This window comes from Gracilinanus agilis, chromosome 2 (genome assembly GCF_016433145.1).
Source record: "Gracilinanus agilis isolate LMUSP501 chromosome 2, AgileGrace, whole genome shotgun sequence".
NCBI lineage: Eukaryota > Metazoa > Chordata > Mammalia > Didelphimorphia > Didelphidae > Gracilinanus > Gracilinanus agilis.
The window spans coordinates 583666072-583738160 of NC_058131.1; the positions used below are offsets into that span (position 1 = coordinate 583666072).

General features: G+C 35.6%; 2 protein-coding genes across 3 annotated transcripts; both read left to right on the plus strand.

Moving 5' to 3' along the window:
• The first annotated feature begins 1585 nt into the window (after nt 1–1585).
• Nucleotides 1586–40736, plus strand: TARS3 (threonyl-tRNA synthetase 3). Of its 2 annotated transcripts, XM_044665402.1 has the most exons (19): nt 1586–2461; nt 7075–7167; nt 8168–8358; nt 10336–10459; nt 16391–16512; nt 19448–19565; nt 20650–20714; nt 22461–22539; nt 23026–23172; nt 23882–23980; nt 27871–28037; nt 28879–29041; nt 29813–29950; nt 32345–32422; nt 32511–32611; nt 35117–35221; nt 38330–38402; nt 38715–38829; nt 40174–40736. In XM_044665402.1, the coding sequence occupies exons 1-19, from the start codon at nt 2183–2185 to the stop codon at nt 40320–40322; spliced, it is 2406 nt and encodes an 801-aa protein (XP_044521337.1). In that variant the 5' UTR covers nt 1586–2182; the 3' UTR covers nt 40323–40736. The 2 variants fall into 2 exon arrangements, with proteins under 2 accessions (XP_044521337.1, XP_044521338.1); XM_044665403.1 differs by lacking the exon at nt 35117–35221.
• Nucleotides 40737–43641: 2905 nt separating this feature from the next.
• Nucleotides 43642–52814, plus strand: TM2D3 (TM2 domain containing 3). The gene is made up of 5 exons (XM_044662453.1): nt 43642–43732; nt 47446–47603; nt 50063–50237; nt 50736–50811; nt 52482–52814. The coding sequence occupies exons 1-5, from the start codon at nt 43642–43644 to the stop codon at nt 52645–52647; spliced, it is 666 nt and encodes a 221-aa protein (XP_044518388.1). The 3' UTR covers nt 52648–52814.
• Nucleotides 52815–72089: the final 19275 nt, after the last annotated feature.

The following is a 72089-nucleotide window of genomic DNA, read 5'->3' on the forward strand; positions in this document are numbered from 1 at the left end:
GCTCTGGCTTATGGTGCTGATACTATGGGGGTCTAAGGGGATATTTGACCTAAGGAACTTCGCTATTAGAATTATTCTAGTTTAGTTGCCAAAGAAGATTCATGGGAGCTGCCTGCCTAATGCATTTTGGGGAAATAATGACTCTCAGACATTTTCAGAAAACTAGACAGAACACTGATGCCCAAGATGGTAGTAGAGTCAAGATGGAAGGTGGTAGTGAGGGTATAGTACCTGAACTTCTTGATCACCCTCTCCTCCCCATGCTCTCTCCTTTCAGTGACACTAACATTAGCACTCTCTTCTCTCTCATTTTTGTGACACAGCAATCTCCTGGTTCTCCTCACTGTCACATGATCCACAACCATGGTTGTATCCAGGGGTGGTTTAGTAAATATTTAACAGCCATGTCTCAAAAATTATATATATATATATGCATATATATATATATTCAGGGCCCATTTTAAAATTTAATCTGCATTAACAATTTCTCTTGATTTTCATAAAGTCTAGACAATCAACAAAACTATCGTCCAAATCCCTGATTTGTAGAGTTTGCCAGATTTCAAAATGTAAATGCTCACACTGAAAATTTAATAACCAGCTCTCATTAGTTAGTTTGACCTGGATCTAGCACACCCTGGGGCGTATCCCAAGGACACCTTCTCTGCCTATAAACTCTCTAGGTAACCTTATCAGCTCCATGGGTTTACCTCTGTTCTTTATGCAGATAACTTAGGTCTAGATATTTTGTCTTAGTCTATCCTCTGAACTTCAATTTCACACCACTAATTGCCTAATGGACTTTTCTTTAAAACCCTTACCATCAGTCTTGGAAGCAATACTGTGTACACCCCACTGTTATTGGTTCTAAAACAGAAGAGTGGTAAAGACTAGGCAATGAAGGTTAAATGATTTGCCCCAGAAGTATCTGAGGTCACATTTGAACCCAAGACTTGTCAAAAGTTCTACTAATTGGGCAGCTGGGTAGCTCAGTGGATTGAGAGCCAGGCCTAGAGACCGGAGGTCCTAGGTTCAAATCTGGCCTCAGACACTTCCCAGCTGTGTGACCCTGGGCAAGTCACTTGACCCCCACTGCCCACCCTTACCACTCTTCCACCTAGGAGCCAATACACAGAAGTCAAGGGTTTAAAAAAAAAAAAAGAAAAAAAAAGTTCTACTAATTGGCATGTGAATTTTAATTTTAGTTATAAAGTAAATATACTAGAGTACTTAACACACTGTTTTGCACACAAATACTCAGTAACTGGCACTGACTTCCTCAGCTTTTATGGGTGAGTTGGTTCTTAAAGGATTTGTAAAATTTAGGAGAAGGAAGAGAATATTGGGCGCAAGACTTGTAGCATGAACAATGGCGCAGGGGTAAGAATGAGCATAGAGTTTTCAAGGGACAGTGGGAGCCCAGGAAAAATAAAAACAAAACAAAACAAAAAAAACAAAAAACAATAGTTTGTGCTGGAGACTATTTGTTTTTGGGGGAGATCAGAAAGAATAAAGGAACTGGAGGCAGACTGAGAAGAGCCTTAAATGCTAAGATGAAGCGTTGGTACTTTATTCTGTAGGAGGCCAAGGAAAGTATCTGACCATGTCTGAAAACCTGGATGGGAGGGAAAGGGTTGGGAGGGAAATCATTTCGGTTGATTGCAGACTCAGAGCCTGCCACCCCGTGGTGGCCAACGGTATGGAAGAGAGGCATAGCCGAGGGAAGAAATCAATAGTCTAGTAGACGGTTCTGGGGTAAGGATGGTCCCTTTTTAGAAATAGAGCTGTCAAGATGGGAAGATGGCTAGGGGAGGAAAAAAGATTACTGTTTAGTGGTCATAAATACAGCATTTCAGAGTTGAAAGGGACTTCGAGTTACTTAAACTCTCTTGCCTCAGTTTCCTCATCTGTAAAATAAATAGTTCGGACAAGATGATCTCCAAGGTCGCATCCAACCCAAATCCCGGGGTTGTAGGAAAGCTAGAAAAGTGTCAGTGATACTGGTTGGGCCTCGCTCGCAGCGCGGTGGCGGCCTCTCAGCTGAGTGGTCCCAGGCGCCGACGGCCTGCTCTCCCCTCGCGGCCACACCCGCACTTCCCTCCCCAACCCCCACCCCTCCCCTGGGTCTCGGGGCAGCAGCTGCTGCGGCGGCGGCTGCGGCGGCAGCGGCAGGGGCAGGATCATGGCTGCCGACGCGGTGGCCTCTCGTCTGGCGCGGCAGGAGCAGGACATTCGCTGGCTAACTGCGGAGATTGGGCGCCTGAAGGAGCAGCAGCAGCAGCCGGGGCCCTGGCCACGTTGGGCCGGCAGCCCCAGCCCGGAGCTCGAACGCCTGCGGGGCGAGAACGAAAAGCTGCGCTACCGGCTCCAGCACTTGAGGCGCAGCCTAGAAACTGAGCTGAGCCGGGGACCCGAGCCGTCCCGCGAGGCCTCCGGAGTCCGAGACGGAGCCCAAGCCCAGGTAACGGGAAGCTGAAGCTCAGGGCGCGGGGGCGCGGGCCGGGGGTGGGGGTGGGGGACAGGGGCGCGCCTTGGCCTTGACTTGACCCACCCCTTCGGTCTCCAGTCTCTCGGCAGACAGAAGCCTTCGATTCCGGGGTTTCCCTGAGACTTGGCGGGGGTAGGGGTGGGGGTGGGGCGCAGTAGGTAACCAAATAATAATGCCCCAAGAGCATTTTCCCTCTTTTCTGTAATTTCGTCCTTGCGTTCCCACTTCTTCCTCTTGGGCCCAAACGGGTGCAAGTAGCAACATTACTCTGATTGATGGCAATGAGTTCAATCCAACACAAAAGAACTGAGTGCTTCTATCCCGATCAAGCGCAGTGCTAGGCCCTGGGGATACAGATACAAAAAGAAAACTCTCCTCTCCTCCGTGAGCAATCCTGGTGCCCCTTTGGGTCAGATCCCGGTCCTAGGCTGGGAAGGGTACGATGTAGGCGCAGAAGGGATCGCGGCATCACCAAGGAAAGGGCTTCTCCCGGGCCTGACTTCTCTTCTCCCGATTTTCTCTCTTCCTGACATCATCAGCTCCCATGGATCTAATTTTCATAAGCGGATGACCGTCTTCTCCACATGTCCAGCTCTCCTTTATCTCATCGCTGCCTGCTTGCTGGACAGGTCACCCAGATAGACACCTTACATAAAAATATGAGTGGCTTGAAGGAAAGGTGTCTCTTTGTGTATATCTTTTCACCTGGTCACAGGAAACTGATACTAAGTTAGCACTTGGTCAATTCTTGATTGATTGATAACATGGCCAAAAGAAAACTCATTATCTTGTTCCCCCAAACTCACCATTTCCTCCACCTCCTGAGGGTACCACCATTCTTCCAGTTACCTATGCTCATTTCCTAGGAATCTTCCTCAACTCTTCACTTGTCCTCACTCCTCATCCACCTAAGCAGTTGTTAAGCCTGGTTGTTTCTACCTCCACAGCATTTTTTATATCTGTCCCATTTCCAGTCTTATGGCCGATACCTTATTTATTATCCAGGAACTTTCCATCTAGACGATAGCCTCCTAACTGGTGTCTGTGCCTTCTAATCCATCCTATACAGCAGTGTAATTGATGTTCCTAAAGTTCTATTCTGCCAATAGAACTCTTTGCTCAAGAAGCTTTAGTGACTTTTCTGTAGGATAAAAAACAAACTTCTCTCTTTGGCATTTAAGATAATTCTTAATTTGATTCTAGCCTCCCTATCCAGATTGACTGTATATATCTTACTCCTCCTCACTCCAGCCAAACTGTCTGACTTGTATACTTCACTGCCCTCCCCTTCAGTAGAATTTATTTTTCAGCTTTCCGTCTTGTTTCATGGAATTGAAGTAGCTTACAGTTCTACTAGGGTTATGCAATAAGTGCACAGATAACCAACAATAAAGAGTTTTGAGAATGGAGAGTGTACTGATAGATGTGGGGGGCAGTGAGGACTGAAGACAGGTTGCCAATATGAGCTGCCCCCCTGAGGAAGCTAAGGATTATGAAAGGTGGGAGATGAGTGAGTACATTTCAAGTAGTCAGGAGTCATGGAGACTGGTGTCATGCTACATTCTGGGGAATGGCTAGAAGGCCTGTTTGTCCAGAATTTACAGTTTGTTACATGAAATAAGTCTGGCAAGATAGGTGAAAGTCAGATGGAAGAGGGATTTAAATGCCTGGTTGGAGAGTTTGTTTTGTCCCAGAAGAAATGTAGGCTGACCTTGTTATTCTTACCCACCATCTATGAACCTGTTTTTGAAAAATATTTTGATAGCTTTATTTCAATATAATGGATTTTTCTTTGTATTCCTGTGTATAGGCTATGCACAAAATTCCTATTTTGTGCATTGAATGGGTCCATAGGCTTCACCAGATTGACAAAGGAAGGAAGGAACAAGCATTTTTAAGCTGCTCTCACTAGGCTAAGCACTTTACAAATGCGAACTTCAAGACCTAAAACCCCCTGTTCTAAGGCTATATGAGGTGTAAACAGATGTGTGTTTATATAGCTATGTATACACACATATATATTTTTGTATGTGCATATATGTGTCAACTCCTGAAATAAATATTTTGTAAGAGTAGGGAGCACTTTTACATCTCTCTAGGGCAGTGCTTCCCAAACTATATTGGCCTACCGCTCCCTGTCTAGAAAAAATATTACTTAGTGTCCCTTGGAAATTATGAAACTATTTATTGAACTCAGAATAGAATGTAATACATAAAAAGTGTGGCCATCACCGCCTCCCTGGATCTCTGCAGCACCCACCAGGGGGCGGTAGCACCCACTTTGGGAATCACTGCTCTAGGGTCTGCATGGCCATCCCTTAAAACTCTCTTGGTTCTTGGGGAGCAGCTGGGTAGCTCAGTGGATTGAGAGCCAGGCCTAGAGACAGGAGGTCCTAGGTTCAAATCCGGCCTCAGACACTTCCCAGCTGTGTGACCCTGGGCAAGTCACTTGACCCCCATTGCCTACCCTTACCAATCTTCCACCTATAAGTCAATACACAGAAGTTAAAGGTTTAAAATTAAAAAAACAAAAACAAAAAAACTCTCTTGGTTCTTGATAAAATTATATGATGGGCTAGATGTTCTCCCAAATTTTTGCCAGGTGTTTCATCAATGTCCACATCCACAAATCACTTGGGTTGCTGGCAATAATGAAGAGGAGCTAAATTTACTTCAATATAATATAATTTAAACAATATAATTTATTCTTTCTCTTTCTGGTTTCACTGGTTGCTTAATGGATATCCTCTCTTGTCCACAGACATTTCAAATTCAACATGTCCAAAACTGAACTCACTGTTTAAGCCCCTAATCCCACTACTCTGCCAAATGCCCCTTTTTTGTCATCTCTTTGTCATCTAGATTTATAATTTTGGAGTCATACTTGACTTTTCCCTCTCTCTCATCTTCTACATTCCTTCAGTTGCCAAGACCTGTCAATTCTCTGTATCATATCTTACATCTGACTCCCCTGTGCTCACTGGGCCACAACCCTAATTCAGACCCTTATCTTACATTTAGATTATTGTACTTGCCTATAACTTTGTCCACCTGTTTCTGGTTCTATTTGTTCTCCACACAGCTGCTAAAATATTACTGAGAGATAGACTATGTTGCTCCTCTGTTAAAAAGCCTTTGATAGCTCCCAATTGCCTATAAAATAAAATATGACATAACCTGACATTTAAAGCCATCCATAATCTATCTCCTGTACACCTTTCCAGCTTGATTTTACATTCTTCTCCATACTGTACTCCATGTACCAGCCAAAGTGGATTTTTGGTGGCCTTTTGACCTCAGCATGCATTTGAGCAAACCATCCCTCTTCCCTAGAGTGTACTTTCTCTTCCCATCTACCTCTTAAAATCATCACCTTCCTTCAAGGCCCAGCTCAGCATGACCTTTATGAAGTCTTTGTGTTAGTACACTGCCCTCCAAAGATTACTTTTATTAACTTTCTGCATACATGTTGCATATGTTTAGTAGAACGTAAATTCCCTGTATATAGGGACTGTTTTCTCTTTGACTTTGCATCCTCAGTGCCTAGCACAGAGCCTTAGAGGTATCAAGTACTTAATAAATGTTTGCGACATTGGCTTGTTATTGAAGAAAATTAGGAATCAGTACACCGGTTCCTTAAAAAAGGTAGTCTTTAAAAACTCTTTATTTTTATGATTTATAGCACAGATTTAAATTGCAATGAGAAATGCACATGTTGAATCTCATAGTAATTGTTGATGTTTGTTTTTCTACCTCTACCAAACCCTTCTCAGATATAGCAGGAAAAACATCACTTTTGTTTGCCTGAAGAATGTCAAAGTATTTCTTTTGCATTTTTGGTGGATTGTTCAGTTGCTCTTAGTGTTCTAATGTTTTCCTTGCTGGCTACCCAGATAAAATCCCTAGACTCCATGATTCTTACTTCTTAGTCTCTACTAGTCTCAGTCTCTCCCTGTCCTGCTGTACCTTTGGCCTGACTGAGGCCATGGGAATCAGCAGCAATGATTAAGGGCTGAAGGAGTCCTCACTCCCTTTGCAGCACAGGTAAGGGGAAGGGTGGAAGGAAAGGATTTTCGGATATGCCATTTATTTTGCAACCTGATTATTCATTGGGTACTTCCTGTGTGGAATGCCCTTCCAGCTTTCTATCAAGTAGGAGGGAAACCTCTGAATATGATCTTAAATGAAAAATATCCAGTGTTTCTGAGGGACAACTTTATAACCATTTCCCAGTGACATAAGTGGATATTTTTCCAAGGATGAAAAAACTCCAAAGTCTAAAGAAATTTATGTTGGTTGAACTAAGGTTTATGTATCAAGTTTGTGATAGAGTGAGGATTGATGGTTGTTTTGGGCACTCTTTCTCAGCCAGTCAGTTGAAGAGGTTCAGCATAAGTAGCAGAGATATTTCTAGAGCATGGAATTCTTGTTTGGCACCACCCCCAGGAACTATCAGTAATAATTAAGAGATAAATAGCTTATATTTATGTAGGATAGTTATTACCTTTCCTCAGGTGTCTCAATTACCTAATCTTGTCTTGTCTTTTGTCATCTGTATAAATGGTTTTTAACATTCTGTCTTTTAGCTTTCTTCTACCACAAACCAAAAGGATGTTCAGAGTAAAAATAAAAAGGAGAAGAAAAAAGAAAATGAAATTGTAAATGGCCTTAAGAGTGAGGTAAGTAGTTCTATTAATAAGGCTATATAGAAAGGGCTGCCTCTGATTTTTAATACTTTAAGATAAAATTTGACTTATTCAAGTACCATGAATTAAATAATTTTGTATGTAGAACTATGCAAAATTTAGATAAACTTTAAAATATATCTTAAATGCAATAAGATATCAGTTATAACTTGCTTTAACCATCTGTAATTTTATCTGTGTAGGTATACCTTTCACTGAGGTACATCACAACCCCTCTAACATTTAGTGATGTTTGGTTGAAAAATTCATCTGGAGGCCAGCTCTTTGTGGAATACCTTTCAGAACTTAGGCAGATCTTTTTAGGGACAGACATTCAGTTATTGGACCTATATTTGAAACTTATGTAAGCAGTCATCTCAGGTTGAAATAGTTGCTCTTCCTTTATATAATTCAACCAATTAAATAGTATTTGTTGAGCCTTGTATGACCATTCCATGTAAGAAGCATTTATTATATGCCTACTATTTACAACTCACTGTGCTAAATGCTGAATATACAAGGACAACATGAAGAGCACTGTTCTTGGTCCCAAGCAATCACAGTCCAAAGAACTAAGCCTAATAGGAACAGTATCAGATAGTATAAGGTGTATTATCAAAAGTCAGAGTGCAGTTTGTAAACTTTAATAGCATAAAATTGCAGTCAGACTTTGGGGGCACCTTGTATCTATATTCTAACTTAATGTAGTACTAAGTGCTTAAAGAAAGAGATCAGTGATTGCTAATTGTCAGGGAGGGGTTGATGGAAAAGATAGAATTTTGGCTGAGCTATTTAAAGATAAATAGGATTTGTATAGGTAGAAAGGAGGTAGAAAGTCCAGGAGAGGGAAAAGCAAGTGGGAAAATGCATGGAAAATGGGAAAATTGGGGGCAGGAAAGAGTTAAGCTTGTCTACAACCAAAGGTCTACCTATGGGAGTAGTAAGAAGTAAGGTTGGCTTTGTGTTCATGTCATTGTCTTGTAATGATTTACAGTTATATAGTGGGCCAAACTTCATAGAAGATAGACTGATGCTTTATGAAACATTGAAGAGAGAGCATGACACCTTGCTTGCCCATAGAGCAGCAAACGAGAGCAAATTGATCAAAATAATGCTGATTGATGGAAAAATAGTTGAAGGGGAGTCTTGGAAAACAACACCATATGAAGTTGCTGCTGGAATTAGGTAAATTGTAGTATAAAAAAGATCATGAGTATTAAGTAATTAAGCAAAAGACCGATGATAGCATTTTGTTTCTGAGAATGCCATTTTCTTTGATCAAAAAAAAAAAATCAATGGGAAATAGGTTGCTCCCTAACATGGCCTTTGAACTTCTTACGATTGCCATTTTAATTCATAAAATGCATAACTTGGAATATTATCCTTTTTTTCTATCTCCAAATACCCAATTTTCAAGTCATAATTAACATAGAAGAAGTTTATCAAAGATAGCAGAAAAAAAGATTACTCTTTCCATGACTTGTTGTATTTGAGTTTTTTAAAAGTTTTCATCTTCTTTTTTAAAAGCAAGTAATTTTCATGATGCGTGTTTATGTGTTCCCCTATGCACACATATGAATTTTTAGGAGTCAGGGAGAGAGATTATACTCTAGACTAGAATTCAGTAAACCTGACTTCTGATCCCAGTTCCATCACTAATTATGTGACCATCGGCAAATCACCAAACCTCCATGCACCAGTTCATTATCTATAAAATGGGGATGATATATGCTTCTGACTTCAGATGGTTATTTCAAGGATTAAACAGGAAAGTATATATGAAAACATTTTGAAAATATGAAATACTATACATTTAGGAAGTAGTTTGGCACAGAAGGAGTCAGAACTAAATTCAAATCCAACTTTTATGTACTTACTATCTACTTGACTTTGGGGTAAACTTCTGAATCCCTCCAGACTTCAATCTCCTCATCTATAAAAGTAGGAGACTTGGATTAGACATCCTCTGATATTCCTTCCTCCATTAGAGCTATGATTCTATAAGATAAAAAGCATTATTATGGAATTTAAGGTGAGTGAATGTGTGTGTGTATAGTTCTATCTACCTTATCTATCTTTCTACATATTTGAGTCTTTTTTTTTATCAGTGAGTAAGAATAAGCACTTTAACTCTTCTGAAAAATAGACAATTATTTGATTAATATTATACAAAGAATTTTTTAAAGTTTGAGTAATGATTATATATAAGATGAATTGTCATGCACATAAAGTATGTTAGAAAACAGATTTCAACATTTTCCATCTTCAAAATCTCTTTGAAAAAATGTTATGTTAAATCTTACCCTCAATTATTTTATATCCTATACCCCTCAGGTATAACAACATAAAGGTTATTTTGTGAGTATGTTGAACTTTAAAAGTAATCAAATTGATTTTTTTAAACAAACACATAGGACTTATTCAGTCAATGAATGGGTCATCACACTGGGATGCTATGTACTTTCTCCAAGGCTGTTAACATTACTCTAAATCAGTGATGGGCCAGATGCAGGCTCCAGGCAGCACGGCATTATTCCTAATCCAATGAATACAATGAGTGGGATACAATACAAAGAAACTTCCAAAGAGTTGCCTTAGAAACAGACGGACAGATGAACATTTCTTTTCCTTTGGCCCCCTCTTTAAAAAGTTTGCCTATCACTGGTCTAAATGTTTTTGAAACTCTTCTTTTGGAAAATCAGGAAAAAATGGTTCCATTACTTTTTAGTCATGCTTGATTTGATTTTTTTAAAAGCCAAAAACAGTATTACCTAGGCTGATTATCTACCTAACTACTCAGACTTGGTTCAAAATGGCTTTTGATCATTCTCCAAAATTCTTTTACCTTAAAAAGACAAAAATATACCATCCTTGAGATATACAAAAGAATTTGGTAGGCCTAAAAGAGGAATTCCAAATATTTTATAATGACAAACAATACTGATTCATAGCCTTGAGAGAGAACAGTTTGAAGGGGTCAAGACTGATTTGAATGTATGTGTATGTGCGAACTGACATATTTGTTTAAATATTCATTTTAATTTTAGATATATGTATATATGCAGCATGAACTTTTGTAACATGAGTTGTTTTGGTTTTTTGTTATAGATAACACTGCATAGTAGAGTATAATTAATTTCAAAATTATTTTTCTTTCATTAGTCAAGGACTGGCTGATAACACAGTAATAGCCAAAGTAAACGGTGAATTATGGGATTTGGATCGCCCATTGGAAGAAGATTCAACATTAGAGTTACTTAGGTTTGATAATGAGGAAGCTCAGGCAGTAAGTATGTTTTAAGATCTGATTTCTACATTTCACTTAAAAACTCTATTATATAAAAGGCAATTCATTGAAATTTAGAGAGAAATGTGTTCTTGTGTGTCACAAAAACAGATACAGATCTCTATGAGCCTCATATTAACTTAGAAAATCATAAGTTAACATGTTGTATATTGTGTTTTTATTTTGTTAATCATTTCCCAATTACATTTTCATTTGGTTCAGCCACAGCCCTTCAGGAATTTTATGAACTATGCATTTGGTACCTCTCCTTTGAGAGTTAACATTTGTGTAATAGATGTTCAGTATAGATACAGACTTCTTTTATGTAAGCGGACGGTTTTGCAGATCTCTATGTAAAGTGATTTTTATGTAACTTGCCTGCTTCTGTGGGGAATGGAGAGCCTTTGGAGGGAAGAGGCTGGCACATGGTTCAGGGACACATTGGACTGGGAACAGAAGCAGGAGCACTCAGGCCAGGGACAGACACACGATGATGAGGATGGACAAATGGAAGACAGACATTCCAGACTATGGAGACAAAAGTTTTATCCCTTGCCCTGGAGATCTTATGCCAAGCCCTCCATCTGGCAGTATGCACTCCATTCTTCTGCTTTCACTTTGACGGGTTTTGTTTTTTTTTTTGGCTGGGGACAGGGAGAGGCCACAAAGCTGTGGGCAGAGCAGCAGGAGTGGAGGAGAGCACAGTACTTGTATAGTACAGTTAGCAGAGATACTTCTTTGGAATGCAAATATCTTTCAGAATTCTTTATGTAAAGATGAATTTTCATAATTTACGTAAAGTGAGAATTTACTGTATGTTGAAAAAATGAATATGTATAATTTAATAAATTTTAGGAGGCAGGATGTTCTAGACTTGTAATCAAAAAGACTTAGGATCAAATCCTGTCTTAGATATTTAGTAGCTTTATAACCCAGGTCGTCATTTAAACTTTCTAGTCTTCAGGCTTCATCTATAAAATGTTAGAGGGGATGGGATTGGACTGGATGGCCATTAAGGTCTCTTCCTTCTCTAAACCTTTGTCACAATGAACTATGACCATACAATGCCATATACAACATAAGTTATCAAAATTGCTCAATTCATTATAACATATTTATATAAAGAATTTATTTGTTTATATGTAGTGAATTTATATTATTTAGATAATGAATTATAGTTCATTATAGTAATGTTTCCAGAGGAATACAGAATACTGAAGTATAAAAATATTGCCAGTTAGAAATAAAATTTTTTAACAGAAAAGAAAAATAAATTATATCTCATGTTTCATCATGTATAATTGAATGTATATATAATGTAAAAAATAGTAAAAACTAAATATTTCTTTTTTTTCTGGTTAAGTAATGGAATAGAAGGGACAAAGTAGTTACTATGCATTCATAAAGATTTATTTGTTGTAACATTTTAACTTTAGGTTTATAGATTCAACTCTAAGGATTCTATGGGGTTTATGTAGTCTTCAAAACCTAATCTTTCAATCAGGATATGTAATGGTAAATGCCATAAATCGCATGGTCTAAATTACAAGGTTAATGCCTTATTTAAAAATCAGATTACAAATTTCCACATACATTTAAAAAATAAAAATTATAATTAATATATTTTAATTATTTAATATATTTTAAATTATATTTTAAATTATACTATCCACTTAAAGTTTAATTTGGTATCTGAATCATGAATTCCTAGTAATTATCAGAATATTCCAGTAATGATATTTTCACCAGACTTTGATTAGGATCCTCAGAAACAGAAAGAAAAATAGAATACACTTTGTAAGGTATCTATAATGAGAATATAAGATACTTATGCTGTTAAGCATAGTACCTTATGCCTAGCAGACACTTAGTAAATATTTATTTCCTGGATAAAAAAATTAGTCAATCAATTGTATTCAAGTTGAAGCAAATTTCCACTTTATTTTCAAGGAACTAAACATCTTTCCTCAAATCAATTTTTAATATAAATTGCTAGTAAGTGTTATTTGAAATAACTCTACTAATTTCCTCATCAGCTCATTGACTCACTTACAACTTTATATACTATCTCTGAGATAAACTCTTCCAGAAAGTGTTTTTAAAAGGCCTACATCCCTTTCTTTTTTTCTTTTTTCTTTCTTTCTTTTTTTTTTTTTTTTATTAAAACCCTTACCTTCTGTCTTGGAGCCAATACTGTGTATTGGCTCCAAGGCAGAAGAGTGATAAGGGTAGGCAGTGGGGGTCAAATGACTTGCCCAGGATCACACAGCTAGGAAGTGTCTGAGGCCAGATTTGAAATCCCTTTCTTTTTTAAAATATTTTTTCTATATCCCTTTTTACAAAACTCTTTTAATAACATAAAATTTTTATTAAAATTAATTGGTTAATACATTTTATTTTGAAAAAGACACTCTCCAACTGATACCCCCCAAAACAAGCCTTCTTACAAAGTATATTTCTCAAAAAAGTTAATCAATTATTAGTATAAAAGAGTTGGAAGTATCATTTAATATTGGCAGAATGATACTAATATTAACTATTGCATTTGACCATAGTTTTATTACTTCCATATTGACTTTATTTACGTTGTCATTGTGCATTAAAACTTTTCTAATTTCTCCGAAATCTTTATATTTATCATTCCTTATGGAACAGTAGTAGCTTCTGATACTCATATAATTTAGCATATTTAAATTTAATTTAAGTTAAATGTAATAAATATAATTTATTTAGCCATTCCTCAATTGGTGGATCTATATTTTGTTTCTATCTTCTTGTTATCACAAATAATGCCACCATGAATATTTTTGCAAATTATGCATCTTTTCTTGCTGACAATAAGTGTTTTGGCAATATAACCCCAAGTAATTCCACTTAATTCCAGTAAGTGACATTTTCTGTGAAGGAATTGATAAATTTTTTTCATAACTTTATACTTTCTAATAGGGATAAACCAGCTTCACCAGTATAAAATTGGCAATACTATTTCCCCCACAGTTTTTCCACCAATAAATTTTTCTATCTTTTGTCATTCATTATTAGCTTAATGACTATAAGATGATATGAGACCTAAGGGTTGTGTTAGCTTAGACTTCTCTGATTATTAGTGATCTTGAACATTTTTAAGAAGGCTATTGATTTTTTAAAATTTCTTTTGAAATTGTTTATGTCATTTGACCAAATTTTGGTGAATGACTTAATTTTATGTTATTTGTGTCACATTCCTATGGGATTTGGATATTGGACTTTTATCCAAGACATAAAATGGAAATTTACCCTCTGATATATTTTCTTTTGATTTTAACTGCATGAATTTTATTTGTACAAAGGCTTTTAAAGTGACTTTTTATATTTAGATACTTTATCCATTTCAAATTTAATAACCAATTTTAAAAGGTTTTATGATCATGTCTAAATTTAGAATTTTGTTTATTTGTTTTGCCATAAATTTAGATGAATGAAATATCATTATAGAGAACTGAGTCTTATTATAATATTTAGAAATATGAGAGATATAAAATAGAGACCTTGGGAAAAGTTCTTAATTTTTCTTTCAAGCATTTTTTTTCTTCCCAAAAGGCTGTTGAACCTTTTTTGTAGACTGATCAGTTTCTTCTTAATTTTCCTTGTGAACAAGGATTAAATTGAGATCCATTTAATTCTAGAGCTTTTCATAGACACTTATTTACATCTTATACTTTCCCCTCTTCTTATGAACATAATGTCTCTTTGATTATGTTAACAGAGCATCTTTGTTCTTGGGTATGTTTATAGTATTCCCGTGACTCACTGCCAGCAAAACATGACTTTAAATGCTAGTCAATAAATGAACATTTGTTGAATGCCCATTGATAGGCAGCATTGTACCAGCATCCTATGTTTTAAGGAAAGCCATTATACAAAATCCAAATGTGCAGAACTATTTAATTAAGGCTTTATTAGTTACTTTATTAAAGCATTCCTTATTTTAGAAAATTAATTTCAAGATTTGTTTAAAAAACCAAATTCCTTTATTATAAAAAATTCCTTTAAAGGAACTTAATTGACTAATCTCAGAAGACATCTAGCATGAAGAGTGAAATATACCTACAATTAGCTCTCTACTGTAAATGAAAGATTCAACATCTTCCCTAATTTTGTATTCTAAAGAGGAAATAGAGGAATATACTTCCACATAGCCTGTTCTATTTTTGGGCAGCTGTAATTGTTAGCAGATATTTTCATAGACTGAGCTAAACTTTGCCTCCCTATAACTTCCACTTTATGACCTGAGACCAAGTAGAATTAAGCCCACTTCCTCTTCTCTATGATATTCCTTCAAAACTACTATGTCCTGCCTTAGTCTTCTTTTCTCCAGGCTAAACATTTCTTGGTTCATTCAGCTATTCCTTATCAGTTATGCTTGTGTTGATGATACCTTTTCAACATATCATTATTGTTTAGTTGTTTTCAGCCATATCTGATTCTTCATGACTTCTTTTGAGGTTTTCTTGGCAAAGATACTTGAGAGGTTTTCTATTGCCTTTTTACATATGAAGAACTGAAGCAAACAGGGTTAAGTGACTGTTCCAGGGTCATATAGTCAATAAATGCCTGAGGCAAGATTTGAACTCATAAAGATGACTGTTCCTGACATTTATTAGCTATGTGACCCTGGGCAATAAAATACATGTATATTGTTTGTACGTGTAACATAAATTATAATATGTGTCATGTTTATCACAAATGTCTTAGTGTCAGAGCTGTCTAGGAATTTTGATGGTTAACCTTGTCGGACTGATTTGAACTTTCTGGTAATATCCCAAGGGTTTACAAGTTTAACTTTTCCTAAATTTAACATATGCAATATATACAATGTATAATAAGGACATTAAGAAAGGCCTCCATAGAAGGAGGCAGTTGAGATGAACTTTGAAGGAAGCTAAAGATTCTTAGAAGCAAAGGTGAAGAGGAACAAATATTTATTAAGTGAAAATTGCTGAGGAAAATACAAAGATAAATAAGATATGATTTCAGGGACAGCTAAGTATCAGAGTTAGGGAGCTAGGCCTAAAGATGCAAGGTCCTGGGTTCAAAAGTGACCTTAGACACTTCCCATCTGTGTGACCCTGGGCAAGTCACTTAATCCCTATTGCCTACCCCTTACTGCTCTTCTTCCTTAGAACTGATATCTAAGAAAAAAGGGTAAGGGCTTAAAAAAATAAAAAAGAGAGATGGTCCCTGTAATAGTATCATTTACTGATTGAGGATGACTCTGGCAATTAGATACATGGCCTTCCATAGTAGAACCAATCTTAGAACCAGGAACACTTGAATTTCAAGTCCTACCTCTAGAACAACACTGATTGAATAACCTCTCCTATAGCCTAATACTCTAGACAACTCTCAAGGCTAGGAGAAGAGTGTTAGCCTGCATTAATACAGAATTTCCTCCCAAGGAAGTTTTTTATACTATTGAAATCACAGCTTCAGGCCTTAATCTGATTCCATAGGAAGAGCAACTCAGCCATGGTGCTAGATGGCAGACATCAAGGGGGCTGAGTACCAGACAGGATAGAGAAGAGCTTCCTTTTCCCCACGTGCAGGAGCAGAAGACTGAATTTCTTGTTCTCTTCCGCAACACAACATTATTACTGAAAAGGCAACTGATTTTTTTTTATTGAACCTTTGTTAAGTCCCATTATGGATACCATGTCAGCGTTTTATCTGTTTATTCTTCTGCCATATTTAAGACCTTGATTCTAGTCTACTGTTGGGAGAGCATTACTAAGTACTTTTTGGATCTCTATGGGGTTTTGGGGAAGATTATATGAGATAATATATGTAAAATGCTTCACAGCCCTTAAATATTGTATTTGCTATATCAGTGTCAGCTATTTTTATTAATGAGATTTTTAAACAATATGGATGCTTTCTTTATATGGTCCATAGGTATACTGGCATTCTAGTGCTCATATTCTTGGAGAAGCAATGGAAAGTTATTATGGAGGCTGCTTATGTTATGGCCCACCTATTGAAAATGGATTTTATTATGATATGTTCATTGAAGACAGGTAATATTTGGTTAATTTAGTGCTTACTGTGAGTATATTAAATATCAGTTATACTGATGAATGTAAGAATATTTTTTATCATTTTTTGGAGGATATTCATTTTAGTTAAAGAAACATTAAAGATTTAACATATGCAGATCACTGTGCTAGATAATTGGGTAAGATGAGTTTAATTTAAAGATATTTTGAAGAGGCTTAGAGTCTGGAAGGGGGTCAAAATATATATATATGCACACATATATATATATATATATATACACACACACATGCAAAAACCTGATTACAAAATACTATATAAGTGCATTCAAAATGTAGAAATAGAGTGCTTTGTGAAATCCAAGGAGAGAAAACAGTTAGCAACAGCATAGCCAAATGCTAGATCCATAGAAACTGCTTAAGAAATACTTGTGAATGAAGGAATTTGGGGTGGGTGGAAATCCGTGACAAGTTCTTGAGGAAGTAGCATTTGTGTTCTGCTTTAAACATGAACAGAAATGCATCTAAGAGTGCACAGAGGCATGGTGCTCGGGAACTGTGTGTAGAGGGGACCTTAAGGGGACCTTAAGAGATAACAAAAGGAACCGGAGATGTAGGACTCGCACTTAGGAACGAGGCTGGGCCTGGTTATGTAGTCAGTTAATAAGCATTTACTAAGTGCTTCTTCTGCACCAAGCACAATGCTAAGTGCTACTAGTAGACATGCAAGCAGAAAGAAAAATAGTCCTTGCTCTCAAGGAGCTCACATTCTTTTTTCTTTTTAAAAAATATTTTATTTTCTGAATTACATGTAATAACAATTTTCTACATATGTTTTTTTGAAGTTATACAAATTATCTCCTTCCCTCCCCGCTCTTGGAGGTAGTAAGCAATTTGATCTGGGTTATACATGTATTATCATAGAAACCATATTTCCATATTGTTCATTGTTTTAAGAGAATACTCATATAAAACCCAAATCCCAAGATAAAAACACAAATAAAATAAAGTGAAAAATAGTATATTTTGCTCTGCATTCTAACAAGGAGCTTATATTCGAATGGGAGGACAACACAAAAGGCAGCTGAAAAGTTGAAGGAGGTGGGGAGGAGAAGCCTGGCACAATGCTTGCAACATAGTTTAATAAATACTTATTGAGGGGCAGGTAGGTAGCACAGTGAATACCAGGTCTGGAATTAGAAGGACCTGGGTTCAAATTTGATCTCAGATACTTCCTAACTGTGTGACCCTGGGCAAGTCACTTACTCCCATTCCCCAAGCCCTTACCACTCTTTTGCCTTGATGCCGATACTCGGGATCTATTCTAAGACAGAAGGAAGGGCTTTTAAAAAGTGTTTATTGACTGACTTTCTGAGAAGGTACTCAGGTTTGTGAACATGGTAAAGAAAGTTCATGGAGATGAGTCAGCAGTGCATCTGGAGGGTAGGGAGTAAGATGCTGTACATTAGCATAAATCTATGACCAGTGCTGGAAAAACAACTCAGTGCTCAAGCCGTGTTAGATATAGTGGGCCAGTGAAGTTATCTTCGACTTACTCTTAGATTAATTAAAGAATTCTGAATTCTGGTTTTAATTTGGGGATGCCAATTTGAATTTTAAATAGTAGGTTAGTTGTATAGCTATTTTAGGTCAATTTTTTATGGAGAGATATGCTGTGTTCTTAAAACCATATGTATAATAAAAAGAAATGATGAAAATTTAGCTTAAGTACAACGAAGTACGTGTGTTTAGTTTATAAACATGAACACGCATTTTCTTCAGCACCTACTATGTGCCTAGTACTATGCTTGACACTGAAAAAAAAAAAAGAAAGCCAATTCATGGTTTCTGACTGTAAGTAGGAAACTAATCACTCATTATCCAGACTCCTTTAGAGCATCAAATATCATAATTTGACAAGATAGACTATTAAAGGGAAAAAGCAGGTAGAGAACAACACAAATCAACACGTAATTTAGTTAGGCAGTAATTCAGGAAAGGGAAAGATAAATATAGTCTAGAGGAATTGGTGAAGACTTCAAAGAACTTCATATAAATAAAAACTGAGAAGGACCTGGAAAGATGATTTAGATAAGTTGAAGGCCAGAATGGAAATTTTCCAGAAAGTGGAAATTATGAGAACCAAAACAGAAATCAGTATATTTATAGGTATTTTAAGGTTAGTAATGATTTCAGCTTCAATTTGTTTTTCACATAAGATTTAAATTGCTTATTCTACCTTTTATATTTTAAGTTTGGCAAATGTTGCCTTAATTATAATAGAACTATTTTATTCAAGTATTAGGATCACAGGCTTAGAATTGCAAGGCTAAAATAAAAAAATTATTTCAGGGGGTGGGTAGGTGGCTCAGTGGATTGAGAGCCAGGCCTAGAGATGGGAGGTCCTAAGTTCATATGTGGCCTCAGACGCGTCCTAGCTGTGTGACCCTAGACAAGTCACTTAACCACCATTGCCTACCCTTACCTTTTCTGCCTTAGAACCAATACACAGTATTGATTCTAAGACGGAAGGTAAGAATTTAAAAAAATTATTTCACTTTTTACCTCATTTATCATCAAAAATGCTAAGTAAAAAATGTCTATAATTTGACTTTGAAGTGAGAAATTTTAAAGGTTTAACTAATAGAACATTTGGTTATGTCAAGACAGCAGTGTCCCTTGAATAAAAAATTATAGCTACAGGGAAAAAACTTTTGTTGTTTTCTTACGGGCTAGCAGAATAATTTGTTGTTCTCATCAATTATTTCTGGGATATAGATAAATGTTCATAGAATCTTTTTTTCCATTTGTGAAATAGAAATGTCTACTTTTATACATAAATTTAAAAGGATAAAACCACTAAATTTTTGTGCTTATAAAATGTAACAGAGTAATCTTCTCAAAGTTAACTTTTATTCTTATTCTGGTTAACAAAACAAAAATACTATTTTCTCTTTAGAGGAGTATCCAGTACAGAATTTCCAACATTAGAGAACATGTGTAAAACTATTATGAAAGAGAAGCAACCTTTTGAAAGATTAGAAATCAAAAAAGAAATCCTTTTGGAAATGTTTAAGGTAATTTATTGAAACACTCTTAATATATAAAAGCTTTCAACTCATGCATTTAAAAATAATGTAAATTCTTTAGCAATTATTACAAAAAAAACCTCCCAATTTCTTTAACATCTGAATTTTTTTTTTAGATTATTTGACAATGGGTTCTGTGAGTAGATGAATAGAATCTTTAACTCCAGCATCCATGTATTTCCTGAAATAATTAAGAGAGGGATGTCTATCCTAGAGCTATTGGTGGAAAGAAAGTTGTTGAAAAGTGTTAAATCTCCCATGTAAAACTAAATAAATTAAGTCCTTTGGAATAAAGGATCACACATTCTTCCCTGAATGATACTTAGCTTTTATTTCTGATAGACAGGTAAGTATAAGCAAGTGAATAATTTTTCTGGTTTTTTTTTCCCAGCTTAATTTTGTAAGGACATTTTCTTTATTCAACTATTTTTTTATAACTAAATATATAATCTCAATTTTTGCTGTTTTTTCTTAGTTTTCTCATTGTTTTTCTTTTAAAATATAAGATAGGCATAAATCTGCATTCCTATCTTTTGCCTATGTCTATGTGTTCTTATGACCTCTTTGTTTATATTGATAAGTTTTATTTTAAAAATTATACATTAGAAAAAGCAAAAATATCATATTCCAGATACTGCACAAAGAGTGAGGAATTTGTTCATTTGGGTTATAAAAATGGTTTCAGTATTCTACTTGTTAATGCATATGTTATGGCTGCTTTAAGGAATACAGCCCAATAAAATCTTAATACAGGAGAAGAATTTGTCAAATATTTCTTTCTTCATATTTGTAGGTATGAAGCCAAAATGACACTGAGAAATTAGTCCTTTCATAGCTACATCCACTAAATAGATATTTACTATAAATACCTCATGCCATGCAAAAATAAAGAGAGAACATACAAAATAAATATTTTGCCATTAGTTTTTTTGGTGTTCCTCTGTGTTTAGGTAAATTAATAATAAAGCTTTACCCTGTGACCTTTTTTCTACATTCAACTTAATATATTTTTCCTGATTATAATTATTTTTATTTAGTTTATGTGTTAATAATATGCATATTTTCTTTGTAGTATAATAAATTTAAATGCCGCATCCTGAATGAGAAGGTTGACACTCCAACTACCACAGTGTACAGGTAAAGGGCATGTGATTAAAAAATAGCTCATTACTACATTCTCTATTATTAGGAAGCTCTAGAAAAATGTCACTCTTAAGGCATTATTTTGTACTTTTAAAAGTACAAAATCATTTTTTAAGGACACACTTAAAAATCTCTGGCTTATGTAATTAAAATGATTGAATGAAGAAAAAATATGTATAGTTTTAAATAATACTATACTAGTATGCGTACCTAGGTAAGGCCTCAATGTCCTTAGTGTGGAGTGTTTTCATCCTCTACTCTCATTTATCAGGTAAAACTGGAAAGCCTTTTTTTTCTAGTTGTTGAAATTGACTGCCTCTTTTCTGGTAGCTGAAGTTGTGTTCTCTAGATGAGCTAGAATTTTTTACACTTAAGAAAGATAAATGTAAGTATAATATGAAAAGGTTGTACAATATGCTCTCCAAGGTTCCTTCTAGCCTAAAGTTCTGAGAAGTAGGAGGAGATACTACTAGGCCTCTGTTTTCACTCTGTTCTGGCAATGTTCTTTCTCGTTGCTTTTTTCTGCCCCATACTGTGCTTTTACCTTATTGCCCAGAATTAAAAGTGCCAGCCTTTTGAATAAGGGAACTGATGTACATTTTGCATACATGGGTCAGCCAGTGATTCACTGACTATTTGGCAAGGACTTGTCTCCTCTTCCTAGCCAGTGGCGCAACACTTGACAAGGCAAGCTGGTAATCTGCAAGCTTTTCTGTGAAAGTCAATTCTACCTTCCCAGCCTTCCTTCTGCCTTTGGTGAGAGCTTTGATCTTCACCTTGCAGCTATAAAATCTGTTTTATAATTTCCCTCCCATTCCATCATTTTTCACAGGAAAGGGCTTTGCAGTGCCATGGATTTGGTGATATTACTAGAAACAGCTTGAACCTTACAAACCGTGAAATATGTCAGTATACATATTTTCTTTATATTATTTTAAAAATTCACTGATTTTACCACACTGGGTTTTCCTATTCCACTTTGCTTCTTCTCTAAATGTTTAAACTTCAGTAAGCCTTATATATTTGGAAATTTTGTTTTTAGAAATTGGTGAAAATATATTCAATGTATAGGAGAACAGATCATCTCTATTCATAAAATATAAAAAATTCAAATTTCATGCATGTTGGGACTCGCTTTGTTCATGGGTTGACTACCTAGCACAAATAGGTTTTGATGATGGTGTTTTCTATGCTCTAATAATTTAACTAATTTCCATGTGTAAATTACTATTTGGTCATATTTCAGTAAGCTGGAGAGCAGTAAACTTACAGAACTTCATTAACTTTTATATAAAACAGTAAAATTCAAAGTTCATTTTCAAAATGGAGTTTTGCTCTTCATGAAATCTGGCCTAGGTATATATGCTAGAGAAGCAACATGGCATCATGGAAGAAGGAGTTTTGGATTAGAGTCAGAAGGAGTGGGTTCAAATACTGATTCTTACTACATGTGTGATTTTGGACAAGCGATTTAACTTGTCTGTGCAGTTTTCTAAATTTAGATTAAATCATTACCTTCTTCCTATCAGATATTGAAAACTTATACATAGAATTTGATTTTAAAGATTGGGAAAAGGCAACAAAGTTTCTCCTCCAATAAAAAAGAAAAGAAAAAAAGAAAATTGCTATAACATTTTACAAATATATAAAAACCAACACAGTAAAACACATGGTGGTATATAGGTATGCTGAATAAAATAACAATAATTCTAACTGAATATCTCAATAATTTCATTATAGGTGTGGTCCACTGATTGACCTTTGTAGAGGTCCACATGTAAGACACACTGGAAAAATTAAAGCCATAAAAATATTTAAGGTAAGGATTTATATTTCTAATACTAACAGAAAGCAAATCAAATGCTAGGCTGTTGAATTTCTTTAAAATCTGCCCATCCTATTATTTTAAAATATTTCATTTTCTTTACTTGGTCTTTGCTTTTGCTTCTGGGAATAATAAAATTTAATATTTTGTGGAATCTTTATTTGACTAGTTATTATATGTAACCTCTATTTTTTTCTTTCTACATTATTTCATGATGTTGCATCATATGCTGTAATTTAGTATGAGTTATTTTAATATTTTCTTGTATATTGGACTTTAAAATTTTTAATCTTCTTGGGGCATATACTTAGCAAGAGATTTTGACTAAGAAAATAAAATCCTATAGTAAAAGCCTCATTCACAGCCTCAGTATCTATATCACAATTATTAAATTATAAATGGGTTAAAAAGTAGTTTTATTTCTCAAGTGTTTGTTATGGTTGCTGAAATATTACACATTCCTTTCTGTTTGAATATTAGAATTCCTCAACCTATTGGGAAGGAAAGGCTGATATGGAGACTTTGCAAAGAGTCTATGGAATATCCTTTCCTGATAATAAGATGATGAAAACTTGGGAAAAGTTTCAAGAAGAAGCAAAAAATAGAGATCATAGGAAAATTGGAAAGGTATGTCCCAAATATATAATTGCTACTAATAAAATGGCATTAATCATGTCACCTTTGGTAGGCCCAATATGTGCAGGTAAAGTTAAATTTTTTAAAAATAATTTTCCCTTGTCTTATACTTTCCCATTTTGTTTGACTTCCAAAATCATAGCCAACTATTTCCTATACATGCCTCACTGTCTCACTCCAATCTCTATCCTTGCTGTACTACAATTAACATCCTATATTTTGTCAGCTGTCACTGTATATTCACTTGTTACAGATTTTAAATTGTATTTATCTTTTTTAAAAGCCTTATAATTCTTAAATAATTAAAATTATTCTATATAATATTTACTTCAAATAGGGTACTCTCTAATTAAGAGTGTCTTATGCAGAAAATCATTTCAAACTGAATTGGTTGGGTAATGATTACTCTTTCTTCAAAATTCTTTAAGAATCAATAATTTCTTCATAGGATCCATATCAGCCATTGCAAAGTAAGAAAACTAAAAATGTGTAAGAAAATAAAAGAAAAGAAAAAATGAAAGTTAAATAATGCAAAGAAAAATCTAATTTTAAAAACTATTAAAAAGAATTATGTTTTCATATATGAGATGATATAGAAGCATGGATTATGTAATAGAAATTTTCTGTTTTGCACCTGGCATATTATGAGTATTTAAATTTTAAAAAGGACTAAGCTTGAAATATACTTATTTTAATGTAGGAACAGGAACTTTTCTTTTTTCATGATCTGAGCCCTGGAAGCTGTTTTTTCCTCCCAAGAGGAGCTTTTATCTATAATACACTCATGGACTTTATAAAAGTAAGTGGATTTATTATATTTTACAATATTGCTTTGTTAGCATTTAGTATCTTGATTTTAAGTGCACAAATTAAGAAATATCAGTCCCTTTGCCCTTTATTTTTCTTTTTTTTTAGTAAACATAGGTAAAGAAAAATTCCAAACCACAATTTTGATTTCAGTGTGTTAGTCATTTTCAGGCTAATATTTCTTCGTAGGATCTAGAATTAAAAATGACCTTCAAGATCATCTAGTTCACCTCCTTAATTTTATATATGAGGAAACTGAAGCCCAGAGGGGTGGAGTAAGGTAATATGCCCAACCTTATATACGTAGAACAGAGAGCTAGGATTAGAACATGAGTCATCTAACTTTCAGTCCTAAGAATTTGTTACCTGATTTTTCTTAAAAATTGAAGTATTTCTTTTCTTTTAGAAAAATGTAAATGTTTGGATTTTCCCTAAACATATATTTTCTAAATTACATATAAAACCTATATACGAGGGGGCAGCTGGGTAGCTTAGTGGAGTGAGAGTCAGCCCTAGAGACAGGAGGTCCTAGGTTCAAACCCGGCCTCAGCCACTTCCCAGCTGTGTGACCCTGGGCAAGTCACTTGACCCCCAGTGCCCACCCTTACCAATCTTCCACCTATGAGACAATACACCGAAGTACAAGGGTTTAAAAAAAAACCAACCTATATACGAAATCAAAGATCAAAATTATATTCATTAAAGACAATGATAGATTATACCATTGTTTCATTTTGTCTATGTATCTGTTGCCTAGCATGCCTTTAAAATTTTTTAATTGACATTTTTTATTTTTATATAGTCTTCATTTCAAAATATATCCTTACCCTTCTCCACCTAAAGAGTTCTCTCTTGTAAAAAAAGAGAGAGAAAAAATAATTCGGCAAAACTAACTGACATATCAACAGGATCTGAAACTATATACAAAGTTCCCCACCTCTGCAAAGAAAGGAGGGAGATATATTTGCTCATCTCTTCTTGGGAGCCAAGGTTGGCCATTATAGTTATAACAGTGTTCCATTTTGCTTTAGTTGTTGCTGATTCCTCTGACATTGACATAATCAATATGTTTATTATTCTTCTGCTTAAGCTTACTTTACTTCCTATTAGTTCATTCAATTCTTCCCTTATATCCCCATATCCTTCAAATTCATCGTTTATGTACACCAATGTTCCATTGCATTTATGGACTACAATTTAGCTATTTTTTCTCTCTCTTTTTTTTTTTTAACTCTTACCTTCCGTCTTGGAGTCAATACTATGTATTGGCTCCAACGCAGAAGAGTGGTAAGGGTAGGCAATGGGGGTTAAGTGACTTGCCCAGGGTCACACAACTAGGAAGTGTCTGAGGCCAGATTTGAACCTAGGACCTCCTATCTCTAGCCCTGGCTCTCAATCCACTGAGCTACCCAGCTGCCCCAATTTAGCCATTTTCTAATCGATGGGCATCTATTTTGTTTCCAGTTCTTTTCTATTTAAAAAAAGTGCTGTGGTGAATATGTTGGTATATATGAAACATTTTTTTCCCTCCTATATTTAACCTCCTTGGAATATATGCCTACTAGTGGGATCTCTGGATTAAAGAGTATGGACATTTTCATTACTTTCTTAGCATAATTCCAAATTGCTTTTCCAGAATGGTTATACCAATGCACAACTCCATCAACAGTATATTAGTGTGCTTGTCTTCTGGAAGACTCTCCAGCATTAACTACTCCTATCTTATGTTGCCAGTTTTCTAGGTTTGAAGTAAAATCACTTACTTGTTAGAGTCATTCGAATCAGTCTTTCATATAATTGTTACAGTTTGCAGTTTTTCTTTTGAGAGCTTTTTGTTTATATTGTGGTGCAATACACTATTGCACTACAATATCCTCTGACCACTTACCCATTGAACAATGGCTCTTGGTTACATACATTTGTGTTAGATCTCTACATATTTTGGACGCTATACCCTTATCAAAGATAATTGTTGGGAAACACTTTTCCTAACAGACAGCTTCCTTTATCTTTGTTGCATTGATTTTATTTGTGAAAATGCTTTTTAATTTCATGTAATCAAAATGATCTCTTTTGGGTTGTTTTGTGATTATCTCTTTCCTTTGTTTGGATAGGAATTCTTCCCTTAAATTAAGAGAGTGCCTTATAAAAATATGCATCCAAAAATATTTTAAGTACAGACCAGTACATTGTGCAAGGCACTAGATGAAGTCCACAGTTTAGATAACTCATGGGCCTTGTCCATGTGGAGTTTAGTCTAGTAAGAAGATATAGACACATAAACAAAAACAAGAGTATAAAACAATACATGAGTACATTAGAAAAGTGCAAATAAAGTAGTTCAAAGTCATTACTGCTTACAAAGTCAAAGAAGCCTTCCTAAAGAAGGTAGCATTTCATTTGGACCTAAATGGATAAGAGAGAAGGAAAACATCTTAGACACAGATATCGGGGTAAACAAATACAGAGAACTGGGGAAATGTGGGGATGTGGGAGTGACTGGAAAGTAGTACAGTTCATCTGGGCTCTTACATAAAGGGGAATTTATTATGAGATAAGACTGGAAATGTAGAGTAATTTAATTCTCTCTTGAATAGCAGCAAAGGAGTTCAAAATTTACTTATTAGACAGTAAGGGACCATTAAACAGAAGTGATTTGGTGTTTTGCAAATAATAGGCACTTATAGTACTTCCCATGCAAAGAAGAAAGAAGAAAAAATTCTGTATTAGGTACAGAGGATTAGAGCATTTCATTATACATGTTGCCCAAAAGTCCAATATGCACAGGCTTTCTTGCTCTAAAAACAAAAAGAATTCAAGAGAAAGATCTTCTTGAGAGCTAATTCTCATCTCCAGTGATTCCATTATGGGAATTGTTGGGAAACAGGTGTTCTATGGTAGACTTCATTAGTTGATGAAATACAATAATGTATGTAAATTGTTTTCAAAATGACACGTGTCAGTTATTATTTTCTATCATTAATCATTATTACCATATATATGGGGAGAGCTTTCTACTTTTAGGTAATAAACTTTCACCACTTAAATTTTTATAGTTTAAAATTTTTCAGTTTTTTTCCTACCCCAAAGAAAAACCTTTAAAATTAAAAAGTAGCAAAGACATGGAATTTAGGCATAATGAATCTTGGTCACAAACTATCCAAAGAATATAAAGTATATTACTTTTTAGTCTAGAATAGTCAGAGAAAAGGTATTAATAATTACTATTTTAGTTAATTGAAAATTAGCATATATAGTAACCCATAGATGGATTTTAGTTTTAAAAAATTAGATTGCAATGAAATGTTTAACATAGAACCATGACAGATAAAAATATTTTTGTATTATTCAAAAGCACAGCAGGATCTTTTGTTGTAATTATGACCTTAGAGTCATCATTATGAGATTTAGTAATCTTTGAATCATATTCTAGGTGGATAATGCATAGGGCAATGGGCTTTACCCCATGTTGTACCCTAGGAATTAATTTTTAAAAAAATCTTTAAAAAGTGCACCTTCCTCCTTGCATTGGAGAGGTGGAGAACTTTAGATGTGGAATGTTACATATGCTAAGTAATTGATGTGTTGGTTGAAATGCCAAAAAAAAAAAGTCCACTATATCAAAAAAATTTATTCCCTTATATCTTCTTGTATAATTGTAATTTGTCCCTTTTAAAAAAATAGAGTAAAGGAACATACAATTTTCTGATCATTTGGAATTTGGATTTATAGCATTTTACTGTTTCTTAAAGCAAAGGCTCATTTAGCCAATGATTAATGTTGGATATGATCATAAGTGATAAAAATATACATTGTTAGTCTTATTTTGCTTGAATGAGATTTACTCTTTAATTTTCTTCTTTAACTTAATGTATTTTGTAGGAGGAATATCATCGGCGTAATTTTACAGAAGTCATATCTCCTAATGTCTACAACAGTAAACTCTGGGAAACATCAGGTCACTGGCAGCATTATAGCGAAAATATGTTTTCTTTTGATATTGAGAAGGAGACATTTGCACTTAAACCCATGAACTGTCCAGGGCACTGGTTAGTATTTTCAGTCTAATTTAAAATGGTCAAGCTTATTAAAATTAATATTTAACTTTATGTATCTTTGTGAATATGTTTTATGAATGTCTTACATTTATGTGTTACTTTTTTTGTTTATGTAATTTCTTCTGATGAGGTCTTTTAAAAAGATTCTTGGTAAAATTTTAATTGGTTTATTTCATAACTTCTACTTTAAAACATGATTAATCATGGCAAGAGTAGAAAGATAACCGGAAAGTTTGAAGTTTTTGTTTTGATGGTTGTGAGGGAGATTCTTCTTAGGAAATAATTTTTATTCTTATACTTGAATTTTGTCAATCAACCAGCATTTATTAAGTATCTGCTATGTGTTAGGCCCTATGCTGGTTGATTCAAATGATGAATGATTCAAAAATCAAAACATGAAACAATACCTACATTTAAGTTGCTTTCATCATTCTCTCTCTCTCTCTCTCTCTCTCTCTCTCTCTCTCTCTCTCATAGAGGAGATGGTATATAATACAATTATGAGGCTTAAATGATAGTCTTAATGAGCTCTCAAATGATAGGTTGTAGAAAAATTGGGATATTCTAGGAACATGGAGTTAGAAGAGCTTTCCGGAGATGAGGAATCCTTTTGGCTATCTATTTAATATGACTTAATCTCAATCAATTAGCCTCAATCTGATGCTGTGACTAAAACTCATAAGAAATGAATGTCATTATCCTGTCGCCTCAAAGCAGGTCGGAAAATTCAAGATTCTCATCTTGAATTTCAATTTTAGGCTGATATTATTTAGAAAATCACTTGCTTTGTTCTGTGTTATGTAAAACTTTCATATAACTGCATCTCTTCCAGTTTGATGTTTGCTCATCGTCCACGTTCCTGGAGGGAAATGCCTATCAGACTAGCGGATTTTGGGGTCCTTCACAGAAATGAACTGTCTGGAACTTTAAGTGGTTTAACTCGTGTCCGACGATTCCAGCAGGATGATGCACACATTTTTTGCATGATGGAGCAAGTAAGCAAAAATACAAAGCCGAACTGAATCAATGGAATAGCAATCTGTATTATATTTTTCTCTTGTTTTAGTCTTTTCATCTTCCTTCTAAAATGGTAACTTTCATTTTAATTGATCATGGTTTTATGAATATTTTGTCCATTGTTTCTATTTTTCTGGAATTACTTATAACTAAAAGCTCATTTTCTGAGATATAAACATCAATAATAATGAAACTGTGAAGCATAGAAAGAGTGATAATTACTAGAGATTTCTTAGAAATTTTATTTCAGAAATGCACTTACTATATGCTTTTTTAATAAGCCCAATTACCAGCTAAAGTAATCCAACAAGTAATTTTAGTTGTTGTTGAATCACTTCAATCATGTCTGACTCTTTGTAACCCCATTTGGGGTTTTCTTGGGTAAAGATACTGGAGTGGTTTGCCATTTCCTTCTCCAGCTCATTTTACAGATGAGGAAACTGAGGCCACAGAATTAAGTGACTTGCCTGGGGTTGCACATGTAGAAAGTGTCTGAGGCCAGATTTGAACTCAGGCCTTTCTGATTCCATCCCAGTGCTCTATCCACTAGGCCACTTGGATGCTCATAAGTAATTTCATTGGGGTATGTAATTTTAGTAGTGTGTGATAAAGTGAATTGTCTAGAAACATACTGCAATTTTGGACATTTTTCTAATTTTAAAAATATTTCAGTAGTTTTGAAGAAATAATAGGTAGCAATATTTAACATAAAGTATTTATTTTAAATTCTCCATTTGGTTAAATTTCAGATTGAAGAAGAAATGAAGGGATGCTTAGAATTTTTACAATCAGTTTATACAGTATTTGGATTTTCCTTTCAATTAAATCTTTCTACACGGCCTGAAAACTTCCTAGGAGAAATTGAAATATGGAACCACGCTGAAGAGGTACAAATCAAAAAAAATTGCCATTTCCTTTTATTTAGTTCCTTTTGAGTACTGATTACTTTGTAATGGCATTTTTTCCATTATTATTTCTTTTCCCATTATTATTTACTTTATCTTCCCATTATTGTTTATAAGCCAGGCCAGGTGGCTTGTGGGTTATTTTACACATCATGAGAATTTACTCAGTGATTTGATCATCATTTTGTATTTATTCATGTTTTAAAGTTTGAAAAGTTTTTATATAAATAAAAAATATTGGCAAGGTTAGAAGGAAAACAGAAAATTAGGAAAAAAAAATTTAGAGATAGCCTCTTGGATAGAGATCACATATCTAAAATATATAGAGAACTTTGTCAAATTTTTAACAGTAAGAGCCATCCCCAAGTTGATGAATGGGCAAAAGATATGATCAGAGAAAGACATATATATAGGCATACTGTGTGAACTTAATATAAATTTGTATCTCTATTTCCTTTTATAAAGGAAAGCTTTGAAAATCCATTTTGGCTCCCCTGCTTCCTGAATACTTCCCTTTTGTCCCACAAGGTTCCTAGCCTTAGAAGACTGGCCTCTGACCAGGACTGAGGTCAAGTCTGTCTAACCATGGAGACTCAGAAGGAGTGAGTTAGGGATTGAGGAAGCAGCAAGGTATTCGCTTGCTTACTGTGTCTGGGGACTTGCCTGGTGGGGCAGCTTGTGCATGGCCTCTGGGGTAGGTAGGAGCATGCTGGCCTTTTGACTCTTCCTGTCCTCTCTTGGCTAACAAAGGGAGATAGGAGATGAGCAGCAAACTTGTAGCCAGTGACTATGCCTTTATCTCTCTCCAACTTTCATTATCCAATAAATAATTATAAATTAATATACAATCTCCAGAGAATTTTAATTCTAACAATATGGAAAATTCCTGAAATCACTACTGATTAAAGAAATACAAGCCAAAACAATTTTGAGATATTTTCTCATACCCTTCAGATTGGCTAAAATGACAGAAGGCAAAATGACAAATGTTAGAAGGGACGTGGAAAAATTAGGACTAACAACACAGTTGGTGGAATTGTGAATTGAACCAGCCATTTTCGAGAGCAATTTGGAATGACACCCAGAGAGTTATAAAGTTGTGTATACTCTTAGACCTAGCAATACCATTGCTGGGTCAATTTCCCAAGGAGATCAGGACAAAATAAATAAATGTAGTAAAATAAATTGATATACATATTAAATGCACTCTCTTTACTGATGATTCTTGCTTAAACTCCCAAGTGACATGCATATTCAATATAATTTTTTTGAAGCATCCTGCATACAACATGGAAAAAATAAAACTACTGTAAGAATTTAAAATTTATGTTTTATGCTAATATGAAGATTCTTTAGTAATATTGTGGTCGCTGATTTAAAGATATTATAACTAAAGTCAAAATGATCTTTGGTAGCTTTATTTACAAAGAGGTGGAAAGAGTGAAAGTGGGAAAATGTAAGAAGAAAGCAGAGAATTATCTAGCCTATCACCCTAAGCACTGCTCTGGTGTGGGGCTCAGCCCTGGCAGGGCTTCTCCACGTTCCTTGTTCCCAGGTGGGTTTTCTGGTAATTCTCAGCCAGAAGTCTGGTGGTGTCCTCAGGAAGGGTTCTACCAATGCAACCTTCTCTAGGAAAGGAAGACCTCTCGGGAACCAATCTCTCCAGAAACCAGGAAAAGAAGGCCAGCTATTAACCTACTAAAGGCGAAGTCCTACAGTACTGAAGTCCAAAGGAGAAGATCCAGGAGCAGTCCTCCAAGAAGCAGTCCAAGAGCCAAAGTCCCAGCTTGAAGTGAAGCCAAAGACCAAAGTCAAGCCCAAGTCCCTTGGACAGGAAGTTCAGGACTTTTTATAGTCCGTTTTCTACATCACTTCCTGTCCCTTCCTCCACTTTACAGGAACCAATTGCAGTCTTTCAGTTTGCCTAGCACTGCCCAGGGACAGGGCTGTGGCCTTTGGAGTTGTCACCCACTTTAGCAAGTGACTTGTGAACACTCTTTTTTTTTTTTTTTTTTTTTTTTTTTTTAATTTTAAACCCTTAACTTCTGTGTATTGACTTATAGGTGGAAGATTGGTAAGGGTAGGCAATGGGGGTCAAGTGACTTGCCCAGGGTCACACAGCTGGGAAGTGTCTGAGGCCAGATTTGAACCTAGGACCTCCTGTCTCTAGGCCTGGCTCTCAATCCACTGAGCTACCCAGCTGCCCCTTGCGAACACTCTTACTTAGTGTTAAGTAGGGGTGCTTAAGTTTTTGATTGATTAACTTAAAAATAACTTAAAAATTACTTATTGATCGACAAAGGAAGTTTGATTCACTCTTCACAACTACCATGCAATAAGGGATTATAGTGTTCTCTTCTTTTTTATATATATTAGCAACTTCAAAACAGCTTGAAGGAATTTGGAAAACCATGGAAATTAAACCCAGGAGATGGAGCATTTTATGGACCCAAAGTAAGTAAAACAAATTCCTTCTCAAACAACTTATGAAAAGGGGGTTGAAAAATCCTTTTTATCTTACAAAAAATAATTTAATTTTCAGATTGACATCAAAATCAAAGATGCTATTGGCAGGTACCACCAATGTGCCACTATTCAGCTTGATTTTCAACTACCCATCAGATTTAATCTTACATATGTTAGGTGAGTAAATGAATTATTATCATAAATACTATACCAATTTTGATTGTAACTGTCATTTGAATGATATCAGTCTCTTACTTAATAAAAACAAGAATATTAGACTAGACCTACTTCCTCACCCGAAACACAGTAGGTACTTTGTAAATGCTTATTAATTGATTAGATTGACTGTTCTCTCATCACTTAAAAAAAAATCAGAGCTAACATTTTCTTTCCTTCTCCCAGCCCAATTAAGAGATAAATGATGCCAACATATTTTCTGTTCCTTAAACTTATGACCTGAATCATGTTCATTCTTTATTCAACTACATTTAGTTTTAGGTATGCAATTTTTGCATACTAAAATTTCCATGGAAATTTCATTTTCATAAAAGTATCATGTAGACATAGTAATCTGAATGTTACTTAAGGGCCCTAAATATAATTACTCACAAACTAAAATTCTGACATACTTTAGAGGCCATGTAGTCCAAACTCATAATTTTACACTAAGGAAATTGAAGCCTAGAAAGGTTAAGTTATATGATCATTATGCTATTTGAAATGAGAAGTCCAGATCTTGACAGCACTCCAGATTTAGTCTAACGAGGACAGCAGAACTCTTAACTCCCTAGTCTTGAACACAGTGCTTTTCTTAATGCAGCCTAAATTATATTAGTAATATTCTCATTAGGGCAGAGTTCAGTAGCTCTGTCATGTCTGGAAGCCAGACCTTTCATTTCAACCTAAGTTGTATTAGCTTTTTAGACTTCCATATTGTACTATTGTTTCATATTGAGTTTGTAGCCCACTAAAATCTCAGATTTTTTTAAAACAGGAACTACTGTCTAAGTATACCTCACTCATCCTGTCCCTGTGAAGTTTATTTTTTTTTTTAATCTAAGTGTAAGACTTCTTGAAATTCATCTTATTAGTGTTAGGAATAAAATAGGGTCTGGCCAGAGTTTTAAGTGTTTATTAATAAAATGAGAGAATGAGAGGTGTGAGAGAGTGATTTAGCTTAACTAATTTAAGGTAGATCTGGTCTTAGGTTTCAGCCCAGCATGGTTCCCTCCATGCTGACTGCTAATTGCCATGCACCAGCCCAGGGAGCCCATCTGTTCAAGAGCAGAAGTAAAGAGCCTTTTCCCTTCCTATAAGAGCCTTATAACCCCCCCCCCCCCCAGCTCCTCCCTCCCTCTGTGGCAGTGATGCTCAGGTTGACACCAGGGGATACCAAGCCAGCCAGCCCATTAGATAGGACCTTACTACTCTGCAGTGTCCACCGTTGGGGTGCTGTGGTGGGATGGAGGTATTTTTCCTCACACTTTAGACTTGGCTAGTCAGGATCTTTTGACATCCTGTTTGGCATCATAATATTATCTTTCCAGCTTTGTATCTTCTATACAGTTGAGAAGCATTATCCTCTATGCTTCTCAAGTCATTGATTCAAGTTAAACAGCACTGGGTCAAAATGGATCCCAGAGGCACTCTGCTGGAAACATCCTTCCAAGTGGACATCAGACTATTAAACAATACTCTTAAGAGTTCAGCTATTCCACTAGTATCTAGTTTAGTCCATGTCTCGAAGTCTCTTTGTCTCCAATCCATCCTTTACATAGCTACCAAACTGATTTTCATGAAGGGACTATCTGACCATGCCATTCCTTCCGTAACTCCTATGGTTCTCTGTTACATCAACATCAAATATAAACTCCTGTGTTTGGCAGTTAAAAGTTTTTTACAATTCTATCCTACTTTTCCACCCTGAATGTGTATCCATGCAAACTGTGGCTCAGCCAGACTGGTTGTATACATAGCACTCCATTTCTTGCCTCCATGCATTTGCCCTGACTGCTTTCATACCTGGAATGCCCTCCCTCCTCATCTTTGTCTCTCAGAATTCCTAATTTACTTTAAACTTGGCTTAAGCACCATTCCTACATGAGGCCTTTCCTGATGCCTCATTTGCTTATCTCTTCTCCTCAATACCTCTGTATTCTGTCTTATATATAACTATTGACATTAATCTGTAAACTTTTTGACATTAGGGATTATTTTATTTTTGGCTTTATATTCCCAGAACCTAACATAGTACTTGGCACATGGTAGATACATAGTAAATGTTTATTGCTTGATTAAGTTCTTCTTTTTAGTGAGAGTTTTATCCAGATTGTATAGAAAATTTTTCTTATAGTTGCTTCTGCAAAATTAATTGAAATGCATATGCTAAAATAGACAGAAAAGTTTTAAACTATTTATTAATACTTTTTTATTTTGAGAGTTATATTTAAAAGAATTTTTGCTTTTTAATTACAGACTGGTATTCTGAAAGGGGTCGCTGACATGTTTTCAGAGAGAACCATATTTTCAAAGAAAATATAGTATATACATAAAGGTCTTAGTGCATTCCAATACTTAATATTTTATCTTTTTTGTGGAGGAGGAAATTTAACTGGAAGACAAAAATATAGTTATTATTAATAACAGAATAGAAAATATCTAACACCATAATTCTTATTTCAGTAAGGATAGTGATGATAAAACAAGACCAGTGATCATTCACAGGGCTATTCTGGGTTCAGTGGAGAGAATGATAGCCATTCTTTCAGAAAACTATGGAGGAAAATGGTAAGTAAGAGAGAAAATTTTTTTTCAAATTGAGATTATTGCTATATTTTATTTTAAAATCACTTTTATTTTCTCATATAGCACTCTGCTCTCCTTGCCCCATCTCTCTTCCCACCACTCAGTGAGCCATTTCTTATAACAAAACATAAAACAAAGGAAAAGAGAAAAGCAGGGTGGCAAAACCAACCAACATATAAACCAAATCTGACAGCGTATGAAATGTACCATCTCCTTCTGCCACGGAGGGAGATGTGTTTTCTCCTCTCTTTTTCAGGAACCAGCTTAATTGTTATATTTACATAGCATTCTCTTCCTTCCTTCCTTCTCTTCTTCCTCCCTCCCTTCTTTCCTCATTTCTTTTTTGCTTTCTCATTTACATGGTTGTAGTTATTGTATATACTGTTTCCCTGGTTCTGGTTATTTCACTCTGTATCAGTCCACAAAAGTCTTCCCACTCTATTCTGAATTCTTCACACTCATTGTTTCTTGTGGTACTGTACATCTTACTTTATTTGTGTACTGAAATGAAAAAAAAAACTTAAAAAAAGAATTTCATACACACATGTAGAGGCAGCCGATTAAATAGTATATGGCAGTGATGGGCAAACTTTTTAAAGAGGCGGCCAAAGGAAAGGAAATGCTCATCTATCAGTCTGTTTCTAAGGCAACTCTCGCAGTTTCATTGTATTGTATCCTACTCATTGTACTTGTCAGATTAGGAATAATGTCACAGGCAGGATAGAACATTTCAGGGGGCCACATCTGGCCCTCAGGCTAGTTTGCCCATCACTGGTATATGGAGTTCTGGGACTAGAGTCAGGAAGATTTGAATTTAAATCTGTCCCTAGCCACTTACTAGCTGTGTGACCCTAGGCAAGTTACATAACTGCTGTTTGCCTCAGTTTCCTCAATTGTAAATGAGGATAAAAATAGCACTTATGTCACAAAGTGGTTATATGTCTCAAATGAGATAATATTTGTAAAAGGATTTAGCACAGTGTCTGGTACATAATAAAAACTACATAAATGCTTTTTTCTTTATCTTCTACTATAGCATATTATTTAAGTAGAGATATACTGGTTTGAAATTATATAGTAGCTATGTTTTCTTAATAAAAATATTTCAAATTATACCTCAAAAATCATAAAGACAATGTAAGAGAAAAGCAAAAATGTCACATTGAAATGTATTAAACCCTGTTATTCTTTATGTTAACTAATTAGTAGAAATGAAAATTTTTTTATAGGAGTATTTTAGATTCCAAGTTTTGAATAGTTTCTCAAGCTCCAATATAATTTAGTCTATCATAGCCCACTATATGCAGGTTACCATGAGTTACTATCATGAAATGCCTTTTCTGTTGTGGTTGTTGCTGTTGGGGATGGAGTATCTAGGTTTGCCATTTCACTGGTGTTGGGAACTACTGTTGAGGAAACTCCCTAATCCTATGCAAATCAGCAACTATTCTTCAATTAGAGCCTTGGAGAGATGTCTCCTGCTTTAAGATATAAGGACTTGCCTGGGGTCACATAGCCAGTACAGAAGCTGGGCTTGAACCCAGGTCTTCCTGATTCTAAATCTATCTCGTTATCTGTTGTGCTACACTGCTTCTCCTTTTAAAATGTGTAAAATGAAAATTGATAGTTTATAGTAAAACAAATTCTAGTCAGGGATAAAAGTAAACATTATTTGATATCATAGATTGTAGGCTATATAACTTATGAGCTAGATCAGACATTTAATATTTAGTATAACTATCCAGTTTTTCAAATAAAGAATTGTCGTTCATTTGTTTCAGCCATATCTACTCTTTGTGACCCCATTTGGGGTTTTCTTGGAAAAGATATTGGATTGGTTTGCTGTTTTCTTTTCCAGCTCATTTACAGAGGAGGAAACTGAGGCAAACGGGGCTAAGTGACCTGTGAAGGGTCATGCAGCTAGTAAGTGTCGGAGGTTGGATTTTGACTCAGGTTTTCCTAATGCTAGGCCTGAACTTTCTCCCCTCAGATATTAAACTAAAGCTCAAAGTAACTTGCTTTAGAGTGTCAGGGTCCGCACTAAAAGCCAGGTTTCCTAACTTTTCTTACTTAATGCTTTTTTGCAATATCTTAGCCCCTTTTCATACCATATAGAACTCTTATATCTTTTCTCTGCCATTTTTTTTCCTCCTCTTCAATGCTAACATCCTTGTTTAAACTTTGTTGTTTTGGAAGCCCTAATATTTGAAGAAAGCAATTTCAATTGAATATTGAAACTGGAAGCCAAATTGGAAAGAGTTGAGAAGTGTATGAGAGAAGTGGTGGAAGCAACAAGTAGAGGAGTGTAGCTGAGAAATGCAGAATGATACAGGGCATTGGTTTGAGGAGTGGAAGGATACAAAAGGTTTTCTTTTCTTTTTTTTTTTTTAAAGGATGATAGCATTCTAGATATGCTTGTGGGCAGCAAGGAAGGAACTAGTAAATGGAAAGAGATTGGGAGGGAATGATGGTAGAGGCAGTCTGCTAGAGAAGGGAAAGCATGGTATCAAGGCCACATGTAAAAGGATTGGTGCTGGTGAGGAAAAATTCCACTTCACTATCAGAAATAAGTAAAGGGAGAAAGAGGAGGATGGAAGTCAAGGTTTTTGAGATAAAGAGAACAGGGAGCTTAGATTCAATAGCCCCAGTTTTCTCAATAAAGTAAAAAGAGATGTCTTGAGCTTTGACTTCTGGGTGGAAGAAGCGAAAGGTGTGGAAGGTTAGAAGAGAAAAGAGAAGGTCTAGAACAGCTTCTCTGGGAATTAGAATAGGGAATTAATTAGGGAGGAGTAAAAGTATTGTTTTACTTCAGGCTGTTTTTCATCACAGAGGGTTGTAGGTAAAAGAATTGTCAAAAATAAAGATTTTTTAATTATCAGTGTTTCTAGTTTTTCTTCAGCAGCACTTTGAAGCCTAAAAACAGGAAGAGGAAAAAGTAGATGACAGTTATCCAGAAATAGGCAAATTAAAAAGTAATTTAAAACAAACATTAGGAGGTTATTTTAAAGATTATGTTCCACGCTTTATTGTTGAAATTTGTATAAATAACAAGAATGTTCTTTTAAAAAATACATCATTTATATTTTTCAGGCCTTTCTGGCTGTCTCCATGTCAAGTAATGGTAATCCCTGTAGGGCCAACTTGTGAAGAATATGCACTACAGGCAAGATAAAAAGCTTTCTCTAACATGCACCAGAAAGTAATAACTTTGTTCTGTATTTCTCATAAGGGCTTTTAAATGCTACACAGTTTAAAATCATATTAAGTAATTAGAAACATACCTATGTTCTGAAATGAATTAAATCTATAGTGTAATAAAACAGATAAATCATTATGGGACTTAGGTGCTTTTAAAGATGTTTAAGAATTATGCTTATAATATTTATCCTAAGAATATATTCAAGCTACTATTTTGCCTGTGTTTCTATTAAAATAAATGCCATCATATAAAAATTGTCTTATTTTTTACTCATAGATATCTAAGGAATTTTTCGAAGCGGGATTCATGGCTGATGTTGATCTAGATCAAAGCTGCACACTAAATAAGAAAATACGAAATGCACAACTGGCTCAATATAATTTTATTTTAGGTAATTTAAGTTTTTTACATACACCTTGTACCCTCCAAGATATGTAGACAGTTTTACAAAGTTCTTTACCCTCCAAGATATGTAGACAGTTTTACAAAGTTCTGAACATTGGAGCTATTTTAGAAAAATATTAGCCTGTTTTGAGTTTGGCTTTTATATCAATAAAAAGATAAGAATAAGGGTGTTTAGTTTTCCAGGGATTTATTCTTGCATTTTAATGACAAGGTAGTACTTAAGTCATCAGTATGGCATCATTGTTTTAGTGGTGATTGTAATTTGATGTGCAAAAAATTATTTTATATCAAACAGAACTCTAAGGTGGTATATAGCTTGTGCTCTACTGGATTTTGCTTATTTATTGGAAGAATCCTTACATGCCTTTTATATGAATGTTAGTATTATTTCAATGATGGAGAAAATGATTTAATGGATCTTCATCCTTTAAGTAAAAACTTTTCCTTGAAATTGCATTCCTTGTTTAAAAAAAAAAGAAAGAAATTGCATTCCTCCGTTTTAGCCACATGATGGAAGTAGAATAGAACATTACTTTAGCCATTTTTATTTATAAGAAATTTTATGGATTGGACTAAGGAATGGAAATATTTATTTAAAATAATGAAAATAAGAAAATTCAAATGTCAAAAAATGTATTTAACAGTCGAGGAAGGTAATTCTTTAGTAAGTGATTAACTTCTAACCCTTGGATTTAGTTTCAGTTTCATAGTTGATACAGAAATAAGAAATTGCATTTATATGCCTATAGATGTAATTTTATTTCCCATGAGAATCTGAAAAGTTATTTTCCACTGAAATAATGAAAATAACTAGCCTAATATAGCAGCAGCTAGGTATAATGAATAGAAAGCTGGCCCTGCATCCTGAGGTTCAACTGTCACTTCTTATATCCCAGCTTTTTGACCCTTCAGAAATAGCTTAACTTCTCTGTCCCCCAGAAAACTCTCTAAAACAGTTGTAGAGAAGGTACACATATCTGCCTGGGTACAGGCCATTTCCTTACTAAAGATTTCTCTATATCAATAATATATGGCAGAACCAGTCAAAATATTACAATATCACACATATGATGTTTAACATATATGGTAATTTATGATATTTGATATTCCAAATGTTTTCAATACCTTCAGGATATATCATGCTGGGTATGATGGGTTGCAGGGTTTGAAAAAAGATACCTTCTCTCAAGGAGCTCATGAAGAAAAGTATTAATTTTAAAGGAAAACATTCAAGATAAAAGCATTTTGTGACATTAAAATGTCTAGTGATTGACAATTAACTAAACTGTTGACTAAAATCAGAACATACTTCTCTTTCTTCTTTAAACAGTGGTTGGAGAAAAAGAAAAACTGAACAATGCTGTAAATGTTCGAACCAGAGACAATAAAGTTCATGGTGAGGTTTCAATAGCATCCGCCATTAATAAATTGAAGAAACTAAAAGAGTCACGTACATTAAATGCAGAGGAAGAATTTTGAAATACCTGTCTGCTGCTGGGCAAAGTCAAGGCACTTTCCAATACTTGAACATACAATTCCTTTCCTTACCCTCCTAAAATTTTCCTCTTGCCAGAGCTTTGTGCTTCCTGACAAGAACAAGATATGGATAAAAAAGGAGAATTTCTATGATTCTGTTTGATTATCTATTATTCTAAAATAAATGTAAATTTTGCAGGTGTTGGGCTGGTAATAAAAGAAAATTTAGGGAAATTTTCAAGGAAAAATGATGGTTTGGAGTGTGTTTGTTAAATAATTGGAAAGGGAAAATAATGATAAATGTACATTTAGTGATATTCCTGAAGGTTATTTAAGTTTTTCAAAAGACAGATGAACTTATAATAAAAGCCTGTGAAGCTTTTCGATACACAAATACAATCTTATTTTGTTTTATAATGACTATGTTATGGCTTAGATATTTTATGGTTGTTATAAGGAAAACTTTTCCTTCAGAATTCAGCAAATAATTCATACAGAAAATACTTAGAACCTTTTCTTTTAGACATTCTACACAGAAGTTAAAAAAAAATCTGAATAAGTCTTGAACTTCCTACTACTTAACTTTGGACAACAGAGAACATCAAAGTAAAGAGTATGGAGGAAGATATATTGCTGCTATCCATATTGCATATAACAGAGATCTACAATTCTTTTCTTTTAGTTATCTTTTACAACTTAGCTAAGTTCCTCTTATAAAAAAATTAAAATAAGATGACATTACATTTTTTATACTTTATTAAATAATCCAGTATTTAATATATATTAAGTATAAGTAAATGCTCCAAAAAGCATTTTCTCAAACAAATATCTTTGATTAAATAAGTCTGCTTATAATTTTCTTTTTCTTTAAATCCATAAAAGCATAAGCAAATTTTGGGGTTTGTTGAAGAAGACAAACTCAAGTACCTAATCTTCCATGAGCAGGACTAGCTCTAGGCAAAATAAAAAATTTGTCAATATGTGTACAATCCTAAATGTGAGGTACAAAAGAAATAGAAGACATTCTCACCTACAAAGAGTTGGCAATTTTTGTTGGGAAGACGAACTATAACATTCACAAAAAAGTTTTAATAAGGAGCTAATTATGTGGAACAGAAAATAAAGTCAAAGTGAGTTAGAGAAGGTAGACTAGATTCCTCTCTGAAAATTTTCCAGTAGAGGTATAACTTGGGCAGGATACTGAGAGCAAAATTGCATTTTAGGTTAATGGGGTGGGGAGAATCCTAAAATAGAGGAATTATATAATCCATGAGGAGAAAGAATAAGGAGCTTTCTATATATAGCAGAGAAAGTTCATGTTTAGGAGTAAATGGAAATACATCTAAATAGGTGGGGAGGGACCAGATTAAGAGAACAAGGAAAGTTCGGCAAAGGAATTCATATCTTTAGGAGACAGTACTTTCACCCCAAAGTATGACTTTATTGGTGGGAATTTCAGGTACTGTGGAAGGCCTGAAGGATGTTGGAATAGGTGTTATATACAAATACTAAGAGGTACTATGATATAACCTTTGAATTTCTTGCTGTTTAATGCCTTTTAAATTAACTATAGATGAAGGCTATATATACTTTTAAGAAAGGATTCTGAGAAATATCTGCAATTAAACAAAGTTGTCATTTGAAAACCTGCTCTTCCCTTACCTATTACTACCATACTTACCACATGGTTTATACAGTAGTATCATGAGATTATAGCTTTAAAAAGCCTGGAAGTGAATAAGCTCTCCTAATTTTATAGATGAGGAAACTAAGTCCAAGAGGCCAAGTGATTTGGCCAAGGTGTCCTTGGCAGTCTGACAGAGCCAGGAATCAACTAAAAATCCAGTACCCTTGAGACTACATTGTCTGACAGGGGAGACTTTTCATTCTTTTTCAAGGCATTCCACAAATTAGCTGCTTACTATCAAGATGCATAAGACCTGTTTTTCTGGTGTTCATTCTTCTAAACAATAGTCAATCCAAGGCAAAATGATTCAACTGAAAGAATTTGTAACTCCACCTTTTCTTTTCTATTTCTTCTCTATGATGATACTGCCTTTCTCAATTCAGAGATCTATAGGTCTCTTGCTCTATTCTTAATACCTGAATAAAAATTAAAAATATATTTTTCCTCTTCCTCTTGAAACCCAGTTTTATCAATGAAATCACAGGGATGAGCAGAAAGGGACCTCACTGGCCAACTATTTCTACTCCCTCTCATTTGGGAAAAATAAATGGGTCCCTTAGGATCACCTAGGAAAGCCCCAAAGGGAAAATTTGAACCCGTGTCTTTAGACTCTTTCCAAGACCTCAATTCTCCTTGTACTGTACTTGTTTTGCCTGTTGAAGGCTTGAGGGCAAGACCTATTTCATTTTTGTTTTCTGTATCTCGTGCACCTATCACACAGTGCCTAGGATACTGCAGGGTTTTAATAAATGTTTACTGAAATGAATTGAACTGAATCAATGGGCAAGGCCAGTCCTTCAAATTGTTTCTGAAGAATTTCCCAGGAGAGGCAGACGAGATGATGGGGAATAAATGAGACTCACTCAAAGGATCCTTTACCTTTTAAAAAACTTTTTTTTTTTTATGCCTTTTTACATTCATTATCACTTTCTCACTGGCGTCCCCCACCCCCAACCCCACCCCCGTAAAAAATAAAAACCACTAAAAAAGAATGACTATAAATATTTTTGTAGTAACGAAATATTTTTTTGTCTAATTGTGCTCTCTTTGGCCTAAAAGAGTCATCTCTGAGTCCTTTGGTAAGCAGACTTCAGTGATGCTTTGGGAATAGTTCCATATAAATTTTCAGAATGGTTGGTCCAATTTAGCTTTACGAACAACGCAACAGCGTGCCCGTGCCCTCCACAGCCCTCCAGTACGTTATTTTCCCTTTTTTTGCCTTCTTTTGACCATCCGATGGTGGTGAGCTAGAAAGCTCGGAGTTTGCTTGTATCTAATTATTAGCTTTTTACTGTATAGCTATTGATAGCTTGGATTTGACCTATTCCCCTAAAAACCTCCTATTCACTGCCTTTATTCAGTTTACCTTTCCTTCTAATACCTTTCAATGCCGCCACCGTTGGTTTGCACATGCGCCCGCGTACTCTGCGGAGGCAGCGGACGGGTGTAGATGGACCAGAGAGGGAGGAGGCGGGAAGGGGGCGGGACAAAGGCACATCTCATCTCTAGCCATTGAGAAGTCTACTCTGCCTTCACCTCACTCCCTGGCCCATTCTCGGACGCACCCCATTCGCGCATTTCTTCTCTGCAATGGCGCGTGACGTAAAGACCCGGAAGTGAGAGCACGCCGACAAGATGGTGGCCGTGGCGGCTGTAGCACCAGCGGTCGGCTGGCTGAGCCGAGTTTTGCTCTTCTTTTCGCAGCTCTACATCTTAACAGGCGGTGGTGAGTCGAGGGCTAGCATCCATCCCTGCGGGGGATCTGGAGTCAAGCCCGTAGAGGGAAGGGACTGCGCGGACGGCGAGTGCGCGACTTGTTCTTTTGAGAAGCTAGTCTGGAGCCCCGCTACTCGGGAGCATCGCCGTGGTTGACGGTGTGCTGGGAACGGGAGAGGACTGCAGGGAGAAGAGGAGGCTGGAACGCCTGCCAGCCCTGGCGGGACAGTTGTTGCCACCGCCGCTACTGCAGGTGGAGGGGGAAGTTCTCCGCTCCTCCCTGTCGCCTCTCTTGGAGGAGAGAGGGAGTGGTGACCTCATCCCCACAGCTCACGCACTCCCTTCTCGCTAGGCTTTTCCCAGTTAATTGAAGGAAGTCTCGGGCGAGCCCTGGAGGCAAGGTTTAAGGCGCTGGCTCTTTGCTAGCTTCTTAACGAAATAAAGGAAACTGTCTGCAATGCGAGGAAAATGGGGGTCCCTGCTCCAAAACAATGCAGATTGGTTTTGTTGTTTTACTAGCCAGAGCTAACTCATAACTAATCAATAACTCATTTAAGAGTTCCATAAGCCGTCACTGGCTCTGCTGATTACAATTAAAGCAAAAAAAAATTTTACTATTTGGGTAAAATTTTATTAATTGTAGAATCGTTAAACATTCTGGCACAGGCAAATGATGGAGCCAAACCGAACAAGCATTCAATTACTCCGCATTTATTTAGCGCTTGCTTTGTGCTGGAGATTCAAAGAAAGGCAAAAAGCAGTCTATCAAGGAGAAAAGAGTATTGTGGGAGAAAATATGTGAACTATGTACAAACATGATAAATACAGGATAAGTTGGACATAACCTCAGAGAGACCGTAGTAGCATTAAGGAGGATCAAGAAGAGCTTCTTGCAAAAGATGAGATTTTAGCTGAGACTTGAAGGAAGTCAAGGGGTGGAGATGGGGGAGAAAGAATATTCCAGGGAGGTGGGACAGCCACTGAAATGCATGGAGTCAGGAGATGGAGGAGTGTTCTGTGTGAGCCTAGTGTCTCAGGATTAAAGAGTTGGTGGAGGGGAATGAGATGTAAGAAGACCGGAAAGGTATGAAGGGCCTTAAAAAGGTCAAAAGGGATTTTTTTTTTAACCCTTACTTTCTGTCTTAGAATCAATACTGCTTATTGGTTCTAAGGCAGAAGAGCAGTAAGGGTTAGGCAATGGGGGTTAAAGTGACTTGCCCAGGGTCACACAGCTAGGAAGTGTCTGAGGCCAGAAAAAGAGATTTTTTTTTAAGGTAATAAAGAACCACTTCAGTTGATTGAACAGTTATGACATGGTCAGACTACTGCTTTAAGAAAATGAATTTGATAGCTGAATAGAGGTTGCACTGGGTAGGAAAGAGACTTAAGGCAGGGAAACCAACCTGCAGGCTTTTTCAGTATTCCAGGTGAGAGATGATTAGGGTATTTGGATGGATTGAGATTATGATGGTGCCTTCAGTAGTAATAAGAAAGTCAGGAATGGGTTATATTTGGTAAGATAAGAGTATATATACACTTGTTTCCTTAGGGGAGACATAGTACAGTGTGAAAATATTATTCCAGAGTCAGAGAAGTTGGGTTAGAGTCTATCTTTTGAGTTTCTTACTTGTGAGACCTTGAGCAAAAATTATTTAAACTCTCTGGGGTTCATTTATAAAATGAGGAAGTTTGAACAAATGGTCTTGAGATCCTTCCAACTCTTGTTCTATGATTCCAAAATTGAAAATAAGGTATACTTTAATCAATTATAAGTCTTTTAGCAATGAAGTTATAGTCTGTATGGAGTCAAGGAAAAGTTGACCAGCAGAGCAATAATTTATTCATAGTCATCCAGGAAAGAAGGTACCAAGCTTGGTGGACAAAAAAAATCTGGTTTTTTTGTCAAGTACGTTGCACTAATGGAGGCTAATTCTGCTTGATGGAACCAACATTATTAAGATCAATTCCTTTGACTATTTACAAAGCAATTTAATGTTACAAATTGATTTTCTAAGTAGCCTTTCCTATTGGGGAGAGAATGAACTAACCATGGAATACTGATACCTGGACCACTGTACAATTACTCTTTTTGTAAATTGGCAATGTAGTTTATTATTTGGACTTGTGTGGTTAGTGTGAAAATCTGTTCACTTTTTCTGCCCCTTCTCATGGACTCCAAACCCTTGACTTTGACTCTTACAAGTACTTTTTTCTTCTGAAGTCCATATTGAGTAAGCAGTCTCAGCCGCTTTTATTTAAAATCTCTTAACACTGATTACAGTTTTCACATGTAATATGGATTCTAAAAGTTACAGTAAATGCAGAGGATGGAAATCTTAAAAGAATTCTCTCCCCTTAGATATTTAATTAATAACAAAGCATTTTACCAAAGTTGACTCCAAGATCATAAGATTATAGATTCAGAGCTAAATGGACTCAGCTCATTTAGTCTGACCTCATAATTTTACAGATGAGAAAAAGAAGACCTGTTCAAGACAGTGCAGACAGTAGATAGCAGAGTTAACATTCAAATCCAAATCATCTGACATCAAACCCAAGGAGATCTCTTTCCATTATATCTTTTTTTTTTTTTAAACCCTTAACTTCATTGGCTGCTAGGTGGAAGAGTGGTAATGGTGGGCAATGGGGGTCAATGGCCCCTTTCCATTGTATCTTAATAATTTTCAGTAATATGGTGATGACTCTTGTCACCAAGACTGAGCAAAATGATAAAAAGGGTAAAGATTATATTTTAGGGGGCAGCTGGGTGGCTTAGTGGACTGAGAGCCAGGCCTAGAGATGGAAGGTCCTAGGTTCAAATCTGGCCTCACACACTTCCTGGCTGTGTGATCCTGGGCAAGTTACTTAACCCCCCATTGCTTACCCCTTACTACCTTAGAACTAATACACAGTATTGATTCTAAGTTGGATTGTAAGGGTTGTAGGGGGAGAAAAGATTATATTTAGTTTTTTCCCACCTCCCTTTTCTGTGCCTCTGAAACACTCTTTAGTGTCTTTTCTCAAATTAATGAGTAAAAGTTTTAACAAAGTAATTTATTTAGTTACCATGTTTTGTGTTTAATAGGTTTTTTTAAATGAAGTAGGTTGTCAGATCTTTATCTCAGGTCTCTCTACCCCAATTTTCCATAGATTTAATATCTAGTTATATTTAGTATCCTTTAACATCATAGTTACATGGTGACTTAAAAAATATTGGAAAATTTAGTTTCTTTTTTTTAGTATAATAGTTGCTTCTATTTTTTAAAACTACTAATAAGTAGGACCTTGTAGCTAAACGTTATTGACTTTGCTACTAAAAGCAATGCAATGATCCAGGACAGTCCCGAGGGACTTATGAGAAAGAATGCTATCCACATCAAGAGAAAGAACTGGGAGTAGAAATGCAGAAGGAAAACATGATTTCTCATTTCTTTATGTGGTTATTTGATATGATATGGGTTTTGGTTTTAAAAGATCATTATTACAAATATGAATAATATGGAAATAGGTATCGAGCAATAAATAATACATGTATAATCCAGTGGAATTGCTTGTCAGCTGGGGGGGGGGAGAGGGGAGAGGGGAAAGAGAGAAAATAAATCATGTAACTATGGGAAAATATTCTAAATTAATTAATTTTAAAAAAAGAATACTATGGATAGTGTTTTTCTTTTATTCTGAATAATTCTGTAAGAAAAAATAAGCTTTTCTTTCATTTCACAGAAAGCACAGAAACTCCAGCTTATGTGATGAAGTGCCCAAGCAATGGTTTGTGTAGCAAACTTCCTGCAGACTGCATAGAATGCAAGACAAATTACTCCTGTGTGTATGGAAAGCCTGTCACTTTTGACTGCACAGTTAAACCTCATGTTACCTGTGTTGTAAGTATGGAAACGTTTATCTTAGTAAATGCCAAACAAAAAATCCCTCAATAATGACCAAACTCATGTTAGATATAATTTAGTCTTGGTATTTCAAAACAAAAATCTTTTAAAAAGCCAAGTGCTATGTATTTTGCAGATAGTACTTTGTTTAAAAAAATATTAATAGGTTACAGCCACTAAAGTTAAAAATAAATTTTTGTCATCAGGCAGGTCATTTAGTATTTTGTAATATTTTATTCAAGGCAGTTACTATGGACCTTATGGAAGGTTGAAATTACTACCCACTGTTGCTCCTTTAAGATGGACACCCTAAGAAGATTCACTGATAACTTTTCTAAGTAATGGAGACTATTTTGCATTTATGGGCTAGTTCGTTTATTGGGCTATACAGGAAGCCTAATTAAACATATGGAAGGCATTCAGAATTTTTAAAACATGCATTTTAATGAATGTCATGGGGGAAGCATAATAATTGATATATTGAAAAGTCTTATTTCCTTTGTGGAGTCCTTACTAGCATTTTTACGGGGTCTCAAGAATATTGTTTTCCTGCATTCTTGTAATTTAGTAAATCAATAAATTGTTTTTAGCATCTAAATTTTATTTGGTGGTAATAACATCTTAAAACACTGGCATCTGGCTAGCAATAATAGCACTGTGAATAAGGTAGTGGGTAGACATACCAAAAAATAAACTACACTAAAATAGGGAAGTAGAGGAGAAAAAACCATGTTTGATGGTGTTACAAGTAGAATCGGAGAGATTCCCTCATTACTGTTATGCCCAACCTTAGTCCCCTCCACACATATACTCTTACTTACTCATATCTTAGGTCCCTTTACCTTCTTTTATTCTTTTTGTTTCCCCTTTGTCCACCTGGCTGCTTAGAGTCTAGCCTCTTCCTCAGGTTTTTACAACCCTTTTGTCCTTTAATTTACCTGCTGATGCTCCCATCTCATTCCAGGTTCATTTTCCTTTTAGGACCTTTATATTCTATAAACATGTGTAGGAGATTTCAAAACATAATATACCCTAAGCCAAAAACTCAGGCTTGAGCTTTTATCCATTGGGAGAAAATTTGCTGTGCTTAAAACAATTGGCACTATTATTGAAATTGAAATTTTTGGTATCAGTCAATCATTCTGGTACAGCTAAGACCTCCATTTAATCTTGTCTCAAGTACCTACATTGTCCTAGCAATAACAAGATACCCCTAATTTTCTCATCTGGCTCCTCCATGAATCCATACATTCCCTACTCTCTTTAATCCAGTAATCAAAGATCAAGAGTGGCAGAAAAACACAAAAATTTGGGTTTTATAATGGGAAAAGGATAGAGATAGGATAAGATTTAAAAGAAGTGGAAGGATGTCTTTAAGGCACATACTAGGAACTCAAGGGAAAGAATTTTAGCAGACAGAAGGCAGAGGAGGAACAGTTTGGAAGTGACAACTGAGTGAGTCAGTTACTTCCTGGAGGAGGTAGGGCTCTTCCTGTCTGGAAGGGTGGAGGAAAGGCGGCTTGTCAGAGCTTACCTACCTCAACTTGACTGTGGAGAATGAGAAACTGCTATATCATCTTTGGAGGTTCTCAGTTTCACTGAGAATATCTAGAAAAGGATCTGATCATACCTGCTGTGCTTTCCAGAAGGGTTTTATCTAAAAATCCTGTCAGATTGGCTCTGAGGTTTTACCTCAGTGGTCAGACCCCCTGGGGTGCACTTGGCCATTTGAGAGCAACCCTAATGATTTTGGAGACAGCTTTTGAACTATATCAAACTAACTACTGAGGGTCATAGATAGGTAGCTTAGTCAGCTTTTGGAGAACACCTAGATAGAACTAGGAAGTTGGTAAGTTAGCCAGAAGACTCGAAGGCTCCCTCTTGCAAGGGACATAGAGAGTTTTTTGGTGAATAGCTAGATCCCTTAGAGTTAGGGACCCTTTGTTCTGATCCTCAGTTTGTATTCCTGCTTATAATAAAAGAGATACTGATTTTATATATCAGTTGTCTCCAAGACATTTGCACAACTGGCCTAGTGAGAGAAAGTGATTGTGCTTCATTCTCACTAACCAGAGGTTAGAATACCCAGAGATCCTGGCTTGGTATTCAGGGGATCCCTAAGTGGATCTTCCACTATCCCATCTGGCTTTATCTCCCCCATAAACTTTTTTTAGTATGTCCTTGTCTTTGTCAGATTCTACAAAGAAAAATATTCTACAAAAAAAAAAAAAGACCTAACAAGGGAGGCAATGTAGTATAACTAGTCATCATTTAGTTAGTTGTCAAATCTAAGTGTTTTTTTTTATTAAGGATCTGTATGATGTTCGGTGTCCTTTTTCTCTAAAGTCCTATGATTCTGTGTTTTTGAAACTTTGAACCATATGATAATGTAAACTGTTCTTGATGCATTGACAGGTTATTAATATTTTGCCATTGCTGTGTCTTTTGACATGTAGGATCAGAACTTTACAAAGCAACATAATTTTACAATCAACATGACATGCAGCTTTTGCTGGCAACTTCCAGAAACAGATTATGAGTGTTCCAATGCTACAAACTGTATGACTGTCTCCTGTCCCCGACAGCGCTACAGTGCCAATTGTACAGTTCATGATCATGTTCATTGCTTGGGTAAGTTGTATTTTAAACAGATAATTTAAGGGATATGCTAAACAAAAAAGATTTTTTTCAAATACTTTTCATATGGAATTTTAATTTGAATTATACTGTCCCCTTTATAATAACTATCTATTAGCCACAGGTTTATGCCTTATGATAGCAAAGGGTTTTATTTGATAATGACCTGAAAAGATTCTGAAAATGAGCTGCTGCATCACTGTGGGATTAACTATTATTGAGATAGCTTTTGGTATATCTAGTATTTCAGATACATGAAATTCTATTTTTACGAAGTGGCATTTGTTTGTTTTATTTGTATCTGACAAGATTTTAAAAATAGAATGAGTGTAGAATTTCTTAGGATCTTTTTATTTCACTAAATAAAAATCCATTTTTATTAAGTAGAATAGCATTGGCTTCCAGACTTACAGATTATATTATCCATTAATCACCATTAACTCTCCTGCTTGTTATACCCATTTCCATTATAGAATGTGTTCCTTTTTTAAGGTAAGCGTACCTTTCCCAAAATGCTGTACTGTAACTGGACTGGAGGTTACAAATGGTCTACTGCCCTGGCACTAAGGTAAAAAGTTACTGAAGATTTTAAGTTGAATTTTTTTTAAAAAATATACCCAGCTGATCTCTTTAGCCTACAGTTAATCACTGATTCCTATTCTGCCATGTGCAAGATAGACACTTCAGAAAGTCTGTTAGTTACCAGAAGACATTTAGTTGATTGGATTTATGCCTTACTAAGAGAGTCTTAATGGACTGAAATTGTTAACATTTATCTTCCCAAGATGTCTGACATCCTAGAAAAGACTTATTCAGTTGTTGATATTTGTTTCAACTTTGGTTTAACTTTATCTTAAAGTTTTAAATAATGTCAGTAAAGTGTTTCACTTTATAGCATTGCTATGGGTGACAAAATATTAGACCATGTTTAAAATGGTAAAATATTTTCAAGAGTTTCTATCTTTAAAATGTAGGATGTTTTGCTTTAATTTCATTTTAAATTTTTTCCTTTATGCTCTTTAAAATAGAAAATTGAACATATTAATTGAAAGATATTCAGAGTCATAATTTAGAATTAGTGGAGACCTTGGAAGCCATCTATCTCAACCCCTTAATTTTACAGATGAGGAACCTGAGGCCAAAAGAGAGAAAGTAACTTAAGTAGTAAGCAGCAGAGCCAGGTTTTGAATCAAATTCTTCTTATTCCAAATATTGTACACTTTCTCCTGCACTAGGTAGCATCCTCTGATTTCTAAAATAACTCCTTGCCCCATATATAGTGCTGAATAGTAATAGTGTTAATAATATGTTCATAAACTGAATCTTGACTGTTGAGAGAAGGAAAAAATAAAGTAACACTATGCCATTTAATTCATTTAATCTTTTTTGTAAATGTTTTCTAGTGGAAAAATGTTTTTAAATCTTAGAATTTTAACATTTACTCCATCCATCTCTTTGGAGATGAAGAAACCAAGCTGCAGAAAAATTAAATGATTTTGCCAGGGTCCCATGACTAGTTAGTCCCATGACCAGAAGGGACTAGAACCTATTCCTTCCCATCTTGAGCTCCTTTTAATACATTGCTTTCTTTACATTATGATTTTTTTGTTGTTCTAGACTTGTGGTTTTGTAAGTGTATGTAACTTCCAATGAGGAAACTCCCTAGGTGCAGATCAGCAATTCGTCTGTAACTTAGAATCTTAGAGAATTTCCTAAAGCACTGAGGGGATTAAGCAACTTGCCCATTCACATAATTAGTATTAATTAGAAACAGGCCTCAAACCTAGCTCTTCCTGACTTGACCAGCTCTCTATTCCATATGACATTGCTTCTAATATCCTTTTAAAAATATATTTTTCATTGTTAGTAGATGTAGTGCTATACCTTTTTGTTCTTTAGAAGAAATCAAAAGTTATGTTATTTTGTAGAAGTTTGATACTAGACTTCTATCCTATTAAATTGACCAGTTTCTACTTATTTTGTATACACATGGACAAATACATACATAGATATTATTAGGTCTTTACTCCTAGGACTTTTTTTTCAGCTTCAGTGTTGAAACTTAATTTGTAATGTAATGGAATTACTTAGATTATTCTTAAAGTTTACTATAGATATTCATTTGTTGCAACATAAATTGTTTGCAGACATGAAAGGAGTTTATTTTATTTAGAATTAGGGAATTCATTTCTGGTCAATTGGAACTTAATATTAATCAATTGTTGTTTTACATTATAGCATTACCCTTGGTGGATTTGGAGCAGATCGATTCTACCTGGGTCAGTGGCGAGAAGGTCTAGGCAAGCTGTTCAGCTTTGGTGGCCTGGGAATATGGACTCTGATAGATGTTCTACTAATTGGAGTTGGCTATGTTGGACCAGCTGATGGTTCCTTATATATTTAAATATGGTTAATGTGCTCCAGAAAGGGAGCAGCATTAGAAAAGTCCTTAAGAATGTATAAATCACTTTTAATTATGTCAAGTTGTTGTCATTTGTATGTTTTAATGTACAGTATCTGTACTTTGCCTGCCTTAATTAAGGTTAAATAAATGAATGTCATTGAACCATATTTATTTGGAATTTGTTTTCCTTTACCTGTAACAAATTCTTTTTTTTTTTTCTATGAAAAGTGTTTAAAGTTGCACAGTTAAACTAGAGGATTAAATTCTGCAGTGTTTGAACAGCCATTCACTCTTTTGACTTTAGTTTTGTGTTCTCTATAACTTATTAATAAAACTTGTCATTCAGATATGTAATTTTAATGTAATTTGTTCTGCAAAAAGTGTCAAAAGATTAACCAAATAAAATATACTTAAACTCCAGCTGTTTATATAGATTTTGATGTTAATATATCTATTTACAATGCCTGGCATAGCGTAAGCACTAAATAAATGTTGACTGTTTGATTTTGGTCTTTTTTATTTTTAAGAGTAAACTTTGGTATGGTTATATCTTATTTCAGTTTGGGTTTATGGCTTTAAGGAAATGCATAAATACTGACATTTGCCAGTAATATTTTAAGTTCATTTAAGAAATATTGAGAATATTCTAGTATCATTTACAGGGATCCATATGGAATGATCCAGTTCCTTTTTTGTTGAATGTTATTCAACAAATGTTGAATATTATTTAATTTCTCCTACTTCCTCTGCAATCATTTAAAAATTTCTTAAAATTTTTCTTTTGCTATTTGGGATATTAATAGCTTTTACTTTAAGACCAACATTTGTTATAGTTAACCACCCCTTTAGACCTGAAAGCTAGAAGAAGTTTTTCAGTCCCTAATTGACTTGCCAAAAAATGGTTCCCTTTTAAAACAATTTCTAAACTTATATTGATATTATTTGTTCTTATATCACCATTTTAAAATATATCCTTCCATACCCAGCGAGCCATACTTTGTAACAAACAAAGAAGAGATGAAGTACGAAGCAGCTTGGCAAAGTTAGTCAACCTATCAATAAATAGTCTTAGGCAAGGAGGGGAGGGAGGTACGTACATCTTAACTCTTCTGAGGTCAAGCTTGGTCTTAATTACACAACATTCAGTTTCTTTTTATTTTTCCTATCTGTAGTCATGTATAATTTCTGGTTCTGCTTATCTCCTACATCAGTTCACGTAAGACTTCCTATGTTCTTTGAGTTCTTCATATTAATCATTTCTTGCTGTTGTAGGTTAGACCTGGCTGCTAGTTGGTTAGACCCATGTTGGAACAAAATGAGGCACTGGTAGGCCAGTTAATAGTTAGAAGGTTTACTCAATCTAAACATAGAAAGGCTATTCAACAAAGATACAGAACTTATTTTGGGTAGCTCCCCTTCATCTTCATCCACTAAGTAGTCAATAAAATAGGTTGTCAAGACTACAGACCTGTTATGAAAGACCATGATTTTATATGGGTGGCCCATGTCCTTAAGTAACCCGAATCAGTGTCAACATCATCTCAAAGTCTTTTCAAGGGCAATGTGGCTTAAGCCTTCTGTCCTCTAGGTCTTCTCCTTGGAGATGGGGATAGGCAGGTAGGTAGGAGAAAATAAGCTACCTTATCTTTTAAAGAAAGTGTTAACAATCTATGTGAGGTTAGGTAGAGGAAGCAGAGAAGAAACATTGAAAGATATTGATCATATCACAAGGTAATAGTATTACATTACATTCATGTAATGGAATCTATTAATTCTCCAAGCACTGGGCACCTACTTCGGTAGCTCCAAACTAGAAACAAAAATACGTGAAATCTGACATCCTTGGAGTATATGCTTAGTCAGGGGTCGGCAATGTATGGCTCTCGATCCATATCTGGCTTCACCTCCCAACCAGCCAGTCGGAGCAGAGTCCCAGGATGTGCCCCAGGGGGCCCTTCAGCCCCCGCCCCATATTCCTCCTCCATCCTCCTCCTTACACAGGCTTTTATGGCTCTTACGGCCAAAAAGGTTGCCGACCATTGTGGTTAGTCATGGAATCTCTGACAGGACAATGGCATGGTTCTATTTCGATTTGCTTTTTCTCAATTATTGATTTGCCACTAACACATTTTTAAATAGCTTTGAGTAATCTGAAGAATTCTCTTTGTGGGTTTCCCTCTTCTTTTAATGCTATACTTATTCAACATGTAATGTGGCATATAAGATATTTCTTTTACCACTTTTTTTGGGCTGACTTTGCATCTCATGGCTGATTTATTTGTGTATACCCAGGCTTTCCTGTTTATGTTTTTGTTTTTCTGCTTCCAGCTTTCCTCCTAGCTCTTGAACCTTTCCCCATTCCACTACTAAATTGTGCACCTTTTCTTCTCTATAGATCCCAGATACTTGGAATCTTCAGCCTTAAGTTTTAGGTTTATAGTTCTTTCTGTCCAGAGTAAATTTATTAATACAGGAAAAAACACCTCAGATTTATTCCTTGAAAGATATATCTTTGGAGGGCAGCTGGGTAGCTCAGTGGATTGAGAGCCAAGCCTAGAGATGGGAGGTCCTGGGTTCAAATCTGGCTTCAGACACTTCCCAGCTGTGTGACCCTGGGCAAGTCACTTAACCCCCGTTGCCCACCCTTACCACTCTTCTGCCTTGGAGCCAATACACAGTATTGACTCCAAGATGGAAGGTAAGGGTTTTTAAAAAAAAGATGTATCTTTGGTGTAGTGCTGAAATACAAAATATCATTAATATATAAATACATGATTGTAATTCTGTATATACTTGCTAATCATTGTTCTTCCCAATCTGTGAGAATCCTCAAGAAAGTCACTGGATAATTAAGTTTTCTGGACAGACAAAACTTTATTAAACCTCCATACCAAAAACTGACAAAAATATTGGCAGGATTTGCTCTCCTGTCTAGAAAGTGGAATTAATCAAAATGGTTTAATAAATGAATCTGACCATGTCATTCCACTGCTCAAAAAATCCCAGAGGTTCATTTTTGCCTCTGACATAACCAATTTTTTGGCTTGGCATGCAAAACCCTTCACACTCTGGCCCCTGCCTCCCTTCCAGTCTTATTTTACATTATTCTCCTTAAGGAATTCTAAATTCCCTCACCTTGTATACAAAATTCAACCCTCCCTCAACCCCCATGACTTTTTTCCCCATTTCTGCCTTTTTGAACTCCTCTCAGTTCCTGCCATCCACCTCCTACATTAGAGCTTTCCTGAACCCTTATCTTGTATGTGTTGAATTTACTTGTGTACATATTTTTTCCTGTGGTAGAATGTAAGGTCTGTAAGGGGCAGATTTGGTTTCATTTGTGTCTTTGTATCCCAGATGCCTGGTACAATGTCTGGCACAGAGTAGTTACTAAATAAATCTTCTTAATTGACTGAACACTTTAATTTATTAAGTGCCGATTGTTCAGGACTGACAGAAAAGTGAATAAGACATAATGTTCTACCCCTGATGGAACTTTATAAGAAAGATAAAATAGATGAAATATGGGGAAATGAACTTAATTAGATTTGAAAATAGGAGGATCCAATTTCAAATTCTAAATGCACTGCAGGTAGATGAGTCTGATTGAGTCTCTTCATTTTCTAGACCTTCCTAGCTCTATGATTCTCTGTTTTTAAAAGGAAAATTTAAAAAACTTTTTAATATAAAAAAGTCTGATAAACTTAACCCTGAAGTTCTAATCATGATCACAAGATGGTACTCTTGCCTTGCAAAATAAGAAAAGGACAGCTCAGGCCCAACAATGCTTGACTTTACTCTTTAAAATTAAATTTTATTTAATTTTCAGGTCCATATTTTCTCCCTTCTCTCACCCATTGGGAAAGCAAGAAAGATAAAATCCATTACAAATAAGTATAATCAGAACAAATTTCATTATTGGTCATGTCCTATAAAAAAGAAAAAGAGAAGAAAATATGCTTTAATCTGAACTCTGAGTCCATTAGTTCTCTCTCTGGAGGTGGATAACATGTTTCATCATGGGTCCTTGGAGTTGTGGTGAGTCATTGTCTGGGGTCTATCACAATTGATTATCTTTACAATATTGCAGTTATTGTTTAGATTATTCTGGTTCTGCTCATTTTACTTTTCATCAATTCATAGACTTCTTTTTTTTTCTGAAATAATCTCAGTCTTCATCATTTCTTACAGCACAACAGGATATGATATTCCTACCCTGTAATTTGTAAAGCCATTCCCCAAATGATGGGCATCCCCTCTGTTCTCATTCTTTGCCACCAAAAAAAAAAAAAAAGAACTATCGATATTTTTGTACATATGGATCCTTTTCTTCTTTGATCTCTTTGGTGTACAGCCCTGTTAGCAATATTGCTGGGTCAAAGGATATGCACAGTTTAATAAATTTGGGGACATAGTTCCAAATTGCTTTCCAGAATGACTGGACTATTTCACAGCTCCACCAACAGTGCATTCATTAATGTACCATTTTTTCCACATCCTCTCCAATTCTAATAATTTTCTCAGTGATTTATTGGCACCTCATAATAATATGAATGTTCTTTCCCTTATACTTTTTGTTCTAAATCATATAGTTACCTATTTTGTAATACCAACCCCTATATTTGAGCAATCATTAATTTCTTGTACTTTTTGGATCCTAGGATCCAAGTCTCGTACTGGAAGAGTCTTTAGAGGTCATCTAGTTCAATCTCTTTTTACAAATGAAAAAACCGAGGCTGAGAGATATGGCAGAATTTGCTGAGGTTCATACAAGTAGAAAGTGACAGATTTAGGATTCAAACTCAGGTCCCATGATTTCTAGTGAAACACTTTCTTTCTGGTATACCATGATACCTCCCAGTTCATTTTAAAATTATTTATTGGTAGGAACACAGGGTTGGACAACTAATCTCTTAATTGTTCCATGAAGCATGTTCAGCCCACGTAACACCTTTTATAGGAAGCTTTTTTCCTGATCTTTCTAGTTGTTACTTCTGCCCTCTTCTCAAATTATCTTGTAGTTACTCACCTGTTCTACTTACCTGCCCTCTTTTTCTAGTAGACTATAAATTCCTTAAAGGCAGGAACTGCTTTTGTTATGGCTCTTTTTTAATCCCTAGCACACGTATATGTATGTATGTATAGGAAGAAATATATAGGTATTTATGTGTGTATGTGTGCACATATATGTATATGTAGATACACATATACACATATATTTGTTAACAGGAAGAGAGATACTATGTTTGGATCTTTGGGTAAAACTTGAGAAATAGGCTCTATCCCTGTGATGGCTTAAAGTAAGGTAGCAGCAAGGCTCCCTGCTCTTCTGTTTATACCACCCAAGAACATCTGTGTTGGTTTTTCCTTGACTAGTGGGAAATTTCCAGAGTTAACAGGTTTTTAATTCTTGAGGGAAATTGATGTAGCTTGCAAGGAGGCAATCCTATTGCCAGCCAGCAAGAGTTCTGCCTCCAAGAGGTCTTCCAACTCTTCTAGATAGAGCCACATTTCTTGGTGAGAAGATACTCTTGATGGACAAAGCAAGTCACTGATCAGAGAAGTTAAAAATACAAATTATTGACAAGAGAAGGCTATATGCTCATTTGGAGACGATGAGTAGATTATAATTGACCTTCTGGGGACTTCTCTAAATGGCACACTTGTATCGCTCTCTGAAACAGCTAAATTAGTTGAAAGATGGAAAAAATATTCTATGACTACAAAAACTAGGACTCTAATTGAGAAACGTGAAGGCCAAGGGGTTGGAAGAGTAGAAAGAACACTGGATTTAGAGTCAGAGGACCTGGTTTTGAATCTTGTTTATTCTTGTTTGTTTGTTTGTTTGTTTGTTTTTAAAATCCCTATTTTCTGAATGACTAACACTCAAGATAGAAAGGCAAGGGCCTGGCAAATATGCTTAAGTCACTTGCCCAGGGACACATAACTTAAGGAAATGTCAGAGGCCAGCTTTGAATCCAGGTCCTCCTGATTCCAGGCATTGCACACCATCCTTTGAACCACCCCAATGCCCCTTGTTTCTTTCTTTTTTTCTTTTTTACCTCTGTGGCCTTGGGTAAGTCACTTCTCTCTGGTACTCAGTTTCCTCAATTACAAAATGGTAGAGTCGACTAGATTAGCTCAAAACCCTAAGAGCCTGAGTGTCAGGTGACATGACTGAACTGTTTAATGATGGCATAGACATAGTTATTTTGGATTTGTGCCTCGAAACTTGAAATGCCAGGATAAGGGAACAGCCTCTTGGTTGAGATAAGTTTAATGTAAATAAGAAATACTTCACAGAGAGGTTAAGAAACATTGCCCAAAGAAGTGGAAAGAAATTTTTTAAAGAGTTCTAATAGATTTATGAAGAGTAAAGTCGGAACTTGGCTGTTAAAAAAAAAGCCCGGAAATATGTAATCTTGAAATTTGACATAAGGGAAAGCAAGAATGTCCAATCAAATCTCTTCCTTTGTGGCAATAAGCTGAGGCGGATGTACAAAGGTTAGAACCAATATGGCAACCCTTGTGTTTCTATAAAGTTATAGATTTATAAGGATCAACTTTTTTTTTTTTAAACCCTTACCTTCTGTCTTGGAGTCAATACTTGTGTATTGGCTCCAAGGCAGAAGAGTGGTAAGGGTAGGCAATGGGGGTCAAGTGACTTGCCCAGGGTCACACAGCTGAGGTCAGATTTGAACCCAGGACCTCCCATCTCTAGGTCTGGCTCTCAATCCACTGAGCTACCCAGCTGCCCCCAAGGATCAACTTTTAATGAATAAACACTGCTTCAAGTCCCATTACTATAGACTAAAGATGTACTTGGTCATCATAACTATTAACCACCAGATGGCATTTCCACAATTTGGGAATAGCCGTACTTACATAACATACTTATTTCAAACTGGTAGGAGAATCCATACACATTACAGACTATTAGGTTTCTAGAGATTTGTGTTGTGTTCCTACCATTATTTCTTCTACTCATTACATTCTTTTTCTCTTACTAGGCACTGGGCAGCTACTTGAGGGCAGGGATTATATAATAATCATGTTTTTATCTCCTACAATGTATGTATATATAAATATATTAAATTATAATATAAATATAATATATAAAATAAATACAATATAAATAATATAATATAAATTAAATAGGCACATACATTGCCAATTACATCCCTTTAGAAAAGGATGCTTTATAATGAGTGGTTAAATTTTATTTAGATCTTGAAAATCTAACTTAAACTTATTTTCTTTACTATCTGTATTTCTTTTCCTCCAATGAGTTTAAGGTATTGTTCAATTTTTTTTATGCTAAGATTTTCATATATTCCTATTCACATTATTTCCTATATTTAATGGCAATTAGTCACCATGCTTCAGCTGCCTCTTGTTTTACTCCTTCTGGCTCTTTCTCTCACTGATGATTTCTGAACCTTCATTTTGGGGAAGGGTACCAGATGATCCCTCTAAGATTCTAGAGATTTAGACACACACACACACACACACACACACACACACACACACACACACACACTCTCCAACTCTCCTGATATTCATCTCTGGCCTAATAGAATATAAGTTCCTTTTAAAGGAGGGACTGTCTTTCCAGTGGCTTATATTTCTATCCCCAGTGCTGGGCACAATGCCTGGCACATGGTGAAATGGCATATGGCATAATAAATGCTTGCTGACTAATAACTGGCCAGTTTTATGATAAGCTGACCAACCTTCCTCCCACTCCTTTCCTTCCCCTTGCCCATAGAATGGTTGGAAATGAAAAAGCATCTGTTGAGTGATTACCACGTGCCTTCAAACACCAAACTAAACACTGGACATGTAGGTAGGAAATTGAGGCAGTCCCTGTCCTCCAGGAGCTCGTGTTCTTACAAGGGGAGACAACACATTTAGGAAGGTGCAGACCTGGGAGAAGAGAAAGGTCTCAGCTGTCTCTAAGGAGCTGTAGCAAGTTAATGCTAATGTGTTCTCTATACTTCCATTGGTAAGACCATATCTGTTTCCTTTTATTGTTGCCTTCCATCTTAGAATCAATCCTGTGTTCTGGTTCCAAGCCAGAAGAGTGATAAGGCTAGACAATGGGGGTTAAGTGACTCACTCAACGTCACACAACTAGGAAGTGTCTGAGGTCAGTTTTGAACCCAGGACCTCCAGTCTCTAGGCCTGGCTCTCAATCCACTGAGCCACCCAGCTGCCCCCACCATATCTGTCTCTGATGTTGAAGTGTTTGATAGTGCCAAGTCACCTGGTGGTGAGAATTTTCTTTTTTGGGCTTTTCTTCTGTAGCAATGTAGCTGAGAAGTTGGGGTATGGTGTTTCTGCAGGGGCAGTTGTTCTTTAGTGATTGCTGCCCTAGCCTGTGTGCTGTGATAACTTCAGGGGCTGCCAGTGGCCTGGGAATTAGGGGGAGCTGTATTCCCAGGGCTCTGGGATTCCGGATCCTGGATTATCTCCAGCAGGGTCCTAAAGGAAGTGGTGGTCAAATTTGCCTGGCTTACCTAAGCTATCTCCTGTCTCTTTCTTTAGGGAAGAAACTACATGCACAGAATTTAAAGAATCTTAACAAGGTCTATCAAAAGATATTATTTGTAGCAAGTAGAGAATTGGGAAAACCTGAAGATAAGAAAAGTCTGTATCTAGCAGCTATAAAAATGAGAAGGGAAAAAACTTTCCGGACTCAGCTACGGATTGGCTTTCCAGTGGATAATGGGGCAAAGGGGGTCTTCCTGAAGCATAAAGGCCCGAGGTCCCAAGCCAACTAGTGGTGATGGAAACTCCCAGAGGTCTTGAGTTTATGGTACCAAAGACACAATAGTCATGCTCCAGAAGGGGCACCAGTATCACTGACGCGTAGAATGGGGAGCAATGGGAATGCCATCATTGAGGATCATTCATCAGCTTTTTCTTTATAAATTGAAAAGACCCCATCTCTGATTCATGTCAGACAAATTTGTCCAGTTTTCCAGTTCTTGGGGATTCCAAGGCAATAATGAACAGGATAGGATGGTGAGGGTACAGAGTTAGAACTGTTCTCAGGATTCAGAAATCTCTTATCTATAGTTCTAAGATCAAGGGTACATCCCCCCTGCTACCCACAGACACACACCCCACACCTCCAAAACAAGGCCAAATACTTCAACAGAACCGAGCATTTCAACCAAAAACAAAGCAAAAACAAAATTTGCAACTTTTGGAAGCAGAGACTTGACCAGCCTAATTCAGGTCCTTGTTGCATCTTATATTGTAATAGTTTTCTAAGTGTTGTCTCTGTATCATGTCTCTTTCCATTCCACTCAGTTGCCAAAATGATTTTCTTAATGTAAAGGACTGACTGTCACTCTCCTGCTCAGTAAATTCTCAGAGCTCCCTGTTACCTCCAGGAACCAACATAATGTCCTTCGTTTTGGCATTTTAAGGTTTTACAACCTGCCCTTCCCCAACAATTTCAGTCTTCTTACATTCTACTTTCTTCAGATGCCCTATGTTGGTTATTGCTCTTTGTACTTCAAGAAGACCAAAATGACATCACGGTGATATCTTTTGACCCTCTACTAAATTGGATTTATGGGAGGCAGAGTCACACAAAGCCATTGGCCTCGCTCTCTCTTCCAGAGTCTTCAAAGTCTGGTCACAAAACAAAACTCAAGGCAACTGGTGATGGCTTAGGATATAGTGAGTAACCTTGGCTTTTTCCATGGCTGAACTTGACATGACAGTGATACTGGCTCACACACGGTAATATCCATCTGTGCCTTTGCCCTTGCTGTTTCCCATGCTAGGAATGCTCTCCTTAACCTCCGACTCTGAGTTTCTGGTTTCCTTTAAAACTCAGTTTGAGCACTCCCTCCTCAAGGAGATCTTTCCTGGTCCATCCTAGCTTCTGATATTATATCCCTTCTATATGGTTACTTTCCATCTACTCGATATTTTTCTTATATGTTCTAATCTATTTATGTTGTGACCTTGAGGGAAGAAATTATTTTGCTTAAAAAAAATGCTCTGGCACTTAACATAATGCCTGGCACATGGGAAGTGCTTTAATACAAACTTCTTGATTGGCTGATTGGTTCATAATAATGTTATTCCCCAAAGTCTTCAAATTCTCATCGAAAAAGGAATTTAAATGGAAAAAGAAGCGTGTGGGAGAAACTGCCTTCAGAATGTTTGCTATAGAAAAAAAGCAACAATGTAAGAATAACAGTAGAGCAGTCCAGAAATTCATAGACATCCAAGAAACCTAACTGTCTCGGATGCCAATATGTGAATACACAAAATGTGGCTAATAGGCAGAGGAATAGAGAAATTCAAATGTAAATGGCTAAGTTGACTTGTTTGAGGAGATTCACAATTAGAATACTGTGCCAGAATTGTATGCCTCATTTGAAAGGGTTAGAAGCAAAAGGAGGTAATAAAGGGTAATAGATGTCCTCACTTGAGAAAATCCAGGAACCAGAGTGGGGAAACACAGACCAGGAAGCTGAAGATCAACAGGGACAGAAATAAAAGCAGTATTTTCATTGACACACAATATTTTGGCAGGAAGAATCAATAAATGAGAAGCTTAAGGAATAGAGATCATGAACTTGCACAGAGCCACAATATTGTAATGATGAGAGACCTCAATTATCTAGACCAGTGATGGGCAAACTTTTTAAAGAGGGGGCCAAAGGAAAGGAGATGCTCATCCGTCAGTCTGTTTCTAAGGCAACTCATGAAGTTTCATTGTATCCTACTCATTGTATTCGTCAGATTAGGAATAATGTCACCTGGCTGGACAGAACATTTCAGGGGGCTGCATCTGGCCCACTGGCCGTAGTTTGCCCATCACTGGTCTAGACTAAAGTTGCTAAACAATTTCTTTGATTGCTTTAATGATGATTACATTTTTCAAAGGAGAGAGAAAACAATAAGCAGAGTTTCTATTCAGGAGGGATTGGTTGCTGGAGTGAAAATGATGGGAACTTTGGGAGCAAATTATTGCTCCATTTTAGAATTTGTATTAGAGAAAAGTAAAACCTAGAATGATCTAGCTTGTACCCTAGATTCTAGGAGACTAGATTCAATAGGTTCAGAGAAAAGATGAGAAGAACTCCATAGACTAAAATTCTATAGGAGAAAATGGCCCAGAAGTGATGTGCAGAATTTTAAGAATAAAATCCTAAAAATACAAAGATGAACAATTCTTATGAGGAACAGGAGTGGAGTTGTTTTAGAAATTAACAACCAAATGAGATTTTATTTTAAAAGTATTTTATTAATACTTTTTTTTTGCTCTTATGGCAGCCATTCTAGAAATGCTTTGATCTCTCAGAAATGAACTTCAATTTACAACAGACAAAAATGGTCAAGCAGAACAGCTGATAAAATGATCACATCTGAAATATATGCATTATCTTGCCCTGATATCTCTGAAGTCTCTCAGCCAAGGGGAGAGTGCTATCATTCATCATGTTCTTCCTGGACCCATTGTTTGTTTTTAAATTGCTCTAAATTAAAGTTCCTTTGAATGATCTTTCCATTTTCATTGCAGTCATTTTCTCGTTCTTCTGGTTACTTCCCTCTTCAGTATGTGTTATGTTCACATAAGTTCATATAAGCCTTTCGATGTTTCCTTGAATTCTTCATATTTGTAGTTTTTTATTCTACAAAATTTAATTCAGCTATTCTTTAGTTGATGAGTACCCCCTTTCTTTTCAGTTCTTTATTATCACAAAAAGGGTTATTATGACTATTTCAGTATATTTTGGATCTTTATTATTGTCCTTGACTTCTTTGGATTTTAGGCTAAAATGCAGGATTCCTGGATCAAATGACATGAAGAGAGTTTAGTCTCTTTTATTGCAAAATTCCAAATGTATAAGTAGAATTACTGGACCAGTTCACAGCTCTATCAACAATGCATCAATGTAGGTAGGGGAAGCTAGGTGATTCAGTAGATAGAGAGCCAGGCCTGGAGACAGGAGGTCCTGGGTCAAATCTGGCCCCTGATACTTCCTAGCCATGTGACCTTGGGTGAGTCATTCAACTCCAATTGACTAGCCCTAAGTGCTTTTTTGCCTTGGGACTGATACTTAATATTGATTTTAAGAGAGAGGGTAAGAGTTTGTTTTTTCTTAAACAAAACAATGCATCACTGTGCTTGTTTTCCACAGCCCCTATAATATTGACTCTTTCTGCTTTTGGTCATCTCTGCTAATTTTCAGAGTGTGAGGTAAAACAGAGTTATTTTAGTTGCCACTTAAAAATTAATACTGGTTTGGAGCATGTTTTCATATGGCCATTTATAGTTGTGATTCCTCTTTTAAAAATTGCTCATCAGAACTCTAAAATCAGAGAATAGTTTGTGGTCTTACATCAGTTCCATGTCTATCTTGGATATTTTAATTTTATTAATGATATATGATTTCTCTTGCAGACACTTTCTCTAATTCTCTCTGCATTGTCTTTATTAATGCAAAAGCTTTTAAAATTTATATAATTGGAATATCCCATTTTAACTTCTATAACAAACTCTAAATCTTGTTTGGCTTTAAAAAAAGTTATATGGACTTCTATGTTCAGTTCAAATATATATTAGGAGCTTATTGTCATTAGTTGTGAGCATAAACCTAATTTTTATCTAGCTACTTTTTAGTTTTCCTCGGATTTCTTGTTAAATAGAAAGTCCTTCTGTCAGTATTTTATATTCTTGGATTTATCAAACACCTTTTTCACTTGATTCTGGTTCTTCCTCATCTAATTTTTTCAATGATTTACTTCTATTTTTTAACTAGTACTAAGTAGTTTTTATGATTACTGCTTTATTATATAATTTGAAGCCTGGCCAAAAGCTATACTCCTTTCATTCTTCCTTTTTTTTTTTTCATTATGTCTCTTGAGATTCTGTACCTTTTGTTCCTCCAGAGGAATTTTATTATCTAATCTAGATTTAAAAAAGTCAGAAGATAGAAGCAAGGACAAGTAATGGATGATGAATTTAAAAAGGAGACATGATTCTCTAAAAATAGTGTCCAATAGTCTAAAAGTCAAAGTGAGCTGAGGTTGATAGGGAAAGTGAAGGGCAGCAAAAAAAAATGTTTATGTTATTATAATATATGGAAGAAAGAAAAGGATCAAAGAAATGATGACTGATGCTCATGGTGGACAATGAGAGGATAATAGATAATGAAGAGAAAGCAGAATTATTCAGCCTTATTTTGCTTTTATTACACTGACATAAAAAATAAAGAAAAAGAAAAAGAACTATCTTCTGCTTGGAAAGTATGGAAAAAAATGGCTAAAGGGAGTTTTGTTGTTGAAGATAAGGGATGTTATGGTAAGAAAGTCTTTGATAGTTTCAAGTCACTATACCTAGATGCAGGTAGTGAAAGTACTAGAAGATGTGGTTGCTAAGCTACTTTTCAGTATTTTTTTTAAAGATGGTAGAGAATAAAATATTACCAAATTGGAGAGGGGCAAATGTCCTCATTTGCTAAAAATGGAAGAGAGCAAAATCTGGAGACAAGTGAGCTTCCTGTGATTTTTGCCAACATTCTAAAATAAATTATTAAAGAGATCATTAGTGACCATTGAGAAAAAGAAATGGTGGCCACAGAGCTAACATAGTTTCATCAGGAATAAGTTATACCACACTAATCTCATTGCCATTTTCGACAGGGTTACATGGCTGGTAAATTACATGAATGCAATTGTTTGTCCAGGAAAAAATACTTTAGATTTTATTAAATCACTCGATAGTATTTCATGTTCCTGTTGACAATATGGAAAGAAATGCAATAGAGAATACAACAATTAGAAAGGTTCTGAATTTGGTTCAGTGGCTAGATCCAAAAAAAGCAGATGCTATTGGTTTGATGTTAACTTAAAGAAGGTCTTTAGTGGAGCACTTCAGGAATCAGTGAATGTTTGAAACATTTTAATAAACGAGTAGGATTAATGCCTACAATGTATACTTGTCAAATTTTGAAATGACACAATGCCAGGGAGGAGAGGGAGGAGATAGCTAACTCATTGAATGACAAAATCAGTATCTAATAGGATTCTGACAGTCTAGAACACTGAGAGATGAGTCTCACAAGATGAAATTTAATAAAGGCAAATAAAATCTTATATTTGTGTTAAAAATCACTTTCATGAGAATAAGGTGGATAGGAGACAATATAGAGACAATTAAACATAGACAATAGTTTAACTCAAAAAAAGATCTGGAGTTCTTAGTGGACTGTAAGCTCATTATTAATCGACAGTATGATATGACAACAACAAACGCATAGTTTTGGGCTATATATTGAGAGAGGCATAATGTCCAGGATAAGGGAGGTGATAGCCATGCTGTACTCTACTATAGTCTTCTCATATCTAAATCTTTATTCAGTTCAGAGGCTTTAATTAGAAAGAACACTGGCAAACTTGAAGATAACCAGGACAGTGAAAAGTACTTCAAGATCATGCCTCGTGGAGATTAGTTGTAAAGAGTTGTGATGTTTATTTAGCCCAATGAAAGGAAGACTCAGTGGGAACACGATGGCTATCTTCAAGTATTTGTAGGACCGTCAGGTGGAAGGCAAATATATGTTTTCTTTTTGGATTCAAGAGGATGATCTATGAGCAAAGGGTGAAAATTCTGTAAGGAAATGTAAGGAAGAATTTCCTAACATCCAAAGATAGCCTTTCAGTGTAGAGATTTCCCTTTTATTGGAGGCTTTCAAGCAAAAAACAACAAACATTTCCTGGTTATGTTGCAGAGGAGATTCTTATCATAGGATGGATCGGAAGGTATTTATTAAGTGCGTACTATGTGCCCTGGCACTGTGCTAAGTAAGGCCTGGGGAGACAAAAATGAAATAATCTCTATCATCTAAAGGAATTCTAATGGAATGTTCCACAGAGACCAGTTGTATTTGAGGTCTCTTCCAACTCAAGATATTATTATTTCTGTAAAGCAAAAATATGTGGCCACAACTCCCTAGAGACCAAGTCTGTGCCAGACTCCAAGTCACAATCTCGGTTCAAGGATAGAAGCTTCCTTTTGTGCTGATTCACAGGGGTTACCTTGTTCTGCAGCCTACAGAAAGGGAGCAGACCTTTTAATGTCTTGTGCTTGAAGCATTGAAAATGTCTTTTCTTTTTGATACTACAATTGTTTTTAGGAATGATTTTTCATGCAGTCTCCTAAGATTAGATTAGCCTCTTTCAGTTAGATAATTTATTAGTATCTTAAATCATCATTTAATCCCTGTATAGAAGAGAGATATATATACCTGGAGTGACTGGTTTGAGAGGGCTGCCTTCTAAATGAAGGCCAATCCTTTCTCTTTTCTGATTTTTCCTTTTTATTAAACTCATTTTCTTAATTATCTATTTGATCAACTGCAGATGGTGACTGAGGATGTGGATATGTCAATCTATACACATTTATTAAGAGTCTATTATGTGCCAGGCATTGTGCTAACTGCTGACTGTACAGAAAGAAGCAAAAAAAATGATCCTTTTTCTTAAGGATCTTACAGTATAAAGAGGGAGACAATAAACAAAGAAATATGTGCACACCAGCTATACATAGAATAAGTAAGAAATATTAAAAGAGAGATGGCACTAGAATTAAGAGGAGCTGGAAATATACATTTTGGGATGATCAGTGGGTGAGCATGTGGTGTTTGCATCTGTTGATATATTGTAGAAACATCCTGAAGAGATAAGAGAATATGAAAGTTTGAGGCCAGGCTAGTCTATTAAACTGAGCCTTCAAACATTGCTACATCTTGGTATGACCCTTCATGCTTCAATATTTGGGGTTTAGACCCTATAGGTCCAAAAAGTATAGAATCTAATTTTATTAGTTCTAATTTAGCTGATGATCAGAATAATTCTATTATTTATATATTAGGTCTTGGCGACTTGATCTCTATTTAAAAAATTAAAATTTCTTTTTTTAATAATAGCAAGCATTTATTTTCTATCCCTCCCACTACTTTCACTCTGGGGATTAAAAAAACAAACAAACAAACAAACCAGAATCCTTATAATATAGAAATATCAACATGCAAGCCAAATTCCCACATTGGTCATGCCCCAAAACATCTATCTCATTCTCCATATTTAATCCATCACTTCTTTTTCAGGAGGTGGGTATCATTCTTCATCTTTGGACCTCTGGAAGGTTTATTCATATCTGGATATGAGTATCAGTTGATCATTCACATCCTTGTGTGATTTAATTAGCTGTTTTCTTCATCTCTTCTAATATTAATTAGGGAACTAGAAGAGGGAAAAATAAAGACTGAGGAGCCAGTAAAATGGAGAACACTTATTGGAAAATGGTGGAAGAAGGGTGGAAAGGTGTAGTGGCAGAAAGAATGCCAGACTTTGAGTCAGGAGAGACTTAAGTTTGAATTCTGCATGGTAGGCTCACTAATTGTATAAGTGACTCAAAGTCTCTGAACTTCAACTTCCTCATTTGTAAAATGGGGACAATAATATCTTTAATACCTACTTCACAGAAGTAGTTAATGCACGCAAAAGCATTCTATGAGTACCAACTGTTTTTATTTGAAGCAGTCAGAGAACAAGATAAGGGAATTCAGTGCTTGAGGTCTTGGAGAGAAGATGGTCAAAACCCAAACTGGAGTGCTTAAAAATTTCACCTGGGAAAAGGACATTGGAAAAGGAATCAGAAGATGTAGATCATTGATCTAGTTCAGTTTAGGAGGTGAGTTACCCAATGGCATCTTCTCCGTATGCCTTAGTTTCTTCATGTGTAAATGGAGGTGATGGTAGGGATAAATTGTTATAGCCCATCTGAGTACAAGAAGGCTTCCCGAATAGTCCCAGTGACATACTGCATGTTTGTCTTTGGAAGACAAAGCCTTAGTTTATATTAGGAAAAAATCATCTTCAGTGGGCTGACTACCAGGAGATCTAATGATTTTTCCTTTGTGGCCATAGCAACTCACAAAAACTGTCTACTAGAGCTTTGAGGGATTGTGAAAGGAGGTTTGATATAGTGGAAAGAACCTAGGACTCAATATCAAGGGAACCTGTGTTTGAATTCTACCACCAACATTTAATATTGCTGTGATCAGGGACAAAGTTGTTTTATCTCTCTGAACTTCAGCCAAATTAGTACAGGTAGTTCCTGTATCACAGGCTTATTGGGAGGATCAATGGAAATAACATATGTAGATTGCTTTGGGAGTTTTAAATCAATAAACTTAAAAAAAAACCCTTCTAATTCCAAATGTAAGTATCCAAATATTTGATTAAGAACAAACTAAATCACAAAAACCCTTATCAACACAAAAATGACTGCAAATGACTATATGTGTAAGCCTATATAGATTGTTAAAAGGGGGAGAGGAGAAAGCTGTAACTACAGGTTGCCCCAAGAATGTTAGTTCATTGAGGGCAGCTAGGTGGCTAAGTGGATAGAGAACCAGGCCCAGAGACAAAAAATTCTGATTTGGATCTGGCCCCAGGCACTTCTTAGCTGTGTGACCCTGGGAAAGTCACTTAACCCCATTTGTATAACCCTTACTACTCTTCTGCCTTGGAACCAATACACAGTATTAATTCTAAAATAGAAAGAGAGGGTTTAAGAAAAAAGAAGGTAAGAGTTTTAAAGCAAAAAAGTTAGTTCATTTTTTATCTACTAAAGTAAAAAAAAAAAGAACTAAGACTTTTGGGGCACCCTATAATTTCCTTTAGGAAGGTAACTACAAAGTCATCCTATGTATTTAACAAGAGTTTTTTCACTTGTTTTTTTTTTTAATGTAAGCTCTCTTTTTTGCATTAGTTATTGTGTATAATATTTTTTCAGTCTTTCTTTACTCTGATCACTTCATATAATTCTTCCAGTATTTCTTTGGTTCCTTGATATTCATCACTCCTTGGGGCACAATAATATTATATCACTTTTAGCTGCCATAATTTGTTCATCCATTTGTCTATCATTGGGCAGATAGTTTATTACCATTACAAATCATGCTGCAATGAATATTCCTGTACATATGGGATTCTTTTTTCCCCCCATTCAATAGTCTTTATGCTATAAGCCTCATACTAGAATGATGGGATAAAAAAGCATGACATTTTTGTTCTCTTTTTGTATAACTAATATTTCTTTCTAAAAATTCAAATTCACAGTTTGACAAGTAATACCTCAGCATGCTAGTTTTTCTTTCTTTTTTCCTGTGTTTAATTTTATTGATACATTTGTTTTTATGCTGTTGATACTTCCCTACAACTCCCTTCCAAAAAAAAAACTCACAAAATAATACCCTCAAGCAGTTTATATGTTTATTAACAGAAAGGAGTGTGTCATTCAACTCTGATGGTGTATTATATTTGACAAGATTTTATTGGTTCTCCATCAGGACTTTATTTACAATGTTGTCATCATTATGTATTTTTTTTTTTTGTATTTTTTTTTTTTTTATTTTAAACCCTTAACTTCTGTGTATTGACTTTATAGGTGGAAGATTGGTAAGGGTAGGCAATGGGGGTCAAGTGACTTGCCCAGGGTCACACAGCTGGGAAGTGTCTGAGGCCGGATTTGAACCTAGGACCTCCCGTCTCTAGGCCTGGCTCTCAATCCACTGAGCTACCCAGCTGCCCCCTTAATTATGTATTTTTTTAATATACTTTCTTCAATTTGTGCCACTTGATGTGACTTCCCATGTTTCTCTAAAATCTTCAATTACTTAATGGTACAATAATATTCCATTAAATAAATATATCGTAATTTGATTAGTCCTTCCCCAGTTATTGGATAGATGTTTTGCCTCTAACATCTACAACAACAACAGCTAGGATTTATATGTCAGGTTTTATATTAAGTGCTTAACAAATATTTTCTCATTTGATTCTCATAAACCTTCCATTCATTCATTTTTTTAAACCTCACCTTCTGTCTTAGTATCAGTTCTAAGATGGAAGAACAGTAAGGGCTAGGCAACCTTGGTTGAGTGAGCCCAGGGTAACAAAGCAAGGAAGAGTCCAAGGTCACATTTGAATCCAGGTCCTTCCAACCCCATGTTTGGTATTCTATCTGCTGTGCTACCTAGCTGCCTCCCATTCATTCTTTTTTTTTTTTTTTTTTTTAATTTTTTTTTTTATACCCTTGTACTTCGGTGTATTGTCTCATAGGTGGAAGATTGGTAAGGGTGGGCAATGGGGGTCAAGTGACTTGCCCAGGGTCACACAGCTGGGAAGTGGCTGAGGCCGGGTTTGAACCTAGGACTTCCTGTCTCTAGGCCTGACTCTCACTCCACTGAGCTACCCAGCTGCCCCTCCCATTCATTCTTTAATGACCAATTTAAATATATTTTCTCCAAGAACCCTTTCCTATTCTCCCAGCAAGTAATGACCTTCCTTAGATCTCAGCATTTTTTTCTATAACTTACTAGGGCTAGACAGTGTTTTAT

Coding starts and splice junctions, on each gene's coding strand:
- TARS3 (XM_044665402.1), top strand. CDS start 2,183: ATGGCTGCCGACGCGGTGGCCTCTCGTCTGGCGCGGCAGGAGCAGGAC. Junction 19,566..20,649: donor TCCTTTTGGAAATGTTTAAG/GTAATTTATTGA, acceptor TTTTCTTTGTAG/TATAATAAATTTAAATGCCG. Junction 32,612..35,116: donor TTTAATCTTACATATGTTAG/GTGAGTAAATGA, acceptor TTCTTATTTCAG/TAAGGATAGTGATGATAAAA.
- TM2D3 (XM_044662453.1), top strand. CDS start 43,642: ATGGTGGCCGTGGCGGCTGTAGCACCAGCGGTCGGCTGGCTGAGCCGA. Junction 47,604..50,062: donor AACCTCATGTTACCTGTGTT/GTAAGTATGGAA, acceptor TTTGACATGTAG/GATCAGAACTTTACAAAGCA. Junction 50,812..52,481: donor TCTACTGCCCTGGCACTAAG/GTAAAAAGTTAC, acceptor TTTACATTATAG/CATTACCCTTGGTGGATTTG.